Raw genomic sequence first — 64,089 nt, forward strand, 5'->3', positions numbered from 1 at the left:
AAAATGAAGTACATAAATCCATCATAATCTCCAAACCTTATTTGATGGCAGATTCTTAATATCAATGGACAAACATAATAATCCACAACAATAGCTCTGATACCAAATGTTATAATTTCAAATATGAAAATACATCAAGAAGATCTTTGGATTATCATGTTAATCACAATCAATGCGGAATATAAAACTATAAAGACATACCTGTATCCATTGCTAAAATCTGTCCTTGCTTTTAGAGAGAAGGAATCACCCTAACAATGTTCCTCAAAGAGTGGTCTCACGATGGTTAGAGGCACAAATTATATTGTAGGTATGAACCCTAGAGTCTCTCATTTCTTTTATAGGTCTCCCACCATCAAGAAGACCAAGGACTTTTTTAATAGGTTTTCTACCAGCAAGAAAACCAAAAAGGCTCTTACAAGCAAGAAAACCAAAAGACTCTTTTAATAGGTTTTCTACCCATAAATACAATTGGACTAGTATGACCCATAATTCTTTAATTGGGTATTATAGGGTGTGTGGAACACTTTAATAGAATATTAATTTATAATATTCTTACAGCTGGGACTACCATCGTGAGAAAGTTTAATGACATCAATTGGGTAATAGATGTTTTCTTTATTTTCCCTTTTTATGTTTGTTATATAACACATATATATATATATATATATATATATATATATATATATATATATATATATATATAATATATATATATATATATATATATATATATATATATATATATACATGGCAATACTTGACACTACTTTAAAAAATCAGGTATTGCCGATACTTTTTATTGCCTATATCAACGCTTATAAGCATTGTCAATTTTATTACCGACGCTTTATAAAGCGTCGCAAAAGCATCGACAATGTGAGATTGGAAAAAAAATTTGTCAACGTTTTTTTAAGCATCACTAACTGTCGACTTTTAGGGATGCTTATAAGCATCAACAGCTAGCGATGCTTAAAAGCGTCCACTTTTAACCACCAATAGTTTTATAACAAATGCTTTAAAGCATTGTTATATTATTTTTTAAAATAAATTATTTTTAAAAAAAATTAAACTCTGTAATACATTCTGCACATATTCATCAATGGAAGGTTTCTTAACGGTTTTTTGTGGATTTGAGGAGGTAGTGGTCGCCGATGGGGTGTTAGGATCAAAAACTACCTAAGGTCTCTCAAAAAATAAACCTATTCAGAGTTATCAACAAGTATATTTATTGGTTAAAAAAATCTAGATTCTAAATATACAGATCCCTATGTACATGCTCACGAACATCATCACTTGGGGAACTGAGAAACTTAATAAATATCTGGACAACCCCCATGATCTATCACAACCTTGGTGTTCTCTGAGGTCCTTCAGGAGATGTTAGTGAGCGCCCAAGCTACTTCAAACTGCCCAAATTACACCTAGTAAGTACAAGGATCAAAATAAATAAATCAAACAACAGCACAAACAAGTATGTGCAAACCAAATTCATTTCAAATAGGATAAGTTCTGACCTGAAGTTGGGGAAAACATAGAAGAGAATATATTATTGAAGAAGAGGTACCACAAAACCATTAAAAAAGAGGAAAAAGAGAATCTTTGATCAATCAAATACCTATGATGAGAGCACAAAAGTGCGAACGGTCTGATTGACATTCTGAAACTTTTAAGACCATTAGATTAATACGAAACCTTGCTGCTTTCTGTTTTTAATTTTCTGCATTTAATTTTTTTTTTAGAATCAGAATTTTATTGTTATCATATCTCATTAACCCTTGTTGCTAATTGAAAATTTAAGAAAAAAACTTTAAGAAAAGATCAAGGGTGATTATTCAAAAAAAAAAGAGAGAGGAAAAACCTAAAATTTCAAATTTCAAATTTCAGAATTCAAATTTCAAACTTCAACTCATAAAATTTTAAAAAATAAATAATTTGCTTGATCACCTATTCAATGAAATTTAATGTCATGTCATAAAACATTAAAAAAAAATCTCTTGATTGTTGCATATAGTATAAAGCATCAGCATAAATATTCTAAGGGCTGAACCCATTTAAAAAGATAAGGTCGGGATTTCATCACTCGGTCCTTAGCCCCAAAAATCACCCCATTGCATAAATATCCTAAGCTTAACTAAAATCAACTAGACGTTGGCCCCTAAGGATATTCGAGCTCAATAGGACGAAGACCACCGAAAGTTGCACCAATTTCGCTCGGTGGCTTAGGTGATGTCTAGGCAAGCTTTGTCCTATAAGGGAGACAGTTCATCTGTTCGAGGTAAGTGGGTTTTAAGTGGGACCTTTGTGAACGCATCGTGACCCTTCCACTTACCTGGGAGCTTACCTGGTCAACTCGGTTCATTAGACCGGATGGAGGCTTAGGTGCCCTCTTCAAACCAGTTAGGAGCTGTCTAAAAATTTAAGAAAAACATTAGAAATTGAGGTGTAATGTTTTGTTGCATGTTTGATTGTGAATAGATTTTTATTTTAGGGTGTCGTTTAGGGTATCTTTAGTTGGTACTTATATTTATATTTATTTAAAAAAAATATAAAAAAATAATTAAATTTTGTATGCTAGGTTGGAATAGGGACAACACTGGATGTTTGAATCGAAAAACTTTTGACAATTCCTTAAACCAAAATATTGAAACTCTTTCGTAAAATCTCAGATCTGGTGAGATGGCTGATGATGATGTAGGAAGTCACCATGGTGATGAAGGTAGACCCCCAGTTATGACACTTCGACAATACTTATATCCTACTAGGACTAGTCAACCTTCATGCATGATTATTCCTGAAAACGTAGGACACTTTGAAATCAAACACAGGAGTAATTCAATTGCTGCCCAAGTATCATGGAATGAAATCCGAGAACCCTTATCTTCACCTTAAGAAATTTGAGAAAAATTAGCATCACATTTAGAGTGCCAAATGTATCGAAAGATGTCCTTAAATTGACCTTGTTCCCTTTTTTTCTTAAAAGATAAAGCCAAAACATGGCTGAACTCCTTGAGACCTAGATCGCTAGGAAACATGGCATGATATGCAAAGAGAATTCTTGAAAAAATTCTTTCCCGCCACAAAGGACCTAACTTTTTGAAAGGCACATTAAGTAATTTCCAACAAAAAGACCATGGAAACATTTTATAAACGCTGGGAGAGATTTAAAGATTTGCTTCTCTTTTGTCCTCATCATGGGTTTGAAACATGGAGAACCATTAGTTTCTTTTACGAAGGATTGTCTCCACAGTTAAAAACATTTATAGAGACTATGTGCAATGGTCTATTTCTGGAAAAGCAATCCGATGAGGCATGGGACTATTTCGATTCTCTTGCAGAGACTGCACAATTATGGATACAGGGGATAGAATGAATAAACTTTGCCCTAAGCCCTACTAGCATTGGACACGGGGCCTTACAACCTTAGTACTCAGGATGATATTCAGGCTAAAAGGCAGCCCTTACTAGGAAGGTAGAGGAAATTGAACTTAGAAGGATTGAACCCCGTCAAGACCGTAGAACATAACAGCGAGTGTTGTAGGATTTGTGAGATGCCTGGCCATCTCACCACTGATTGCCCTACAATACCCGCATTCAAAGAAGTCTTGCACGATCAGGCCAATGTTATGAAATAACCTATCAAAAATCTTTCAATAATCCTTTTTCGGGTACTTACAACCCTGGATGGAAGAACCATCCAAATTTCAGGTGGAGGAATGACCAACCCTCAACAAGTATATAACCCACTCCTCCACCTCCGCAACCTCATTATGCACACGCACCCCCTCAAAAATTCCAGTCTCGAAGAAACTTTGCAATCTTCCATGCAAGGTCAAGCTAAAATCAATGATGAATTAAGAAATCAACTGACAACTGCTGACCACTGCTTTAAGTGCTCAGAGAAGGCTAGCCTACCAGCTCAACCACAACCTAACCCTCATGTCTACGGCGTAGCAATGCATCATCTTCAACTTCGCATAAAGAACAAGCGAAGAGTATAATAACTTTGCGAAGTGGAAAAGTTATTGACCAACCAGTTCAGAACAAACTCAAGGCATACCTGATTCTGACCCTTTAAAGAAAAAAGAAAAGGATAACGAAGAAACTGAAGCACCAACATCTACTGAAAAATCAAATGTCCTTTTCCTGCACCATTTCCACAAAGATTAAAGCCTTAGCAAAAGCTTGAAACCAAACTCCTGAAATCTTGATCTTTTTAAGCAAGTAAAAATTAATGTACCTCTTCTTGATGCAATCAAACAAGTGCCTTTCTATGTAAAATTTTTAAAAAATTTGTGCACTGTCAAGCGTCGTTTAAATGTCAAGAAGAAGGCATTTCTGGCTGAAAATGTGAGTGCAATTTTACAGCATAACATTCTTCCTAAATCTAAGGATCCAGGTTGCCCAACTATTTCGTGCATCATTGGCAATTTTAGGATTGAGCGAGCATTGCTAGATTTAGGAGCGAGTGTGAACTTGTTGCCATATACGGTATATGAGCAACTCGGTTTGGGTGAGTTGAAGCCAACAACTGTGACCCTTACAATTAGCTGACAGGTCCATGAAGGTTCCTAGAGGAATTATCGAAGATGTGTTGTCCAAGTAGACAAGTTCCTATTTTTTTGTCGACTTTATCATACTGGACACACATCCGGCTTCCAATTCACCATCTCAGATTCCGGTCATCTTAGGACGTCCATTCCTTGCAACTTCTAATGCATTGATCAATTGTAGGAATGGTGTCATAAAGCTTTCTTTTGGCAATATGACCTTGGAACTGAACGTCTTTAGTATAGGTAAACAACCCAGTGATCATGAAGAAAGTAAAGAAGTTGAATGGGTTGAAAACCATTGCGGAAGAATATCTGTTAAAAGAAACATTTACTGAATCGGCCGACAATGGTTTGATAGATTGGTGTTCTGAAGGTACTGCTGATTGATGTGGTCCCACATGTTTTAGATAATTCGGATGTTATGATGGTCAATGGGTGGAGACCACAGAATAGAGAAATTTGAACAGTTGCCACCTCGAAAAGCAAAGATAGTACCATTCCATGAACAAACACCTAAGCTCGAGTTGAAACCTTTACCGAAGGAACTCAAGTATGCCTTTCTTGGACCCGAGGACACATTTCCTATAATCATCTCATCTGATCTGGATCATGCCCAAGAAAGAAAATTACTTGGTGTTCTAAAGAATTATAAGGGAGCTTTAGGATGGTCTATTGCCGACTTGAAGGAGATTAGCCCTTTAATTTGCACGCACCGGATATATTTGGAGGACAACGCCAAAACCACAAGGCAAATGCAACGCAGGTTGAATCCTACGATGAGAGATGTGGTTAAAGCAGAGGTCCTCAAGTTGCTTGACGTGGGTATTATTTACCCAATTTCCGATAGCAAGTGGGTAAGTCCTACTCAAGTCATTCCTAAGAAAGCGGGTCTGACGGTAGTCAAAAATGAGCAGGGTGAACTAGTTCCAACTCGTGTTCCGACGAGTTGGTGCATTTGTGTTGACTACCAAAAATTAAATTTGGTCACTAGGAAGGATCACTTCCCCTACCCTTCCTAGACCAAGTTTTGGAAAGAGTTGCAGGACACAAATTCTATTATTTTTTCGATGGCTATTCCGGGTACTACCAAATCAAAATTTCACCTGAGGATCAAAAGAAGACTACCTTCACTTGTCCTTTGGCACATTCGCGTTCCGTCGAATGCCATTCGGGTTGTGTAATGCACCTGCAACATTCCAAAGGTGTATGCTCAGCATTTTGAAGAAATGAACGAGAATTTTTAGAAGTGTTTATGGATGATTTCTCTATTTTTGGCGATTCTTTTGATGATTGTTTATTACATTTACAAGTAGTCTTAGCTCGATGCATGGAAAAGAATCTGATACTAAATTGGGAGAAATTGCCACTTCATGGTGCCAAAGGGAATTATCCTAGGACATAATTGTTTCATCGAAGGCCATGAAAGTTGATAGAGCTAAGATTGATTTAATCGCCAAGCTACCTGCACCCAAGACAGTTAGAGATGTTAGATCATTTTTGGGTCACGTAGGATTTTATTAGGGGGTTCATCAAGGACTTTAGTGTCATAGCTCGACCATTATGTAACCTCCTATCCCTTGATACACCGTTCAATTCGATTGAAACATGTCAAGAGGCATTCGAAAAATTGAAAGGCTATGCTTAGCACTGCACCCATCATGCGACCACCTGATTGATCATTACCTTTTAAGATCATGTGCGATGCTACGACTATGCGATAGGAGCTGTCCTGGGACAACGCAAGGATAATAAGCCATATGTCATTTACTATGCAAGCAAAACCTTAAACGATGCTCAAATGAATTACACCACCACCGAGAAGGAATTGCTTGCAGTAGTATTTGCATTAGACAAATTTTTGCTTTACATCTTTGGTGCTTCTATTGTTATCTTTACGGACTATGCAGCGCTAAAATATTTGCTGGATAAAAAAGAGGCCAAATCACGCTTAATACGATGGATACTTCTACTCCAAGAATTTGACATCACTATCAAAAGATAAAAAGGGAGTAGAGAATGTGGTTGCTGACCATTTATCACGGCTAGTTGTTCATGATTTGTTGCCACAGTTGCCCATCAAGGACTCGTTCTCTGAAGAGCAATTGTTTGCACTTTCTACTATGCCATGGTATGCTGATATTGTAAACTTTCTTGTCATGAACCGGATGCCAGAGCATTGGGGATCGAATGATAAAATAATTTCTTGCATGAAGTAAGAAATTATTATTATGATGCTCCTTATTTGCTCAAGTATTGCAATGATCAAATCTTTAGAAGATGCATTCCGGAGCATGAGATACAAATTGTACTCTCTTTTTGTCATGCCAGTGCTTGTGGAGAACACTTTGCATCTAAGAAAACAGCAGCTAAGGTGTTACAATGTGGTTTTTATTGGCCAACACTATTTAAAGATGCCCACGAGTTCTGTCGGACATGTGACCCATGTCAACGTGTTGGGAGTCTAACTCGTAGGCAAATGATGCCTCTTCAGCCCATTACTGCTATTGAAATTTTTGACATGTGGGGCATCGATTTCATGGGCCCATTCCCGCCGTCTTTTGGATATGAGTACATTTTAGTTGGTGTTGAGTATGTGTCCAAATGGGTAGAAGCTGTGCCTTGTCGAACAAATGACCACAAACCAGTTTTAAAATTTCTTAAAGAAAAATATATTTTCTAGGTTTGGGATGCCCAAGGTCATAATTAGTGATGGGGGAAAACATTTCTGTAATAAGCCTTTTGAGATCCTATTATGAAAGTACGGTATCACTCATAGAATTGCAAACTCCTTATCACCCGCAGACTAGTGGCCAAGTAGAGTTAGCCAATCAATAGATTAAACGAATTTTAGAGAAAACGGTGAATCCATCACGCAAAGACTGGTCTTTAAAACTTTCTGACGCATTGTGGGCATACCGTACTGCTTATAAAACTATTCTTGGTATGTCCCCATATCGGCTAGTCTATGGAAAAGCATGTCATCTACCTGTTGAAATAGAGCATAAATCGTATTGGGCCATTAGAAAATTAAACTTTGAATTGTCAGATGCTGGTTTAGCTAGAAAAATACAACTAAGTGAGTTGAATGAAATTCGTCGGGATGCGTATGACAATGCTAGACTTTGTAAAGAACGAATGAAAATTAAGCATGATAAATCAATCTAAAAAAATCTTTTGAACCTGCACAAAAAAGTTCTTTGTTATGACTCTCGCTTACATTTGTTTTCTGAAAAGTTACGATCAAGATGGACAGGTCCTTTCATTGTAAAAACTTTTTTTCCACACGGGGCAGTTGAAATTGAGAATCCATAGGATGGCACAATTTTTAAGGTAATGGACACAGATTAAAAACCTTTTCTTGAGAATTTTGCAGATGAAGAGGACTCCTTTTCCTTGGGAGCCTTCTTATGACTGAGCTTGATGGCCAAGGTATGTGTATATTAGTTAGAATTCAATTTTTTTTTTATTTCTAGTTTTCTTCTTATTTTGTAGGTCTTCTTTTCTAAAATCAACAGCTCAAGGTATTCTTCTTCCTCTCTATTATTTTCTCTATTGTCTCTCATATATAGTTTTCTTGCATTTTTTTTACATTGAGGACAATACAATGTTTAAGTTAGGAGGAGAAAAATATTTTGATTTAAAAAAAAAAAACTTGTTTTTGCATTTGATTTATTCTATTACTTTTTTCTGAGCAAATGCACATGTATTTTCATATTGAGTTTGTACAACTATTAAGGCAAGGAACACATGCCTACTATGACTAATCAGAGACCTATTATTAGATTTCCGCACGTGTACTTAATGATAATAGGAAAGCCTCAGGAGTTCACATTTGTTAACTGCATTTTTGTTAGCCTTATCCATAAAAGAAGTACGAGTATCCTTGTTCGTACCATAAGATTCAGGATTTGGTTTTCACATAAAGATAGAGGTTGAATATCCCAGTTAGATTACTTAGGTGCCTTATGATCCGACCTTGGTTGACCTATAGTCCACGATGCAGTCACATATACCTAAAAAAAAATACCTATATGGTTCAGTCTATCTTCTCTTTCTTGCATAATTATAAAACAAAAAAAAAAATTCTTATGATGACAAGTCTGGCCTCGTGGCGTAGTCTGGTTCGAGTAATTAAAGCCCGAGGGATGTTTCACCTAATGTCTTGAGCCAACCTGGATCGGGGGTCATTGGCTGAAAGCTCGCTACATGGATCTTACTAGAGCCTAATGGGGTTGGACTATTGTAATCGTCATATGTATTTAAAAATAAAAATAAGCATGAATAGGGTTGGTCGGACTGAACCTAGTGACATGTGGTAATGACTGGTTTGACTCCATTATTTTGGACCTCTATGTACCCGGGTTATTTAGTTGGGATTGATAGCTCTTTCTTTATATGCGAACCATTCTGACAAATTTAGACAACATGTGATATTCTGAAAATTTGATGGATCAGGTTCTAATAAATTGTAGAAAACACTTGTGGACTTGAGAAGTGCACCTAAAACTCAGGCGGTGCCCTTTTGTGGTGGAGGTATTAGTACTCTGAGAAAGTCATGTGATTTGATGCACACTACACTTTTATATTCCCTTGCTTTGACAGTTGCCATACTTGAAAATATATATCAATTAATTACATATGTATTAGCTTAGGATTTATTTTTATTAGAATCTCATGTCATATCATTCATGATGTTTGTGGGTAATATCTCTGAAAACCCTCACGAGACAACACTCGTCCACTAGGGTAACCTAGGGTTTAACGGCTTGTTGTACGTGCTAAGTGCAATCGTGATTCCTACGAAAGTGAGTACATATCTTAGTTTTTATGTCTTTAGCTTCAATAAAAAGTCAAAGGTTAAACCACACCTTTTGTACTCTTATTTTATTATTTGCTCGTTAATTGCTAGAGACTAGCAATAAGCTAGTTGGGGGATGTGATGAGAGCACAAAAGTGCGATCTATACATCACTTAAATTAGTATTATTGCTAACAAATAATGATAAAATTGTCGCATTAATATTATACTTTTGTGGGGTGCAGGTGATCGTAAATCATAGCTAAAATGCGCATAAGGTCAGCCACATTTGCACACTAAAAGGAGTATTAGCAGACCAAGTTCAGCCTGATGGAGCAGTAGCCAAAGGGGCCTAGATTCATTATCCGGAAGGATCCAACGGTCCGTGGGGTTTATAACAGCATGCCCATTATCTTCCAGCATCTTGTGCATCCCAGCTTCTTCTGCATCTTAAGCCCAGGCGCCAACATTCTAATACTTCCGAATGCAATCTCCCGCACCCACAGCTCTCCCAGCCGTGTCCACCTCTTCCTCTGTTTCTTCCCAAAACAAAGTATCCGAGTTGTTCTTCCGCTGTTAGCTCCTTCCCGTGATGCATTCCCAAGCTTCCATGCTCCAGTGCACAAGCTCCAGCCGTCCACGTTCTAGCCACATCAGCGCTCACGGCATCCCGCGATTTCAGCATCGATGATCAACTCCCATCTACGTTCACAGCACCTCCCAGCCTTCTCCCGTGATTCTCCTGCATCCCCTACTTCTGGATCCGTATCTCATCTAGATCCCAGTCTTCCGCGATCGGATCTCCTGGCTTCATTCACCGTCTATCTCTTATGGATTCGCATGCAACCAATTCCCAGCATCCCGACCACGAGATCCAGTCGTTCGTGTGCAATTCATCTGCATCCTTCCGCGATGGAACAACAGGAAATCCCAGATCCCACGATCATGCCAAGCGTCCGTGAGCCAGCATTGGACTCCCCAGCGATTTCAGCGCCCTGTATCTTAGCTGCCTCCCGTGATCAGCTCGCTTCCGCTCATCCACGCGTTCATCCGAGTCCCAACAAGCCTTCCGCGATGCAAGCGATCGCGATCAGCTCCCGAGCGCCTCTGTGCATCCATTTGAAGAAGATCAGGATCCCACGCATCTCACGCGCTTCATCTTCAACCGTCCGCGTGTAATCTTCCCAATCCCATCCGTTTGAAAAAAAGGATCCATCGCTGGCCCTAGAGTTTTGTGAACTATATGAGGCTCTTTCGGTTAGGGCTGGGGGGATCATTCTTTCCCATTGAAAAACAGAGGAGGGCCTCTGCCATCCGAAAAAAAAAAAAAGAAGAAGGAAGAAACAGGGATGCCCTGTTCTTCCGAAAAGAAAAGAAAAAGAGAGGGAAAGGCTTATATTTTAATGGAGGGCTGATATCTTAAGAAGGGTGATGGAGGAACCTTTGATGTCCTATTTTCTTTCAAGTAAATTCTGAACGATTGATCTCTTTGATTCACATCTATTAATATGTTTTTTTTGATTCTTGCATGCTTATCTATGCGATAGATCTTTTATGGTTTATATTTCTTGATTCATGGATTGTTTCGATGTTTGATTTGTCGTAGACGTAATCGGCACAATGAATACTTAGATCTTGAATTCATGTTTTTAAACTATATACTTCATGATTAGAACTAATTTATCTGATTGATCCTTAATCAAGAATTGCAGAATTTAATTGTTGAAAATAAGATCATCGAAGGGGATTCCAGATCCCTACACCATCTTAATCTATCCAAATTTTAATTCTCTGTTTACTGATTTATTTTCTATTTGCAAAACATCATCTTTATTCACTAATTTATTGAATTAATTAATCTAAAATTATATTAAATAATCTAATATATATTTCGTTCCCTGAGGATTCGACCTTGGACTTCCGAGATTTTACTACTTGTACGATTCTCCTATACTTGGGAGATTAGTTTCGCGAAAACATTTTTGCGAGCGCGTCAACCTATAGAAAGAAGTTTTTGGAGCAATGTGGTTGCCTCCCGCTGAAGCGTGTTGTCGTCCGAATAAACCCCCGCCACCATAGCTGGAAGGCTCTCCAGTTGCAAATTCACAGAAAAACAAAAAAGGATCGTGAACTCCAAATCCCAAACTCTAAACCTACAACTAGGAAAATTCTAGCAAACCCATCGATCGGGCCGATCTAGCGATTCAGGATCCTAGAACTATAGATCAAAAGGGCAAAGTAGATCACCTTCTTCTCAACAGCCGAGGTGTGGATCGAGGAGGGAGCGAACTGGGCCTGCATGCCCTTGCGGCGCTTCATCTAGAGGCTCTCCTCTCGATGGCTCTTCTAAATCTCGACCATGTTGTCCTCCCTCCGACGACGGCCCTCACTACAAGAAAAACAAGATTTGGCGACGCTTTTTAAGGCCTTTACCGACGCTTATAAGCGTCGGTCTGTTTCCTTTTGACGCTTTTAAAAGCGTCGCCAAAGGGTCGGCTATGTCGGAGTGGAAAAAAGAATTGCCGACGCTTCTAGAAAGCGTCGCTAAGGTGGTTTTTAGCGACGTATTTTAGCGACGCTTTTAAACGTCGCTAAAAACCCAGTTAGTGACGCTTTAAAGCGTCGTTATAATTATTTTTTTCTAAAAAAATAATTTTAAAAATAATTTTCTCGATTCCTCCCCAATATCCTCCCCAACACCTTCCTCTCTGCCTCCTCCATCGCATCCTGCAGATACCCCATGCTCGCAAAGCTCGGCGACGCCAGGGGACTCGATCTGGGGAATAAGAGGCCCTAGGGGCCAAGATCGAGGGCCTTCTTGGCGCAGGCGGCGGAGAGCTCCAGAAGGCGGAGGATGGCCGGGGTGCGGGCGGTGTGTGAATTGATGGTGTCCACACTCTCTCTTATCTCCTCCCCTAAGCTAAAGCTAGGCTAAGCCCGAGAGTTAGAGAAAAGAAAGAGGGAGTTAGAGAAAGGGAGGGGGGAGGAGGTCCGGGTACTGATCTCGAGATCTGACCGGGGATCTCCGGTCGATGGATCCGGAGATGGACTTCGACGACCACGACGAGCCGGAGGAGGAGATCGGGTTGTCGGTGGGCTCCGGCTACGAGGCTCCTCTGGGGAATTCCGACAGAGGCGCTGCCGGAGGCGGCAAGGTGAGCGAAGGCGGTGGCAGCGGATGAGGGGAAGTGGGGATGGTGGCGGTCGTGGGGGCGGGGGCGCCGGGTAACCGGAAGGTGAGCGGGGTAGGGGGAGGGAGGTACAGAGAGTGCCTCAAGAACCACGCAGTGAATATCGGGGGGCATGCGGTGGATGGGTGCGGGGAGTTCATGGCGGCCGAGAGGAGGGTACTCTGGACGGGCTGCGCTGCGCCGCCTGCAGCTGCCACCGGAACTTCCACCGGAAGGAGACGGAGGGCGGCGTCGCCCCCGGAGCCGGCGTGATCGGGGCGGAGTACCACCAGCAGTTCTTCCCCTACTACCGGACGCCGGCGGGGTACCTGCACCACCACCACCACATGGCGGCCATGGCGGCGGCCGCGCATCAGCAGCAGCACCGGCCGGCGCCGCTGGCACTTCCGTCGACTTCTGGCGGCGTAGGGTACAGCAGGGAGGAGCAGGAGGACATCTCGAACTCGATGATGGGCGGCAGAGGCGTGGGAGGAGGCATCGGCGGCAGCGGCGGAGGGGGAGCATTGGGGTCGGGGAAGAAGACCTTGTTGGTGCCTTTAATGGTGTAGGAATCGAGGTCCTTCTTGCGGGGTTTGGTCTTGGCCATCGCCTACCTTCCTCTCTGCCTTTAATGGTGACCGATGTTTCTGGAGAGAGAGAGAGAGAAGACGAGGAATGGGCGAGAGAGATGTGGGTAATACTACTGGTTAAATAGATGTTTCTGGAGAAGACGAGGAATGGGCGAGAGAGATGAGGGAGGAGGGATGAGAGAGAGGGGGGCGGTGGCCAGGTAGAGAGAGAGAGAGACTAGGTGTGTGAGGTGTGGTTAGGAGAGAGCTCGTTGGTATTTAGCCTGAGTCTTTTCTGTTGGCTTCCGATAACACTTTTTAGCGTCGTCTTAGCCCGGAGAACTACACCGACGCTTATTAGCGTCGTCTGTTGCCGACGCTTTTTACAAGCGTCGGCAACTTTTGACGCTAGACGGAAATTTACCAATGCTTGTAAAAAGCGTCGGCAAAAAAGCGTCGGTAAAACCAACTTTTTCTGTAGTACCTCCTCCGCATCCACCGCTACCTTATACTTGTTTCGGCTGATGGAGGTAAGTGATTGAATCTTCGCCTTTGAATAAAAAGGATTGACATTGGTGCGATCTAATCCATTATTGGAAATCAATACAAAACTTGCCTTATCATACCTTTTTTCGGTATACGAAATAGTGGACTTGACTAGAAAAGGAGGATTGGGATGATGGCGGCAGGGTTGGAAGGGGTTGGAAATTTTGTTGGGGAGGCGGGGGCCGGGGGGAGGTGGGTCGATTGGCCTCCAACAACGCTTTCTAAAGCATCGTCTTGGGGAGGAGGGCGATTAGGCCTCCAACAATGCTTTCTAAAGTACTGTTTTAGGAGAGATTAGGCCTCCGAAGATGCTTTTTAGAGTATCGTCTTAGCGCACTAAGGTTTTCGATGACACTTTTAAAAAGCACGAGCATCAATGCATGGAGATGGGCTCCTTTCGAAAGTTTCAATGCATTTTGTTTTGAGCAGTTTGTGTAGTCAAGCACTACTCCTCTGTAAGGTCTACTATTTGTTTTGAGATGGTCTCTCTTGCCATATCTACACATTTCATTTCATAGTTATTATGAGAGATGTTGACTCTTTTTTATCTGATCAAGAGCTTAGTTTCAGCAGATCAATTGGGAGATCCATTTCAAGAGCGGCTAGTCTGGAATGGCATTTCAAATGATACGGGCAATTTCGAAAGCATCATTAACATTCGCTACCCATGCATTGGCATCCTTCATATATGCCTTCGTCTCTTAAAATTTCTAGAAGTGATGGATATCATGAATAGCTGTTGTGTTTGAATTACTGTCATTTATAATATGCCCAAAACTTCATTAACATTTGGTTGGGACACAAGGGATTAATGCAAATATTGAAAATTATTTTAAAAGTGCTGTTAAGCAATGCTTGAACTTGGTGTTTGTAAACAGTTTGCTGGGTCAAAGATGTATCTTTGCATTGCAATGCAAAATAATTTGCAACCCATTTGAAAGTTAGATAATCCCATAGTTGACTCTAATTCACCGTCCTATTCATTCAGGTATCGGTAGGGTTCGGATTTGTTAATTATAAATGAATTTTTATAATGCATTGTGCATGAATACTGAAACTTGCTTCATATTTATTTTGTAAAGTTGAATGGGGTCTGGACCCGACTTGAATTGTGCCTAAATATTTTCGGTTGGAACTAAATTATACATGGACTTGACCTAACCTGAATGACCTGTTGGGTCAAAAATTATAGCCGTGGACCCAACCCGATATTCTCTTGGGGCTCGTTTGGTTCGCGGGAAAAGAAGGGGGGAAAGTGTGGTCAACGGAAAAGTAATGAGATGCCTCTTGTTTGGTTGGAGTTTTCAAAGGAGAGAGAAGGGAAAGTTGTATTCCCATGGAAATGTGATTCCCACATTTCATGGGAAAGTCTTTCCCATGAGAAACATGGGAAAGTTACTTTTCCATGAGGCGGAAATCACTCCATTTTTACTTTTTCCCAAAAAGTCCCTTCAGCATTAAAGAAGCATTAAAGAGGCATTAAAAACCTAATTTTTATTAAGGGCATAATAGGAATTATATATAACTTTCCTAGGAAAGTGGATGGCCAACCAAACATAAGCATCTTGGAAATTTGTCACTTTCCCATGGTCAACCAAACATGCCAAAAGTACTTTCCTAGAAATCCTCTTCCTAGGAATTTGTTTCCCAGGAATCGTATTCCTAGGAAGGAAAATGCTTCCCGCGAACCAAACGAGCCCTTGGGTTGGTCTAGGTCCAAAATTAGGACTCGATCAAGAAACTGGGTTGGGTTGGCATCACTTATGCCCTAGTCCGACCCGACCCATTTGCACCCCTATGGTCTAGTCTGACTTTGTTCGTTCAATTAAAGTTGTTGTTGCTTGCCGCTAGAGAGAGGAAAAGTCCAGCTTCACTACAAACCTGGACCAGTCCTCCCTCAGATATGGATCTCATCTTGAAGACATTAACCACGCATTATAAATGTGAAATAATCGCCTCATTCCCTCAGAAGAAGAAAGTAGTTTGAGTATGAGAATGAGAATTCCACCCAACCAATCTTGTTTAACGAATATTACACTTGCAAAGACGAAAACAGGATATATATAGAGCCGTTATATCTGACGACTTCCGCTATCCAAAAAATCTTGATAAGAAAACAGAAATAAGAACTAATGGTTATGTCGTAGGATATGGAAATGATTTAAAAACAATTACACTGGTATACATGCTAAATAACGTGCAAGAATTCTCGTTTACAAGTTCTTGCATGGCCTCCTAAAGAGTTCCATTTTTTCATGCTTTTGTGGGCGGTCGTAATTCCAACAGGACTTCCTAAGGTAAGAAGGTTTCAGGATGCTCTTCGGCAACATGGACAACTGGATCACGCCCACACAAATCTCGAAGTGGTCATTGTGTGATCCGACAGTTGAAGTCGCAAAAGAAGGTGAATCATTCTTAAAGATGCAACCTGAACCAGATGAGAAACTGTTAGTGAACCGGGCAAGGGCCGCCATGGTTGTTGGGGTTGTGGGTGCAACCAGAAGCTCCAGAATGGGTGACCGGCCCTCGGAAAGACTCCAACAAGAGCCCACCGTTCTCCATCCACGTCTCTTCTTCCATAGGCCTTGCCCCCATAAAAGGATGCACGCTTGAAATCACCAACACAAGAAGCAACAGTTCTCTTGGGCGCACAGCCATTTTAATTGTGTAATAAAAGAGAGCGAGAGATTCCTTTGGTAGGCTTCCCTTTGCTTTGGAATATAAGATAGAAGGAAACTAGAGACCTTAGTTTGTTGATGGAATTAGGTGGGGGAGACACGATTGCTCGATATATATATAGCAGCTTTCACGTTTGCATGCATGGTCGAAGTCTAGATCGATTTTCGCCACTCATAAGACTGGACTAAGTCCACACGCGGTTTTGTGTTTCTAAACGTTTGAAAACTCGAGGCATGGTAGAACGGATGCCTGGTACACGTACCCACGAAAACGTTGAAGAGCAAAGTATGAACGTTACCCACAGAAACACTATGATTCGTGTCATATGCGGCTAAAAGGTTACCATGTTTCACATTTTTATGTGGTAACGAGGATCAGCCAAGCAAATCTGGTGGGAAACACGGGAGACTCGTTTTGATCATGGACTGATTCAATCAGAAGAAGTCTTGAGTTTTGATCAGTTTATTTTAGGGTTGAATGGACTCGTTCCCATGCTTTGGATTGACTGACTGAATCACTGAGGTTGACTTCTTGGGTCAGCAAAAAAGGCCGAGGAAAAACGTACGGACCGCTCACTAACTGCTTTAGTGCACCGACGGTCTCTAAAAGCTAGCTCGGAGTTCCTGCTGGTTTTGCAGGGCTCCGATATATGATGTAGAGACACCTGAGTCCAATATCCTATGCCTAGTAACCCAAAGAACAGCGACAGCAATTCATAGTTTTAACAAATCTCTATTGCAAAACATTATTTCTAGGTTTGGGGCCCTCCAGTGCAAAGACTTTTTGCTAGATGAGTTCATACGCAAGATGTACTCAAATGGGTTCGTACCTCTATTAAACTGCTTCTACTAAGGCTATTTTCACAGCAAGCTCAGACACTGTATCTTCTGAAATTAAGAAAGAGATTAACAATTATTAGCCTACGTATAATTCAGCAACACAATTTACCTCATTGGAACCTCTTAACCCTGCGTTAATATTGCATCTAAAGTGCCTCGGTCCTATCGCATCTAAAGTGCACCTGCCATGTATTTTATACATAGAAGTTATAACACAAATTTTCTCAAGAAAAAGCCATAACAAAAGTGTTGAAATGCAAAAATAATACTTTAAAGCACAGGAAAAAAAGGGTTTGATAAAGCTCCCAACGGTCCAGGTTATATACATAGTCTGAGGCAATCAAAAATGCCAATTGAAAGGTACCAATACAAGTAGAAAAATCCTCTATAAGTTTGGGAAAGTATACCCTTTCTAACACAACATTAGCAGTCCAGATTCTTACATGAAAAAAGAAAAACGCCAAGACACTGCTTCTTTCTGCTTAAGCCTTTGTAGTGCTCAACTTATTTTAGCCTCTTTATTTGCTCCACAGCATTTTCCTTCTCACTTGGAAGGCTAAAATCAATGGCTTCCTCCTATAGTTCCTAAAAATGCCTAGTTAGGCAGCCAGACCATTAGATATCCTTTCACCCAAGCTCACAGACATGATATCAAAACAAATGATAGCATTGATCTTTTGCTGCATTATTATTAGTGCTTGTACAATATACAAACCATGCAATACTGGAAAACTATCATGCATGGGGGCTAGTTTCCCAACGCTGTCTTTTCCACTATATAATTCATGACCACAGCCATCAGTATAAATTCTAGTCATATAATAATAGCCGGGACCGTCGTATATAATAGTAGTAACAACAACAGCAATGACAACAACCACAATAACAAATTTATTTTCTGTGCATCTTCGTCATTGGCACCATCAATTAATTACCTCATGAATTTTCCAGTCATAGGGTTAATTCGCCCGCGGTTTCTCTTCCAGGCAAAGCATGAAAAGATTGGGGCATTTCATACCGGTCCAGTGGTGGGTCCCAATCATAAAGTTGGTAGCTTTCGTCCCAGGCAAAATCTATCTGGTGGATCGGAGGGTGCTCCACAGTTCTTTCCCCAAAGCAAATTTAAATATTGAACCTCAATCCCTAACCCAGTGGCATTTAGGTAAATAGGATGTAATAAGTAAACCTTAATCAGCTTATATTTTAGTTATCCAAATGTATATAAAGAAATTTGGTACAAATAAGTTAAATGATAAATGCCCTATGCTGACATATCTTTTTTTCTTTTTGAGAGTAGAAGAAGGAGACCCACCGAATATATATAATTGTCCAAGTTCAAATATCTAGGAATTTACCAAACAATACTCAAACTTCGAGCCATGGTTCTTGGGGCAACAAATAAATTTTCTTCTTGGAGTTGTCATGACATCATGACATATCAATACTGCTATTTTAAGAATTGCAGTGACTTCGTTGATCCCTTCTCGAAGTTTGGGAAAAAATGTTGCAAAATCTTATAGGTAAGTGCAGACAACAAGATAGAAATGCATCGGAATTTTTATTTTGCATTATATGGATTTTATACACAATTACATGGACTTCAAGAAAGGAAAATTTACACCCTTTTTATGAGAAAATGAGAAGAATTACACCAATGATAAAACGGTACATTTCCTTTAAGTGGTTCGATTGCATGGGCCATATCTCATGCGAAAGAATAGAGGATACAATTAGAATAAAATTGCCTAAGCCGTGAAAAAAAGAAAAGAAAAAAGAAAAAAAGAAAAGATGTCCCAAGCTTCATAAATTTATCATCTTCTTCCATCATTTTTCAGGGGCTCTTCATGGATGAAAGGAAAATACGCAAAACCCCTGGCATGCATGATGAAGGCAATGAAGATTAAGAAGGTGGACAAATTCCGCGATGGTTGTTGGGGTCGCTGGTGCAGCCTGATGGCCCAGAAGGATTTGTCGGCCCCTTCGGAAGGGATTCCAGCAAGAGCCCAACGTTCTCTGGCCACCACTCTCCGTTCAAAGGCCTCGCCGCCATGAGTGGATGCAAGCTTGAGATCACCAAGACGAGCAGCAGCAGCTCTCTTGGACGCAGACCCATTTTAGTGAAGAAGAGAGAGCTGATGCGCCTGTGGGATTCTTATTGTCGGATTATAGGACGGTAGGGAGGAAGATCTCTGATAGAGAATGAGGTAAAGGAATGACAGGAAGCTCAGTATATATAGGAAAGTTTATGAAGCTGGTTTTTTCCACGTATGCATGGGTTTTGAAGTCTAAACAGCGTTTTCCAGCGGTAGACTTGGACGAACCCAACTACCACGCGGCATCTCCGTTTTGTTATATTTTTATCGTCAACGTTTGGAAAGAAACCCAGACCTATGGATTCATAAGATGTTAATGGTGAATTAGTCAGCGCATGATCGTCTAACGTGTCGTAGCACCAACTTGAATCAGACGTGAACCAGTTTCTACGAGGAAATATCCTCTTTCCTACAATTCTAAGAACAATTTTTCTGCCCACCTACTTGTGTTATATCTGTACGTATCAATTGTAAAATTTTGAAAATTGACTAGAATATGTGCCTTCATAGAGATATAACAGTCCATAAAGTCCCTTGTATTGCAAATACGAAAATTTCAACATCTTTCTGAAAATTCTTAAAAGCAATTCTTCTCCTTGTCTTTAGAATGAACCTTGATGAACAGGATGCCGTGATGATGATTAAGAAAATAGTTATATCAGAAAAAATGTATCTAAATTAAAAAATAAGCATCATATACATAAGCAAATTGAGTTAGAAGTTGGTGGTCAAACACTTGGTAGACAAAGAAGACCAAGATATGAACCTATTTCCAAATAAATGAGGAGTGCAGCAGTACTGCAAGAGATTAATTTTCGGCATCCCAATTATCTATGCACTTTGTAAGCTTTGTAATTTTTAGAGAAAATTTTGCCAAGCTGCATCAAATCCTCTAAACGTATTTAGAACATTGTACAATTTAGATCCTCCACAGCTCAAGCTGTTAGGAATGGATATGAGGCAGATATTCATAGAACATTAAAAATATAGATGAGATTTTTTTTTTCTCATTTAAAACTACTTCTATAAATCGAATACAAGGTAAAGTTACAAAAGCAATAAGAATTTGCCACTTACTTCCTACACTAAAAGTTTCTTAAGACTAGAATTGTAGACAATTCACACTTTTCTATAGGGGGGATGGGTGAAGATTAGCTAGAGTTTGAATATATACTTAGCATAACACCAGCCGTTTTATCACTTACTAATGAGGCATGTACAGGTTATTATTCCTTTTAGCTGAGCATGGCCAACATTCACTAATGTGGTAGTAGTTCAAGGCTTTTTTAGCAGCCTTCTTGCTACATCCACACACGCATATATAAGTAGTTGTGTGGGAGAGATATTAAACTTTAGATCACATTTACAAACAATTAATTTTTCAAAAAAAATATTTAACACGGCTTTTGTACCTAATGAAGAGCAAAGTGCATGTTGGGAATGTTAACTTTCTAATTATATTATAAATAAAATGAAATAAATCGAAGATGAAAAATGCATGTGTTACATAGCACTAGCACTAGTTGTTGAAGTTCCATCATTTGCCAGTAAGCCATGAAATTTTTTAAAAGAATATCTTCCTATTTTATGCCCTATTTTTTATTGAAGAGTAAGAAACTATTGGAACAGGTTTAAATGAAACTGAAGAAGAATAAAGAGATTCAAGAAAATATAGAGAAGAAAAATACACTATGCATAGATTTATATGATTTAACCTCAAGCTTACTGTAACAACCTAGGACCTCACCCAAAATGGCTAGCCAGAAGGTACTATTTGGGTTCCTTGATCCTGTATAAATACCCAAGATCTATCCAGCAAATAACTGATGTGGGACTAAACACACACCCGCACGGATCCTCACATACTCCCTCCATTCAACCCCTGACGTCCTCATCAGGCTAAGGGTTCAAATCTATTCAAATCTAATCACAAACACCATGATCGGCTCATGGTTAGCCCCAATGGATCCGTGCTGCAATGTCTCCTAGTCCACATAGATTATAGGCTGGGTCCACTCTGATACCATTTGTAACAACTCAGGATCTCACCCAAAATAGCTAGCCAGAAGGTATTATTTGGATTTCTTGATCCTGTATAGGTACCTAAGATCTACCCAACGAATAACCGATGTGAGACTAAACACACGTCCGCACGAATCCTCACAGCCCAATGGATCCGTGCTGCAGTGTCCCCTAGTCCATATAGGTTATGGGTCGGATCTACTCTGATACCATTTGTAACAACCCAGGACCTCACCTAAAATGGCTAACCGGAAGGTATTGTTTGGGTTTCTTGATCCTGTATAAGTACCCAAGATCTACCTAGTTAATAATCGATGTGGGACTAAGCACACGCCCGCATGGGTCCTCACATACTTTCTCCGTTCAAGCCCTGACGTCCTCGTTAGGCTAAGGGTTCAAATCCATTCAAATCTAATCACAAACACCACGATTGGTCCGTGGTCAACCCCAATGGATCCGTGCTGCAGTGTTCCCTAGTCCAAATAAGTTATGGGCCGGATCCGCTCTGATACCATTTGTAACAATCCAAGATCTCGCCCAAAATGACTAGTGGGAAGGTATTATTTGGGTTTCTTGATCCTGTATAAGTACTCAAGATGTATCTAGCGAATAACCGATGTGGAACTAAATACACACCCACACGAGTCCTCACATACTCCCCCGTTCAAATCCTGACGTCCTCGTCAGGCTAAGGATTTAAATCTAATCACAAACACCACGATTGGCCTATAGTTAGCCCCAATGGATCCGTGCGGCAGTGTTCCCTAATCCACATAGGTTATAGGTCGGGTCTGCTCTGATACCATTTGTAACAACCCAGGACCTCACCTAAAATGGCTAACCGGAAGGTACTATTTGGGTTCCTTGATCCTGTATAAAAACCAAGATCTATCCAGAAAATAATTGATGTGGGACTAAACACACGCGTGATACAATTTCTAACAACCCAGGACCTCACCTAAAATCGCTAGCCGGAAGGTATTGTTTGGATTCCTTGATCCTATATAAGTACCCAAGACCTACCCAGCGAATAACCGATGTGGGACTAAACACACGCCCGTACGGGTCCTCACATACTTCCCCCGTTCAAACCCTGACGTCCTCGTCAGGCTAAGAGTTTAAATCCATTCAAATCTAATCACAAACAGTACGATCAGTCCGTGGTCAATCCCAATGGATCCGTGCTGTAGTGTTCCATAGTCTACATAAGTTATGGGTCGGATCCGCTTTGATACTATTTGTAACAACCCAGGACCTCGCCCAAAATGGCTAGCTGGAAGGTATTATTTGGGTTCCTTGATCCTGTATAAGTACTCAAGATCTACCCCGCGAATAACCGACGTGGGACTAAACACACGCCCGCACAAGTCCTCACATACTTCCTCGTTCAAGCCTTGACGTTCTCGTCAGGCTAAGGATTTAAATCTAATCACAAACACCACGATTGGCCTGTAGTCAGCCCCAATGGATCCGTACTGTAGTGTTCCCTAGTCCACATAGGTTATGGCCGGGTCTGCTCTGATACCATTTGTAACAATCCAGAACCTCACCCAAAATGGCTAGCCAGAAGGTATTATTTGAGTTTCTTGATCCTGTATAAGTATCCAAGATCTACCCAGCGAATAACCGATGTGGGACTAAACACACGCCCGCACGAGTCTTCTCATACTCCCTCCGTTCGAGCCCTGACGTTCTCGTTAGGCTAAGGGTTCAAATCTATTCAAATCTAATCACAAATACCAGGATTGGCCCGTGGTCAGCCCCAATGGATCCGTATTGCAGTATCCCCTAGTCCACATAGGTTATGGGCCGGGTCCGCTTTGATACCATTTCTAACAATGCAAGACCTCACCCAAAATGGTTAGCCGGAAGGTACTATTTGAGTTCCTTGATTCTGTATAAACACCCAAGATCTATCCAGCAAATAACCGATGTGGGACTAAACACACGCCCGCATGGATCCTCGCACTTACATCCATGGGAGAGAATATAGTAGAGATTCCAACTATAATCAAAAGGATGAAATACAAAAATAGAACTGCCTCTCGACAAAACCCTAAGCCTAATCCATTCCATCTCTTATACTTTCCTAAATGGAGACAAATAAGATGTATTTCAAAATTGGCTTGAGTCCATACCATGAGAGTTCTGCTCCCATATCCTTGGAAAAGGTTAGTGGTGGGCTTTAGGCCTGGGCCACCAAGCCCTCCATAATTACCACTACAAACCTCACAAAAGTTCCCCATTGTTTTTTTTCTTCTTTTTTATCCAAATTTTTTGAACTCTGTCATGAAGCGAGCCTGATCGTGCAATTTAAGGCATGCTTAACTATGTGCGCTTTCATGTAAGCAGAAAGAGCCCCTCGGTGGACATGTCAATATGGGGGCCAAAAAGCACCATGATTACTTAGTCTTAGGATGTACATCTCCCTGCTGTTACAGCAAATGATCATCACTGCTTCACAGCCATCCGAATTCACTTCAAGCTCCATGTGCTCCTCTGATTTCCAGAGTGTTCTTACACAGACTTCTTCTCCCAGATTCCAGAGTCTTCATTGTAACAAAATTCTGTTATTTCCCTCAACTGATCATTGGATCAGAGTGTGTATAAAAGGGCTGTAAGAGACTCTGTTCAATATATGAAAATAGAAGAGGAGAATGAACAGCATGCTGGATATTATAACAATGTATCAGGCACTGTTCATTCTTCCATACAACCTCTAACTCATTTCTTCCTCCATCTCATTCTCTAGCACTTCTTCATGGTATCAGAGCGGGAGGTCCTGACGATTGTCTCCTCCGACTGCTGTTGCCTCTCAACCCCAGCTCACTTCAAATCTCAGTCAAAGACAGAAGAAATCTCAGACGAATTCATGAGATCGATGAGCATGTTCACTAGCTCATGCAGCCTTTCTCTCTAGAAGTGGTTCTTCCTCCACTAGAAGAAGATCAAATGGCATCTCCTGGATCTGAGCAAGTCACCAGGTCAGCCGAATCATCAGGATCTTTAGATGATCCCTTAACCTCTCCCAGGTTGAAATTTTTGATTTCAAAAATACAGACCCTGGTCTCCACCCAGCTTCAATCTGATAACTATCTAACTTGGAGGTCTCAAGTTACTCGTCTTTTCAAAGCGAGTGGCTTCTTCGGATTCTTAGATGGTACTTCCACCAGCATTCCGTCTTCCATTGAAGATGAGAACAGATGTTATGAACTCTGGTTGCTGACAGACCAGTTCCTAGCCTCTGCCATTAATTCTACAATCTCTCCCTCTATCTTACCATACGTGATCAATCTAGATCACTGTTTTCAGATCTGGACTACCTTAGAATGTCGATTAAATTCGGCTACAAGGAGTCATGTAATGCAACTCAAAAATGAGTTGCACAACATAAAGAAAATGGATCTTCCGATGCAGCAGTTCCTCAATGAAGTTCGGCAAAAAGTTGACGCTATATCAGCTGTTGGATCCACAATTGACACTGAAGATGTCATTCTGTACATCCTTAATGGGCTACCGCCTTCATACGATGCCTTTGCAACATCAATTCGAACTCGGTCAGCCTCCCTCACACTGGATGAGCTCTACGCTCTGCTCTGCAGTGAGGAACTCATCATCCTTTCTAGAGAAAGGCAACACTCCTCCGTAGATTCCTTTGCACTTCCAGCCATTCGAGGAAGAGGTCGAGGTAGATCTTTCTTTAACTCCAGAGGACGTGGCCGAGCAAGGAGTACTTACTCTAGCAACAACTGGAACAGCAAATGGAGTTATCCTGGACCTCGAAAAGACTCCCGAGCTTCAATTGACTGCCAGATCTGTGGCAAAAGAGGGCACACAGCAATTCATTGCTGGTTCAGAATGAATCCGAGCTACAATTTGTCTCCTCCGAGATAGCCAAACCAACAGGCGCTCCTCTCTACACCATCTTCCTCCTCTGTTTTAAGAGACTGGATTGTAGACAGCGGTGCTACCTCACATATCACTTCTGACCCACTGCCATTTTCAGATGCCTCTTCGTATCAGGGATCCGATAGGATCACAGTGGGCAATGGCACCTCCATCCCTGTCATGCAATCAGGGACTGGTATCCTCTGCACCCCAACTCACAATTTTAAACTCTCTGAACTGCTGCATGCTCCAAAAATTTCTCACAATCTGCTATCAGTATACAAGTTAGCTGTTGATAATCACTGCACCCTTCACTTTAACTCTGATGGTTGTGTTATCAAGGACAAAGCAATAGGCCAGATCTTGTTCCAGGGACGCTGCACTGAGGGGCTCTACAGGATACCTTTCTCCTTCGTTCAGCATACCACTCCTACTTCCAGCTCGACCGCATTCGTGTCCACAAAGCTCTCGACCTCACTTTGGCATCTCCGTCTCGGTCATCCAGCTGCCTCCACATTACTGCAAATCATCAAGGACACCTCCATTGCTTCCTCATCAGTTGACACTGCACCTTGTCAATTCTGCAACATGGCCAAGGGACACAAACTTCCCTTCTCCACCAGCAACTCCATCTCCCACCGTCCACTTGACCTCATACACTCTGATGTCTGGGGACCTTCTCCCTTAAATTACTCCACTGGTCTACGTTACTATGTCTTGTTCATGGATGATTTTTCAAAATTCATCTGGGTGTATCCTTTAGCACTAAAATCAGATGTATTTTCTAAGTTTGTTGAGTTCAAAAATTTAGTTGAAAATCAATTTTCCTCCACTATCAAAGTCTTTCATTCTGATGGTGGTGGGGAATTTGTTAACTCTAAATTCCACCACCTGTTTGTTGCATCTGGCATCGTTCATCAACGATCTTCTCCCTACACCCCTGAACAAAACGGGAGTGCAGAACATAAACATCGCCAGATCCTTGAAATGGTCAGGAGTCTTCTTTTTCCTTCTTCTCTTCCCCATAAATTCTTGGTTGAGGCGCTCTTGACTGTCGTTTACTTAATCAATCGTCTCCCAACTCCAAATCTGCAACACAAATCTCCTTTTCAGGTTCTGTATCAGCGTTCTCCTGATTACAGCTTCCTTCGAGTCTTTGGTTGCCAATGTTTTCCATGGGTGCGTCCTCAGAACCCATCCAAGTTCTCACCCCGGTTTTTACCTTGTGTCTGCATTGGCTACTCCTCTAACCATAAAGGCTATCGCTGCTATGATCCGTCCAATGGCCGGGTCTACATCTCCAGACATGTTCGATTCAACGAGTCGTTCTTCCCTTTTGCTCATTCTGTTCAATCCACCATCTCGTCAGCACCTCTACTTCCCACGCCTCTATTGGTTCCCCCTTCTCAGCTCCCTACTTTGTCTACTTTCTCCAAACCAAGGACCACCAATACCCATTCACCCTCCTTCTCTTCATCTACTTCGTCTTCAACCTCCACCGCACCTCTACCTTCCATCTCACCTACACAACCAGCAAGTACTCCATGTTCCACTGTATCCCCTTCTCCAGTTCGGCATCCCATGGTTACAAGATCAAAGACAGGGTCACTTCGACCAAAGCAAATTTTCTCTCTCATCAGTGTGGATGCAGATGATCAGGAACCAACTTGTTTCTCAGTGGCGAATGCTGATCCTAACTGGCGAGTAGCGATATCCTCTGAATTCAATGCATTGATTGATCAGCAGACATGGACACTAGTTCCTCACTCTTCTGATCAAAATATCCTTGGCTGCCGATGGACTTATAAGATCAAGAGAAATTCTGATGGTTCACTAGCAAGGTACAAGGCTCGTTTAGTTGCTCAGGGATTCAAACAGGAGTATGGCCTGGATTATCATGAAACTTTCAGTCCTGTGGCGAAGTTTCCGACCATCAGGGTACTTGTTCTTCTTGCCTTACACTCGGGCTGGTCTATCAAATAGCTCGACGTGTCAAATGCCTTCCTCCATGGACATCTTGATGAACTTGTTTTAATGGAACAACCAAGAGGCTTCAAGGATCCAGAGAATCCTACTCATGTTTGTCAGCTCAGGAAGTCCATTTATGGTTTGAAACAGGCACCACGTCAGTGGTTTGCTACCTTTTCTGAGTTTCTTCTCCAGCATCGCTTCCGTTCCAGCTCGGCAGATCCCTCTCTTTTTCTCTTTCAGCAGGACACCACAGTCATCTACATACTTATATATGTCGATGACATCCTCCTGACTGAAAACGACTCTGATGCAATTACTACTCTCCTACATAAGCTTCATTCCAAATTCAAAATGAAGGATTTGGGTCAGCTCTCCTATTTCCTGGGCATTCGCTTCTTCTTCGATGCAGACGGCATTCGACTTAGTCAATCTCAGTATGCTCAGAAGCTGTTACAGTGGGCTGGCATGGAGAATTGTAAATCCATTGCTTCTCCTCTTTCGACCAAGAAGTCTTCTATCACTGATCTCTCTGCCCCATTTTCAGATGCAGAGTTTTACAGGAGCCTCGCTGGTTCTTTACAATATCTTACAATCACTCGGCCAGATCTTTCCTTTGCTGTGAATTTTGTGTGTCAATTCATGCATCACCCTCTCCAATTGCACTTTCAATACCTTAAACACATCCTCAGATATGTCAAAGGCACAATTGATTACTGTTTACACTATAAAAGTAGTTCCCTTCAACTCACAGCTTACTGTGACTCTGACTGGGCCGGCGATGCACAGGATAGACGCTCCACCTCAGGGTTTTGTGTCTTCCTCGGCTGCAACCTTATATCTTGGTGCGCCAAGAAGCAGCCAACAGTTGCCCGATCTTCGACCGAGGCTGAGTATCGGGCTATGGCAGTTACGACCCAGGAGCTGGTCTGGCTTCGGCGTCTTCTTCAGAAACTCGGTGTTTCCATTGCTGATCCCACTGCCCTCTACTCAGACAGCATTTCAGCTATGGCTCTTGCAGCCAATCCTGTGTTCCACGCTCGAACTAAACACATTGAGGTGGACTATCATTTCATTAGGGAGAAACTGCAGTCCAAAGAGATTAATCTCTCTCACGTCTCTACTCAAGACCAGCCGGCAGATATTTTTACCAAATCTCTTCCCACGGCTCGTCATCGAATGATCTGTTCCAAGCTGAGAGTTGCTTCCCACTCTCAGCTTGAGGGGGGTCTTAGGATGTACATCTCCCTGCTGTTATAGCAAATGATCATCACTGCTTCACAGCCATCTGAATTCACTTCAAGCTCTATGTGCTCCTCTGATTTCCAGAGTGTTCTTACAACAGACTTCTTCTCCCAGATTCCAGAGTCTTCATTGTAACAAAATTCTGTTATTTCCCTCAACTGATCATTGGACCAGAGTGTGTATAAAAGGGCTGTAAGAGACTCTGTTCAATATTTGAAAATAGAAGAGGAGAATGAACAGCATGCTGGATATTATAACAATGTATCAGGCACTGTTCATTCTTCTATACAACCTCTAACTCATTTCTTCCTCCATCTCATTCTCTAGCACTTCTTCACTTAGGGTGTGAGTGCATCCTGAACGCCCCAAAGGTATCACCGAACTGCATCATTTTATTGACCCTTAAAATTTCAGAATTTTAATTTTAGAAGATCATGACATGTACATAAAAAAAGCTCTAGTGGGATATTAAAAGTCCAGGAGATTTAAATGAGAAGTATTACTGAAATATACATTACCATGCATCTCATTCACCACTAGATATCAATATGACAATTTAGGTGTGCCTAGGTTCATAATAAATTGAAAAAATACTGTAGCAATTAGAGAGAACTTCTGCCAACTAATTGGTGCCACTTTCAGTCCATTTATACATTATTTGGTCCATATGAGGCAAAACAACGTTCTTCTAGCACAACGAATGCTAATCTATAGATCAAATCCTCTACACTTCCAACACATACACTTCAACACACATTGCACACTTAGAAGTAAGAGATCAAGAAACAACATCGAAACTTTTTTTTATGTTACATCAAATCCTCTACAACCTAAGTTGGAAATTTGGATAAGGTAGCACGTTCTCTCCATCAAGTATAGCCCATATATACTAATATAATTTAGGACTCTTCTAGCAGATTTCTTGCAAGACCTGCATGTGTGTGTGTGTGTGTGTGTGTGTGTGTGTGTGTGAGAGAGAGAGAGAGAGAGAGAGAGAGAGACTGGCCGGTTGGTTGGTCCAAAAGTATTACCACATGTTCATGTAAATACAAAGGAACAGGAAAATAAAAACAATAAATAAAAAACAATAATTCATTCCAATAGATCTAATCAGTATTTTGGACCAACCAACCGGCCAGTCTTTTTTTGGTAAAAGTTATGTCTTGGTCCGAGTGGGGATAGCATTTCTCTTAGAGAGAGAGAGAGAGAGAGAGAGAGAGAGAGAGAGAGAGATTTTAGATCACATTTACACACCTTTTATTTCTCAAGAAACATATTTTACACACCTTTAATTAATTTTGTGTTGCATAACAGTGTATCTTGGTAATGTTAACTTCCCAACTATTTAAAAAGGAAATGAAAAAAAAATGCGTTAGAGTAGCACTAGCTCTTATTGTCGGTCTTCCATCATTTGCAAGGAAACCATCTAAAGGGTGCAGAGATATCATGCGAGTTCTCATGCAAGCAGAAAAAGCCCATTGGCAGACATCTCAACGAGTGGGACAAGGACCACCATGGTTCCCTGGGTTGTGGGTGCAGCCCGAGGGCCCCGAAGGTGTCACCGGACCTCTCAGCACCTCCAGAATGAGCCCACAACCGTTCTCCGCACCCCACTCTCCTTCCAAAGGCCTCGCGGATGCTAAAAGTGGATTCAAGCTTGAGATCACCAGAACGAGAAACAACACTTCTCTAGAGCAAAGACCCATCTCTACAAGAACTAGACTCTGAGTTGCTTGTTTGTGGAATTGATATTGCGTATGTTTGATGGTGGAATAGATAGGGACAAAGGAGGCGAAAGGCATGCAGCTCTTTATATAGCTAGAAACTTTTCCATCTTTTACCAGATGACAAGGTAGCTACAAACTTTTCCATCCCTTACCAGTTGACAAGGTTAGGCTTGCGTAGGTTTGCACATATTCAAAAGTTGGAAGTCCAATCAGCGTTTTTCATCTAATCTACGATGAGGGGCCGTGATTCACAAGGACAATGGAACATCTACGTACGGGGTTATAACTGAAAGCGTGTATTTTGGCTTTCATCGCCGGGACTCTGAAAGATTGCAGCAGCGTGAGTTTGAAAAATAGATGGATGCCCGACCGGGCTCGTCTAAAGCGGACTGGTAAAACGTGGACCGATCCGCAGGATTGAACAATTCCAGATTAATTAACCAAGGAGGTCGTGGTCCCGTCAAATGTCTGTTGGAAGATTGCTAATTGCAATTGCATTTGTTTTTGTAGGACTTTTTTTTTTGACTTCTCTCTCTCTCTCTCTCTCTCTCTCTCTCTCTCTCTCTCTCTCTCTCTCTCTATATATATATATATATATATATATATATATATATAATTCTCACTTTTCTTAGATAGAAGGTGAGCATTTATGAAGCAAGACGAAAAAGAAAAAGAAAGTCTTCTCTGCAAAACTGGAAGAAAATGAAGAAAGCCACAAGAGCGCGCATTATAATGTAGAAAGATCATGTAGTATAAGAGTTGTTAGTTTTTAAGCAAGAGTTACCGTGGCTTGGCTCATCTTAAATGCAAGTCAATTGCATGACATGCCCCATGGGCACTGAAACAAATCTAGCAAGCTTAGGGGTGCAAATGAGTCAAATCGATCCGGATTATCAGTGACCCCGACTCAGCCTAACTTCTTGTTCGAATCCTAATGTTGGACCCAGACCCAACCTAATAGAACGATCAGGTTGGGTTGGGTTAAATTGGGTCCATGGTTAAAATTTCTAACCCAACGGATCATTCAGGTCACAATGGGTCTAGGTATGAGTCTAGGTCGGGTCCCAACCCAAAAAATTTGGGTCTAGATCGGGACCGGATCTGATCCAAATCAGGATTGGGTCGGATCCCTTTACTTGTTATTCCTTGTACTTAGTTACTTTTGCAATGAATAAGAACTACAAAAAGTAGGTTATGTAGGACCATACGAATGAAAATGCCTAAGCATCAATGATTGATGTCATTACAAACTAACTTAATAATAATAGGCTTAATCTTGTTAGCTACAAGCAAAAAATTTTATTCATGTATCCAATACTTTTTTTTTTACAAGAAAAGAATTGCATATATGTTAATCATTTTTACTCAGCAATGATATCCCCTTAATTTGTTAGAATGCATCTGGTACTATGTTTTCTAAACATACTACTAGAAAAGCATACATGGGTTAAAAAAAATATATAGTTTTGATAATGACACATGACAAAGTTCAAGAGCTGCAAATGACTCATCATGAACCCATCTTCTACTATATAGCAAAATTATACTCTATTTGGCCTTCATTAGTCTAAACTTCCTTCTTAGTAGCTTTATAATTAACCATGCTCTTTGACAAAGTATACTTATATTAAGATAAGATAATTTTAGGATAATTGCTAGACTTTAATCCATTTTAGTCAGTCAACTTGTTTCTTGGAAAGTCTAAGTTTGGTCCGGTTAATCACTACAAGAAAACTCATCTTTCCCGGCGCTTTTTATAATCTTTTCCGACGCTTATAAGCGTCGGCTAAAGTTCCCGCAACGCAAATAGAAGCGTCGCAAAAGCGTTGGCGATACCGGAGTGGCAAAAGTTTTTGCCGACGCTAGGAGAAAGCGTCGGCAAAAAAGGGGCTTTCCCGACGCTAATGAAAGCGTCGGCAAAAACGACATTCGCCGACGCTTTAAAGCGTCAGGAAAGCCCAAAGAATGCCCAGTTTAAAGAAATAAAAAGGTTTTCACCGACGCTTTAAAGCGTCGGTAAATCTATTTTTACCGACGCTTTTTAGCGTCGGCGTAGGCATATAGTTTACCGACGCTTTAAAGCGTTGGCGAAGGCGTGCCACCACTTTTTTTACCAACGCTTTAAAGCGTCGGGATTTCTATTTTTTTTAAAAAAAATAAAAATACGAAAAAATGGCACCAGCAAAAAAAAATTAACACCAAAATCAGATTAAAAAAGGCTTCAAGGTAGATAATTCATTGCTCTATAGAAGCTTATAATACAATTTGTTTTGGTCATAGTAGTTCACTGTCTTAACAGCTGATACATGAGTTCACTGCCCAAGATGCAGCTATAATTTGATCCCTACATTACAATGCAATGAAAAAATATAACAACTAAACCTGATGCTGGAGTAAAAAAGTATTCTGCCAAGACCTAATTATGGCTTCTGGTTAACTAAGAGGTTCTGCCTATTTCAGAAGACACTAAATTCTTTAGCTCCAACAAGTGTTCATCATTTGATATGTTTAGCATAAGACGCAGGTCTGTCATCAATGCCTCCTGATCCCAGCTAATGGGCCCAGAAGCATAGAATGCCCTCATAGTGGAACAGTAAGCATGCAACTCCAACTGATGAATTTCTGCTGCTAATACCTCTTTAGTGGGAAGAGATGATTCTCTTCCCGACCCACAACAACTTTCAGCATCATCTGAACGACTAGACAAATCTTGACTAAGACCCATTCCAGGACAGTGTGGTGATCTATATGGACTATTGCTGGTACTACAACTACCAACAGAGGATGAGGTACTCTCAGCATCACTGGGTTCTGAACTTGTTACAGGACAATACTTAACATCAATATTTAAGGAAGCATACAAGCATTTCTCACCCAGAACTGTTCGTGGGGAAGCAACAGCATCTACCTTTTCCAATGACTGGGAGGAATGAACTCCAAATATTCGCTCACTCCGTCCATCTTTCTCAATTGCTCTCATCTTTCTGCTAGCTTCATTGCATCTCTCAACAGGTTGTGATGAGACTCGTGGCCTTTTCTTTGTGCCTCTTGTGAAGACAAAAGCATTATAACTTTCTAGGCATGGCTGAGGCATCTGACATTTGAATTTCTTTCCTTTTGACAGACTGCTCATCATTCTATCATCATGTTTTCCAGAATCCTGAAAACAAATGCAAAACTGGTGAGACACCACAAAAAGAACGAGAAGAACAACCAATGCAATTTATTTTGATGCAAAAACTGGTGAGGCTATCTTTTTGCTTGCCTGCATTTAGAAATTCATGTCTAAGAATCACGGAATTAAGGGGGAAAATCAGCATTATGTGTAGACCAATAGTCTTAGAGGCCTTATTAGAATGAAGCATATATACAATATGTCACCTCTATATAGCTGGAAGTCTCAAAATAGCTGCCACCATGCCATAGTAATTTAAACACTATGCACCAGAAACAACAATCATGACCACTACATCATTTGACAAGGACAAGTTCATGAATTACCAATCAAGAGCACAGCCATGATATAGCTGTCAAAAAGGTTTAACAACCCAAGAGATCAATTACAGCAATTAAATACTAAGGCTGTCTTTGGTTCATGGATAAACCCCAAAAGTAATTGCAATCATGACCAACTACATTATTTGACAAGCACAAGCTCACGAATTACCAATAAAAAGTACAACTATGGTATACCTCTCAGATAGTTTGAACAACTCAAGAGATCAATTCCAGCAATTAATTACTAAGGCTGTCTCTGGCTCATGGATAAACCCCAAAAGTCAAATACCAAAATCACATTTCGTTTAACCAAAGTAAGCTCATTTTGAACAGCAGAAACATTGTTTAATTAGAATGATGAATCAGAAACATCATCCTAATACCCCAAAAGTTGAAAGTATTTAACTTCTATACCTTTCCCTACAATAAGGACAATTCCCATTTTCAGTCAAAGAACTCTTAGGGTTGCAGTGAATTAGATGACTGTTGCTTAGCCAAAAAAAGAAAACAAAAGGAAAGAATCATCACTGTTGCTGCTTGATAATATTTTATTGGCTCTTTAGGTCTTTGGCAGAGGTGGAGAGGAGATGGATTTTCTCCAGAAACAGGGAATTCAAGTCAAGATCATTCCAGGTATACAACTTGTTAACCTGAAAGTGTTTTCCATGATTAGTTATCCTTATATCTATTGACCACCATCATATAAAACAGGGATCTCTTCTGCTTCTGGGATAGCAGCAGAGCTTGGAATCCCACTGACCCACCGAGGTGTTGCAAATAATATTTAAATTCAGATGTAGCCAAGAGCTGAAACTGGAAGGAATCAATATGTAAATGAGAACCTAGTGAGTACCTTCAGCTTACGCAGAGACCCAGAGATTTCCTCTGTCAAAAGAACCTGAAGATGATCAAAGCACATATTAGAGGTTCTAAGCAAAACAGAGGGAAGGACCACAATACATAAGAGTTCCAGATGTTTGGAGCACTTAAGAAGCTTCATTACCTTAGGCATTTCAAAGCCAAGTAGCTCAATTTCCCACTGAACATAAGCTCCTCTATGTCTTCCCCATGTTTCCTAGCCCAAAATTTTCAACAAAGTTTCAGTACAACAAAATGTTATTTGGACGCTAATTTAATATTAACCCTACAATCCATTCTCCTAATCTCAAAACCCTAGCCTTAGGTTTACCTCGTTGAACCCATGATTCAGTAGAAACATAATCGGAACACATTGCCCATCATAACCAACAAATCCAGAATACGAATCAGTACCAAAAGCATTTCCACCAAAACATGGCATGAATTCAGAAAATCAAATAACCCACAGTCCAACGGACAGAGACCAGGCTACCTGTATTCGCCGGTGCAAAACTGCCTGCCAAAAAAGAAAGATAAATCATCCATCAGTCTATGATCAAACAAGAATCTTGGCTAGGGTCTCTATCTCTTCGCTCTAAGTTCAGTTCATCAGGGTCAGGATTCCTCTTTTCTCTGAGGGAGAGAGAGGGAGAGAGAGGAAAAAGAGAGTAGGGACCGGACCTGAAGTTCTCGGCGGTCTTGGGGGCGATGTCGGCGAAGAGCTCCATCTTGATGCGGCCGGCCGGGATGGTGCCGATGGTGACGTCGAAGAAGACGATGGGGTTCTTGGGGTTGGGTGGCCGCTGGTGCCACTCCACCGCCACTAGAAGGCCTGTTCATGAAAGCGGCGGCGAGGGCGAGGAGGCAGGGGAGGGCCTCCGCGATGCCGCCAGAGTCGTGCTCCATGTCGACGACCCCGTAGTCGTAGCCGGCGAGGCCGGCGATCTCGGCGAGGGTCGGGGAGGAGCGCAGGAGGAAGAGGCCGTAGAGGGTCTTGCCGGCGATGAGGCGGGACTTGAGGATCCGCGGTTCGAGGGAGAGGGGGGCGAAGTCGGGATCCAAGGAGGCGGCGAAGAGGCGGGCGAAGACATCATCGCCGGAGCCGTTCTGCTTCTTGAATCTGGAGGGGGTTAGGGAGGGGGGGCGATGATGATGAGAGAGAGAGAGAGAGAAGACGAGGAATGGGGAGGGGGTTCCGTTTTTTCTTCGATCTCTGGAATGGGTTGAGGGTGGAGGGCGGTGGCCGGGAAAAGGGAAAGAGAGAGAGGGCTCGTTGGGATTGAGGGTGGAATGTTGGCTTCCGACGACGCTTTTTAGCGTCGTCTTAGGCCCAAGACTTCGTCGTCTTTTGCCGACGCTTCGGCAAATTTTGACGCTAGAACAAAAATTGCCGACGCTTGCAAAAAGCGTCGGCAAAAACGCATCGGTAAAACCGACTTTTCCTGTAGTGGTTGCTGCTTTGATTTATGAGAATCATCAATTTGAGGTTCAATATATTGCTTTAACATGCTTACACTACACAGATGCACATACACAATAGTAAAACAACACTATAAATAACAAAGTTGTTTCATCAAAATTATGTTCATTCTGTTGCACAAGGAATAAAATGTTGAACATGGAATATAACACACTCACTTCACTCATAATATACTCGCTTCTCTCATCATTTTGTTGCACAAGGAATAAAATATTGATAGAAAGAGAAGAAAGTTTCCAGAATTTGGGAGTCTCTGTTTTAGGTTTTGGTTTCTCTTTATCTTGTGGGGTTCTAGGGTCTTAGAGTGATAGAGAAATCTCTTTCACATTGAGTCAAGGGATGGGAGGCAAAAGCGCACTAGAGTTCAGGAGAGAGGCTGATGGGAGGTAGAAGCGCACTGGAGTCTAGGGAGGCAAGCCGAATGGAGATGTGATAAGTTGAGGATGATTGAGATTGATTATCAATTTGATAGATGATACGAGATCTAGCCGTTATGACAAATTACGTAGTTAGTATTAGTTACCAAAACTATCTAAGCAAAGTAGGGGCTAGATGTGGCTATTACCACCAAGTGGGTAGTTACATTACTATTTGTCTTCGAGTATAAATAACTGAATTATAATTTAAAGGAGGACCCTTCGAGATATTGATAAATATAGTTTATTTTTAATTATCTTTTATTTTATCTTTACTTTTTGTTGCTCATAGTTTACCAATAGAACTCTACTTTTAGGAATAGCAGTAATAGTAGATTACTTTAATTGTAGCCCTCGCTATATCCTGTCCTACCCTCTCCATCTTCTTTCGAATCGGCGATATGATGGTAGCGAAAGTCCTTAAAGATCAAGGCATTTGGATCAACGCTACTTTCATTATCATCCTTTGATCATTCTTAAAATATTTCCAACTAATCCAATGCTGGTGGCACACCCATGCATCTATTTCAAGCCACGAGATTTCTTATAAGCTTTCTGGCATGCCCACCTCTAGGCGAAAAGAAAAACCCTACCAACACTAACTCGCAGCTACGTTATATTCTCATTACTTTTGAATATTCTCTCTCTCTCTCTATGTGTGTGTGTGTACGTACATGTATGAAGTCAATTATACAACCACTAGATACAGTTTTTCTATGCACATTAAACCAAGATATTTAAATATAAAATATCTAAAACATAAAAAGATGAGTATCCTGAAGAAACCATTTCATACATCAAAGGTTGTTTGGTAAAGGCTAGATAAATCCTGCTAGATTTAAGGGCTGGAGACAATCCAACTAGGCCCTGTCTGTATCAACCTAAGACCCCCAATCCATGTTCATGGGGGACCTATTGTCCCTTTTCTTTTTACTCTAGTGATGTACATGCCTTTTCCTCTCTCACATCCTAATATAAGAGGGTCACTAGATGCATTGTGGATCATTCTAGTAACACTGAGTAGGTTTGAACAAGGTTCAAAAGTAAGATCTACCATACCTAGATCCAAATTCTGTATCTAAACTATCATATACCATAACTTGGTTATATGACATCTAAGTGAGATGATTTTTTTTTTTTCAAATTAGATAATTTTTCAAGATCTATAACATTGCATCCTTCCTTAAAGTGGGCAACCACACAACAATTCAATGCAAATGCCTTCCATTTGGGCCTCCAATAGGCTGATAAAAATGGAAGTTTTCTTTCCAAGAAAAACTTTGGGTAGCAATATCTCATAATCTAGGAAGAATTAGGCAAAGTAGTTGGTAGAAAAATTAATATAGAAGTTGAGATCTATCTTCAAAAGAATTTTAGCTTTTCATAATTACTTTTAATTACTAATGATAGCTATTTTGATAAAATTATAACCTCCTCTAACTAAAAAAGAAATATTATATTGAATAAAAAGCATGGTTATTATATAGAATGATACAACAAAAATTAACTTTTCGTGCGTGAGTCAGATTCAACAGCTCCATCCCATAAGGTCATAGCACATGCTACATTCACAGCAAGGCTTACATGAGTGTCGAACGCCCAATGCAAATCTAGTTAAACATACATCAAAGAAAACGGTTGTGCTATGAAATCAATTGACACATTCACAACCATTTGTTTTAAAATAGGGGAGTGATCGGATGTAACTATACACAACATGCGCTGCAATAAGTAAGGCACACAAAAGTTTGAAATACTTACATCCATTGGAATTCCCACACTTCCAAAGGTATTCTTCCAAGGATCATACATGTGTCATGATGAGGCAATTCACTTTCCAAAGTGCCACAATCGATTAGAAACCTTTCTAAATTCAATTTTCTATGGCATTAGAATCTTATTAAGGACCTAGAGAGGGTGTCTCCTACAATCACTTCAAATAGCTCCTGCTCCTTCAGACCTTGGTCATCTTGAATGATCACCGGTTCCAGAAGCCTCTCTTACCAGAATCAGTTGGTTAAACCGAATCAGTTGTAACAGTTCCAGTTCAACTGATTCGATCTTGATCCCTATATAAGGGAATGTAATAATCTCAGAAGTATGATGATGTATTGAATAAAACTCTTCTCTTTCTCTCTCTGAAACTTCTCTCTGAAACCTTCCCAGGCGTCATTTACTGTAGCTTAGAAGCTCTTCATGGTATCAGAGCGGGTTACTTTCCTCCTCAAATTCCCACCCTCTTCCTTCCCAATACTCGTCTGAAGCTCTCAAGAACTGATCCTCCAATTTTCAAATCAATGAAGTAGTTCTTATCAGCTTCCTGCTGCAGTTCAACCAATGAAGAGCTGCAGCTTCACCACAACCTATGTCTTCCGGTTCATTCATCCTGGAGGTAGTTCTACCAGAACTTGATGAACAAACCGACCCAGATTCAATGGATACTATGAGAACAAGAGATGACACAAGGGATTCTGAGGATTTTGCTATACCATCCAAACTGAAATTCCTGATCTCTCGAATAAATTCCCTGGTTCCCACCCAGCTCACTGCAGACAATTTTCTCACCTGGAAATCCCAGATCATCCGATTGTTCAAAGCAAGCGGGTATCATGATTTTCTCGAAGGTCCCTCGTCATCAACCTCAGGTATTTCCGCTGACTCTGACCACTGGTTGTTCCTTGATCAGTTCTTGGCATCAGCTCTACAGTCAACTATCTCTCCATCAATTCTACCATTCGTCATAAATCTGGTACACACGCATCAGATCTGGTCTGTTTTAGAATGTCGGTTGAACTCCGTATCAAGATCTCATGTCATTCATCTAAAGAACGAGCTCCACAGCATTAAGAAAAATGACAAATCCATGCAACAATACTTGACTCATGTTAGGAATATCGTCACTGCTCTTGCATCTGCCGGGTCTAAGCCTGATACCGAGGATATTATACTACATATTCTGAATGGTTTACCTTCCTCCTATGATTCATTTGCAACGGCTGTTAGAGTTAGAAGCTCTTCACTTGATCTGGATGAGTTATATGCCCTTCTTAGTAGTGAGGAAATCATTCAAACAGCCAAGGACAAGCAGTTGACTAATTTTGACACAAATCTCGCACTACTTTCTCTCCGTGGGAGAGGAAGAGGCCGATTCTCTTCTGTTAGCGGGGAGCTTCCCTTCAGAGGCCGTGGTCGCGGTCGATCCGGACACTGGTTCCCGTCAGGCCGAGGCAAAGATCCTAGAAGCTTACCAGAATGCCAAATTTGCTTTAAGCGAGGTCACACGGCAATCAATTGCTGGCATAGACTGGATCCTACTTTTTCGTCTGATTCGTCTCGTTCCTCCTTCAGTCAGAAGGCTTTGCTGGCTAATCCTTCTGAGCACTCAAGAACTTCTGATTGGGTTGTTGATAGTGGGGCTACATCCCACATGACCCCTGATCCGTCCGTCCTTCAGAACTCTGCACCGTATCAAGGCCATGATCATGTGTCCTTAGGCAACAACTCCACCATTCCGATTCATCATACTGGTACAGGAATTCTTCAAACACCGTCCCATAATCTTCAACTGTCCCAAGTTCTTCATACTCCTGGTATTTCACATAATTTATTGTCAGTTCACAAACTTGCCTGTGATAATAACTGCACCCTGATCTTCAATTCTTCTGGATGCTCTATTAAGGACAACATCACCAACAGGACGATTCTTCACGGTCGATGTACTGATGGGTTATACAGGTTCCCTCTTCAGTTTTCTCAACTCACTACTTCCAACCCTCATACCTCACCATCTGGTTCTACTGCTCTTCTAACTTCCACTACTTCACATGATACATGGCACCAAAGACTTGGTCATCCGGGCTCTGCTGTTCTTCGCACTCTTATGTCAAGAAGGCTCATTCCTAGCACCAAGCAGTCTACTTTCTCCTGTCCGGCCTGCCGTATGGCCAAAAGCAGCAGACTACCATTTCATAAGGCAGTTCATACCACTACAGCTCCTCTTCAACTCATTCATTCGGACGTTTGGGGACCTTCCTCTGTCTCCTCACAGCAAGGGTTCAAATATTATGTTTCCTTTGTTGATGATTTTACCAGGTTTACCTGGGTCTTTCCAATTCAATACAAATCAGATGTCTTACCTATATTCATACATTTTAAGAGAATGGTTGAAACTCAATTCACAACCTCCATTAAAGTGTTTCGTTCAGACAGTGGTGGTGAGTTCATCTCCAAGAAATTTTCTTCTCTATTTTCTAAGTATGGTATTCTTCATCAACGGTCGTCTCCTCATACTCCAGAGCAAAACGGGGTTGCAGAGCGAAAGAACAGACATATCCTGGAATCTATTCGAAGTCTTCTAATTGCTTCTTCTCTCCCAGTTTCATTTTGGGTAGAAGCTCTTTTAACTTCTGTATTCCTCATCAACTGTGCACCGTCTCCTATTTTACACCACAAATCACCTTATGAGCTTCTCCATGGACATCCTCCGGACTATTCTCTACTTCGGATGTCAATGCTTCCCATGGCTTAAGCCTTACCAGCATAACAAATTGGCTCCACGCTCTCTTCCTTGTATTTTTCTTGGATACTCTACTCAACACAAGGGCTATCGCTGTTACAATCCTACAACAGGTCGTGTTTTCATATCCAGGCACGTTCAGTTTGATGAGCATATTTTTCCTTTCTCTCAGGTTACCTATTCCTCTTCAAGTTCACCAGTGCTACCTACACCGTTGCTAGTTCCGGACTTTTCAACCTGTCCTCGTCCATCTCATACCCCAGCAGTACAATCTTCTTCTTCTTCGTCTGCAACGGCCACTGATCGGTTACCTCTCTCTTCCCACACTTCTTCTTCTCATACTACCACTAATACTGGCACACCCTCACTCTCTTCGGTACCTTCAACTGCCGTTCCTACATCCTCGTCTGTGCCACTACCAGTCAGACATCCTATGATAACCAGATCACAAACTGGGTCTCTAAAATCCAAGGAATTATTCTCTCTTCACACAAATATTTCTTCCCTCATTGAACCCACCTGTTACTCTACCGCTATTCTTGATTCTAATTGGCGTCAGGCAATGTCTACGGAGTTCAATGCCTTAATGGATCAACAAACTTCGAGACTTGTTCCCAGACCAACAGATCAAAACGTTCTTGGGTGTCGATGGACCTACAAAATCAAGAAACACTCAGATGGATCCATCGCACGCTACAAAGCACGTTTGGTTGCTAAAGGGTTCAATCAGGAGTTTGGTGTTGATTACACTAAAACATTCAGTCCGGTTGCCAAGTTTCAAACAATCAGAGTGCTTCTTGTTGTTGCCCTGACCTCTAACTGGCCTATTAGACAACTGGACATCTCAAATGCCTTCCTCCATGGTACACTCAATGAAACGGTGCTTATGGAACAGCCGCCGGGTTTCGTCGACTCATCCTACCCTCAGCACGTTTGTCTTCTTCAGAAAGCTCTGTATGGGCTGAAACAGGCACCACGTCAATGGTTCTCCACCTTCTCCTCTTTCCTTCTTGACCAAGGCTTCACTGTTAGCAAGGCTGACCCCTCTCTGTTTCTCTTTGCTTGCAAAAGCGTCCATATTTACATCCTCATATACGTCGATGATATCCTATTAACTGGCAATAATAAGGATGCAATTGCTGATCTTCTGCTCCGACTTCAGCTAAGGTTCAAAGTTAAGGACTTGGGAAATCTGTCTCAGTTCTTCAGGGTACAGTTTGTCTTCTCTTCTCAAGGTATCTCCCTTCATCAGCAGCACTATGCAAACATCATTCTGCAACGAGCTGGGTTAGAGCACTGTAAACCAGTGTCCTCTCCCTTACCTACAAAGCATTCGACCTCCTCTACAGATTCTATCTTATTTCCAGATGCCGCACTCTATCGCCGCCTTGCTGGATCCCTTCAATACCTGACTATTACTAGACCAGATCTTACTTTTGCAGTGAACTATCTATGTCAATTCATGCATAAACCATTGACCTCTCACTATCAGCTGCTTAAAAGAGTGCTTCGTTACGTGAAAGGAACATTGGATTTTTCACTGAACTACCGTCCCAGTTCCTTCGTCCTCACCGCCTATTGTGATTCGGACTGGGCTGGTGGCCCCTTTGATCGCAAGTCCACGACTGGTTTCTGTGTCTTTCTCGGAGATAATCCCATCTCCTGGTACTCCAAGAAGCAACCTACGGTTGCCCGATCATCTACGGAGGCCGAATACAGGGCGTTAGCTATTACATCTACTGAGATCATCTGGCTTCGCCGGTTACTGCGTGAATTTCATATTTCTACTATCACCCCCATCGAACTTTTGTGTGATAACGTCTCTGCCTTGGCACTGGCCACTAATCCGGTTTTTCACGCACGAACCAAGCATATAGAAATTGACTATCACTTCGTCAGGGAGAAGGTGAACTCTGGTGAAATCAAACTCAGCCACATATCCTCTATTGACCAACCTGCAGACTTGTTTACAAAAGCTCATTCTTCTCAACGGCATCATCTTCTCTGCTCCAAGCTTCATGTTCTTCCGACCTCTCAGCTTGACGGGGGGTCTTGAATGATCACTGGTTCCAGAAGCCTCTCTTACCAGAATCAGTTGGTTAAACCGAATCAGTTGTAACAGTTCCAGTTCAACTGATTCGATTTTGATCCCTATATAAGGGAATGTAATAATCTCAGAAGTATGATGATGTATTAAATAAAACTCTTCTCTTTCTCTCTCTGAAACTTCTCTCTGAAACCTTCCCAAGCGTCATTTACTGTAGCTTAGAAGCTCTTCAGGTCATACCACTCAGAGTGGTTTGCCGTACACCAACCTCAAAATAGGCCGATAAGCACATTCCAGTTGGTCTTGAACCATCTCGGCCATTTAGCCACATTTTGGAAGCTCCTTCTCTTAGTCCATACATGGCAAGTTGAATAGGAAAATCCAGTCGTGGCACTAACTAATAGAGTGGTTTGTTGTACGTCTGAAAGGTATCTTGGTTGTACTATTCTTGCCCCCTTGCAAAGAAATTTGGCACTGTAGGTTACTGAGGTACAGGTGGTGGCATGTACTAGAGAGGTTGCCCCAGCATAGAAGTTGGGTGCTACAAACTACTATGGGGTTGGTGGCAACGCCCACCGCGGAGGTTGCCCCCCAGCTCTTAGGAAGGCAGCGGCTATGTTGGATGCTGGATATTTGGGGTCATTCATTCATCCCAATCGGACAACCACACCCTATAGCTATGACCGGCATCGGTGAGACACCACAAAAGTTTCTTTGAATAGCATTGCTAGGATCAGGGTGGTTACACCCATCCCAGACTCAAGTGGCAGCTGTGCAAGGATTGCAGTATCACCAGCTTCATGCTTGGCTTGGTCATCAGCAGCAATCACCCTCGAATTAGTTTCTTAATCATCCTAGTCTTGAGGACTCAAGGTCAAAGCTCGGCAGAAAGTTTCTATAAACGAGGTCTTTCTGAAAGCCTGACACTTCTACTTGTTAACTCCCCTCGAATTCCCTCCAGAACACCCACGAAAGCATCAGCACATGCAGTCGGTTTCTCCCTAACAAACCTCAACAAACTCTCACGTCTAGAAGGTTCCCAGGAGGATTATAAAACCTCCGCCTCATCCTCCCTTGTGGTTATGGAAATATGAAATGAATCGTTGTTATCTTCTTCATCACCTTTCCTCTTCTTCCTTCTTCTCAAATATGATTCAGGCACCGAAGCCTCCGTGCCAGTTACTGTTCACAGTTAGTGCCGGGGTATAACTATCCTGGTCACTGATTATTTCATGGTATCAGAGCAGGGGAATCCTCCCTGTGTGTCCGTGAGCTCCAACCAGTCTCTATCACCCACAGTTCATGTCATCCGACTCGATCAATCTTGAAGTGATCTTACCTCCTCTCCAAGACGAAGCCATGGCATCACCTGGGTCAGCAAACAAACCCAACGAAGCCTACAGAAGTTTTTCCAACTTCGCTATCTCCCCAAATCTGAAATTCCTCATCACCCGGATTCAATCTCTGGTTCCGACTCAGCTTACTGTTGAGAATTACCTTACCTGGCACTCACAAATCACTCGTATCTTCAAGGCGAGTGGTGTCCTTAGCTTTCTTGATGATAAAGCACCCTCAGTGACCACCATTGATTTAGAAGAATTTGAAAACTGGTCACTCACAGACCAATTTTTATCCACTGCACTGTACTCCACCATCTCTCCATCTCTTCTCCCTTTTGTGGTCAATTTAGAACATTGTCACCAGATCTGGAAGACTCTAGATAATCGGCTGAATTCAGCTACTCGGACTCATATCATCCAACTGAAGAATGAGCTCCATAATATTCGGAAGAACAATCTGTCAATGCAACAGTACCTCAACGAGGTCCGGTCAAAGATCGATGCACTGGCAGCCGCTGGTTCCAGCCCAGACGCTGAGGATATCATTCTCTATATCCTCAATGGCTTACCAACCTGCTATGATTCTTTCGCCACTGCTATTCGCATTCGTTCTTCCTCCATAACTTTTGACAAATTGTATGCTCTCCTCTGTAGTGAAGAAATCATTATGAACTCCAAAGACAAGCAACACTCTGCTTTTGATAGCTCCTTCGCTCTCATGGCAGCCAGAGGATGCGGCCGTGGTCGCTTCTTCTCCTCATCTCGGGGACGGGGTCGCACAAGACCAGGAGGTTGGTTTCCATCCTCTCAAAGCAGGGATTCCAAATCTCCCATTGAATGTCAGATCTGTCACAAACAGGGTCACTCCGTAGCCTGCTGCTGGTTTCGAATGGATCCTAGCTATCAAGGAAATTCTCACTCCTTTACCCGTCCCCAAGCTCACATAGCTCACTCATCTACTGGATCTTCCTCTGGCGACTGGGTTATCGACAGCGGTGCATCATTACATATGACACCAGATTCATCTTTGGTTCATCAACCAAGTTCCTACTCCGGCTCCGACAAGGTCCTACTCGGCGATGGCTCTTCCACTGATATCAGTCATACTGGTTCAGGTATCCTTCACACTCCCTTACATACATTTCACCTCTCTACCTTATTACATACCCCACACATCTCCCATAACCTTCTTTCAGTCCATAAACTGGCTTCAGACAATAATTGTATCCTCATTTTTGACTCCTCTGGTTGTGTTATCAAGGACAAGATATCGAACAAAATTCTTTTTCAGGGAAGATGTTCTGAAGGTCTCTACAAAATCCCTTTCATTTTCAATCAGTCATCCTCCTCCGCTGCATTCCCTAAAGCCTACAGAGCGTCTACAACTTCCTCAATTTGGCATCTTCGTTTAGGTCATCCAGCCAACAAGGTGCTACACCACCTCTCCAACAAACTCCGACTTCGCCAGACAAATTCCTTCTCAACTCTCTGCAAGTCATGCTGCCTTGCCAAAAGCAGTCGCCTTCCTTTCCGTTTACACTCAAGAACTACACGGTCTCCTCTCGAACTCATCCACTCCGATGTCTGGGGTCCCTCTCCTTCAAGCTCCGAAAATGTCGCTCGGTTCTATGTGTTGTTTGTTGACGATTATACTCGTCACTCCTGGGTCTATCCCCTAGCTCGTAAATCCGATGTATTCGATATATTTCTACAATTCAAATCCCTTGTTGAACGGCAATTCAATCATTCTATTAAACGTTTTCGCTCTGACGGCGGGGGAGAATTCGCTAACTATCGATTTCACTCCCTCTTCTCATCCCTTGGCATTGTCCATCAATTCTCAGCACCATATACCCCAGAGCAAAACGGGGTAGCAGAATGAAAACACCGCCACTTACTTGAAATCACTCGTAGCATTCTCATTCACTCCTCTCTTCCCACAAAATTCTGGATCGATGCCCTGCTCACAGCCACCTATCTAATAAACAGGCTGCCAACATCCATTCTCAATTTTAAATCTCCATTCGAGGTGCTATATCACCAAACTCTAGACTATACTTTTCTCAGAACATTTGGCTGTCAATGCTACCCCTGGCTACGTCCTCAATCCAATAGCAAGCTTTCTCCTCGTTCCACACCTTGCATCTTCATTGGTTACTCCCCAAATCACAAAGCTTACAGGTGCTACAACCCAGCTACTGGAACAGTGGTAATCTCCAGGCATGTCTGCTTCAATGAAACTCACTTTCCTCACTCTTCCTCTTGCTCCACAAACTCAACCCAGCCACCTCTACTACCATTTCCCTGTCTTGTCCCACCCTCCTTACTACCCAGCACTTCATCCAGTACTCCCATCCCCTCTCCCTATCAATCACCACAACCTTCCACAGACCCATCTTCCCATGTCTCACCACAGCCAGAAGCACTCGACTCATCTTCCTCCACAACCACCACACCTCCACCTCCCACTCATCATCACATGATCACCAGACAACAAACTGGTTCCCTTAAACCTAGACATATATTCCCCCTTCTCAGTACCTCACCCGAACCCTCTGAACCAACATGCTACACAAAGGCTGTCACTGATACGCAGTGGAGAAAAGCCATGTCCACTGAGTTTGATGCTCTGCTCAATCAGCACACCTGGGATTTGGTACCTCGGCCCCCTTCTCAACAAGTTCCCGGATGCCGGTGGACATACAGAATTAAGAGGAACTCAGATGGCTCCATAGCTCGGTATAAAGCCAGATTAGTAGCCCAGGGATTCAAACAACAATTTGGCATTGACTACTCTGAAACATTCAGCCCAGTCGCCAAATTTCAAACAATCAGGCTACTCCTCGCTCTATCAATTACAAAACAGTGGCAAGTTCGACAACTGGATGTCTCTAACGCATTCCTTCACGGGAAACTAGAGGAGCTGGTCTACATGGAGCAGCCACAAGGCTTCAGCAATCCTCAGCATCCAGACTACGTTTGTCTACTTCGAAAAGCCATTTATGGCCTCAAACAGAGTCCCAGGCAGTGGTTTGCCACCTTCTCAACTTTCCTCCTACGAAATGGCTTCAAATCCAGTGCTGCTGATCCGTCTCTCTTCTTTTCACATCAAGGAATTGTCTCCATATATATACTCATCTACGTGGATGACATCTTGCTCACTGGAAACTGTCCTAAATCCTTAACAAAATTATTTCTTCTACTCCAAAGTCAGTTCCAGATGAAGGACCTGGGCCAACTATCTCATTTCCTCGGCATCCAAGCTTCATTCTCTAATCATGGAGTTACACTCAATCAAACGTCCTACGCCCTAAAGCTTCTTCAAAAAGCAGGCATGCAGGATTGCAAACCGGTGGCATCACCCCTTCCTTTGAAACAACCCGTCTTCCCCAACGGGTCTGCTCTATATTCCGATCCTACACATTACAGATGCCTCACCGGATCTCTCCAATATCTGACAATAACCAGACCGGACCTCTCCTTTGCAGTCAACTATCTTTGCCAATTTATGCATAACCCCCTACAAATACATTTTCAGCTTCTCAAGCGAGTTTTTCGCTACATCAAAGGCACCGCCAATCTCAGTCTCTCCTTCAAACCTGGATCTCTCCAGCTCTCTGCTTTCTCTGACTCATACTGGGCAGGGGATTCCGATGATCGGCGATCCACTACAGGATACTGCATCTACCTTGGTCCCAACTTAATTTCTTGGTACGCAAAGAAGCAGCCGACGGTCGCCCGCTCCTCCACCGAAGCTGAATATCGAGCTCTAGCGGTCACTGCATCAGAGATCATCTGGCTTCGTCGCTTGTTATCCGAACTCCAAATACCACCTTGTACATCCACTCCATTACACTGCGATAACATCTCAGCCTTGGCTTCGGCATCTAATCCCGTATTCCATGCTCGGACCAAACACATCGAAGTAGATTATCACTTCGTCCGGGAGAAAATACACTCAGGTGAACTCCACACAGCTCATATAGCCTCCGATGACCAGCCAGCCGACATATTTACAAAGGCTCTCTCAACTCGACGACATCGCACTCTCTGCAACAAGCTGATGCTGCTAACCTCATCATCACCTTGCAGGGGGATGTTAACTCCCCTCGAATTCCCTCCAGAACACCCACGAAAGCATCAGCACATGCAGTCGGTTTCTCCCTAACAAACCTCAACAAACTCTCACGTCTAGAAGGTTCCCAGGAGGATTATAAAACCTCCGCCTCATCCTCCCTTGTGGTTATGGAAATATGAAATGAATCGTTGTTATCTTCTTCATCACCTTTCCTCTTCTTCCTTCTTCTCAAATATGATTCAGGCACCGAAGCCTCCGTGCCAGTTACTGTTCACAGTTAGTACCGGGGTATAACTGTCCTGGTCACTGATTATTTCACTACTCTATAAGGTTTGAGAGGCCGAAACATGATCGACTATTTTTTGTTTTACCATATAGGAGTGAACTGCACTAGTGTTGAATATTGACCAGTGATAACTAAAACAAATTATTCTATTTCACTTTCGACCTATTTTACTACTGAAGCGGAAGAGGCTTCGTGCTACTCCATGACTAGCCTTAATAACAAGGGCATCTAGTTAGTAAGAGCCTTCAGAAAGTCACACTGACTCTCATCCATATGAAGCTTGATTTGAGCGACCATATTGTAGAAAGCTAGAGAATGAGTGACCTCCACCTCATGGGGATAGCTCTTATGGCCCAGCTCCCTAGTAGGAGTTGAGCCAATTTGACCACCAAAGATATTGACACTTTACGGGGCTAAAGGAGGTAATCCGAATGGCCCTGCTTGAGACTACATTGGCTCCTTGGCATGGTATGATGTACTGCTTGGGATTCTATTAGCTAAAACATCAATTTTTCATTGTAGTGGCATGATGATAGCTACACAACTGCCCTATTGAGAATGCTAAAAAGAACTTGCTTGGACTAGTTCTAGGGGCTAGTGTGAGATGCGCAAGCATCCCACCGGCACTGAATTGGCTGAAAATGTGATGGAAGGATCAAAAAGAAGCTGATGTCAGTAGCATGGGTTTAGGTGCTTTGATCTTCAAGGACTTTTCTTACCGTCACACCATCGGTTCGAAAGAAGATAGATGGATTAGAATAGCACCACCACAACAAAATTTGTCATTCCCAACGCTTTTTAAATCCTTTACCAATGCTTATAAGCGTCGGTAATTTTGGCGCCAATGTTTTTTAAAGCGTCACAAAAGCATCGGCTATGTGGGAGTGAAACGTTTTGCTGCCGACGCTTTGGACAATAATGAGAACTTTACCGACGCTTTAAAGTGTCGGCAATGCTTATTAAGCATCGTTAGAGTTAATTTTTTTTTAAAAAATAAAAAGTATAATAAATTTTTCTAGAGGCCAAAAAAAACCTGTATCCAACGTAGAGAGAGATTAACGGACATTGTAACCTCTGCCAAAAATCTTCATTACTGGTTCCTTTTGAGTTTTCTTCTTCCAATAGAACAAGGTAGGTAAAAAAAGAATAAAATTACAAAATAACTAACACAAGAAGAACAAATACCCAATTTATTCATGTTTCTTTTATAAATTACAATAGAATGTGTTAGAGCGGGAAAGTGACTGCGTCCCAGCTCAAGGTATTGTCCACTTTGGGCCCGTCGCACATTGCCCTCGGGGGGTCCGCATAGGTACTGCTCCCCGAGCACGTCACACGCGCTTTCCTCACGGTTTTGTCCCGCAAAAGGCGCCTTGCCAGAAAAAGGGTGGCCCCTCCTTATAAGGCATAATCCTTTCCGTTACTCTTCCAATGTGGGACTAAAGTCCCGGGTCCCCCATCCACCCTCCAACACTACCCCCCAGCAGGAAGGATTCGTACGGAAAAGTTTCGGCGGGGCCCTCTTTCTAGTGCTATCTGTTAGAGCAGAAAAATGACTGCGTCCCAACGCAAGCTATTGTCCGCTTTGGGCGTGTCTCGCGCTGCCCTTGAGGGGTCCGCATAGGTACTGCTCCCCGGGCACATCACGCGCGCTACCCTCATGATTTTGTCCCACAAAAGGCACCTTGTGAGGGAAGTGGTGGCCCCTCCTTATAAGGCACAATCCTTTTCCCTACTCTTCCGATGTGGGACTAAAGTCCCGGGTCCCCCATCCGCCCCCCAACAGAATGCATTACAACATATGCCCAATTTATATGATCTTTCTTTTACAATAGGAATAATACATGAACAATATTTATAAATAAGAAATTAAAAATTACAGTAGAAATAATACAGGAAGCATCCTTCCGCTACAGTCCTCTTCTTAGTCTTCATCTTCTTTGCACAAACATGGTACAGTTCTTTCTAGAGAGGAATGCTTAATTACCTGAATATGTTAATGTTTTGAAGGTAAAAAAAATTTCCAATCAAATACCAATAATATCAATAAATCGTAAACTCTATTGAGATAAAACTAATGCATGTACTAATAGAAAAAAATTACTAAAAAAATAGAGAAAAGATCTCTACCAGCACCCAGATGTGGCTCCCGGCCAGCCCTCGGAGCATGATCGGGTCGGCATCGAAGAGCTTCACCTTAGAGATCCAGCACAATGGAGGGCTGGAGCTGGTGGGACGGAGAGGAACAATGATCTGGTCGAAGAGCTTCACCTTAGAGATCCTGCAGGAAAAATAAAGAGAGTGGAAGAAAGATCCAGCGGGAGAAACATAGAGAGCAGTGACCGACCGGATCCTGAGATCTACTCCAGATCCATGGTCTCCACTCTGGTCCTGGTCACCATCTTTGTCTTCGATCTCATCGCCTTTGGCCTCGCCGTTTGGTATTTTCTGAACAGAGCCTGGAGACTTTATTTTATTAGTCCAAGTCAACCATATATTCTTCTAATTGATAATATTGATCCCCAATATAAATTGATCTAATTGTACTTCACGCTCCAAATGATTGATGGTTCACTCAATCTCAATACAATATTTCTTGGGCGAAACAGAGAATATCTCAATCGGGGGAGAGAACGGGTAAATCCCATATGACCCAATATGTCTAACAAGTCGCACTATACGTCAACGCCGCCAAACAACGGTCGCTCCCTCCGCCCTACGTATGCCTTCCTCTCCCTCTCTCTCTCTCCTCTTCATGAACTGAGCCAACATAGGTCAAAGGCATGGGAGAGGTTAGGGATTTATTGGGTTGGGGTGGGGAGGCTTTGGGAGAAGGTTCTGGAAGGGGCCTTCGACGACCTTTCTAAAGCGTCATCCTAGCTTAGCCTAGATAGGAGGTGTCCGACGACGCTTTCTAAAGCGTTGTGCGGCCTTCGACGACGCTTTTACCAAGCATCATCTCGCGCCGCTTAGTTTTTGACGATGCTTTTAAAAAGCGTCGTATTAGCTAGACCAGTTTTAGCCTTCGACAATGCTTATAAGCGTCGTCTAATACGGATTTCTCACCATGCCACTGAAAAGCGTCGATGGAACCCATTATTTTCCAACACTTTCAAAAAGCGTCGGCATTCTTTATCGCTTTGCCGACGCTTCTATCTAGCATCGGCAATATAAAGTCGACAATAATAGTTTTTCCTGTAGTGTATGCAACTGAAACTACAATTAAAGCAATTTACTACTACTATTCCTATGATAGATTAAAGTCCTACTGGTAAACTAAGAGCAAGAAAATTAAAGATAAAGTAAAAGGTAAATTAAAGATAAGTTGATTTTATTGATGGATCCAAAGATTTTTATATTCAGAGTACATCCACTTATTTATACTAGAAGACAGTCCAAACATAACAACCTATTCTTAGCAACAATTCATATCTGGCCTCCACTTCTAGCAATTTTAATACTAAGGCTAGTTATCCTACCACTACCCACGTTCATTAGAGCAGCTAAATCCCGTGCCATCTGTTAAACCAACAGTCATGGTCAATTAGTCTCAACACGTCATAAGTCTTCATTCAACCTGCCCTATAATCAGTCATCTTGGCTATCTCTTTTTATTTGGCCTATAAAACAATCATCCAAACTTTGAGGCATCTTCAAACTAGTTTGGTCAGCTCTCCAATACTACACTTATTCACTTTGGTCTATATCACGCATTCTCTTTTCCAATCCTTTTGGCAATTGCTCAAGCTCTAGTCTTAGCTTAAGGCTTGGAGTCTCTTTTATGATGGTCCCTAGATGTCAAGATGTGGTGTAGCAACAGCTTAGACAACTTTTCCATCAATTAACTGATAGTGCAGATTCAAAGCATAGGGTTTACTATAATGTTCTTGAAGACCCTATGGTCTATGTACTATTCCAAACTCTACTCAACCTTTTTCCTTCTTTCTGTATCACCATTGTCCTTATAGTCACTAGGCAATGAGAAGAGCCAAAGATCGAAAAAAACAAAAATATTGATCACATTGTCGGATTGGATCAATATTCTTTCCTCCCTAATATTCGAACTAATGTCATTAAAAGAAAGAGCTGACCTGCCGAACTCTATGGATGCATCAGCCTAAGTGGTGGCAACAGGCATGTTGCTGAGATCCGCAATCCAAGCTAGATGGTATTCCCTGGCCTTCAAGTTATAAAAGCACTTTTTCTTAGACAAATTTGAGCCCACAACATTATTATTCCTTAAATATCTCTCTTTCTTAACTACCATACAGGCATCATATATATACACACACACACACACACATACACATATATACATATGTATTATATATATGTAGAGAGAGAACTAGATTTGGCTGCACTGAAGTGGATCTCCACTTAGATGTGGTCAGGTCTAGTTCGAATGATGGAAGTCTCATATCAATAATCTAAGTAGTTAGATGTGATCTATTACATTTAAACTACTTACACACAAAAATTCTGTATTTGAAACCCTCACTACAAAATTATTGGGAATTAGCGACGCAATTTTTGGCCTTTAGCGACGCTTTTAAGCGTCGCTAAAAACCGTCCCGACGCTTTCCTAAGCGTCGGTAAAGCGTCGCCTATGCTACAGTGGAGAAAATTTTTTCCGACGCTTGAAAGAGCGTCGAAAATTAGCGACGCTTTACCGACGCTTTTTTGCGTCGGTAAATTAAAACATAGCGACGCTTTAAAGCGTCGCAAATGGCAATTTAACGACGCTTTACAGCATCGGTAAATGTTGGATTTACCGACGCTTTAAAGCGTCGTTAAATTGCAATTTGCGACGCTTTAAAGCGTCGCTAATTACTTTCTGTTGGATTTTACCGACGCTTTAAAGCGTCGCTAATTGGTTTCTCGTCGGAATTTTAACGATGCTTTAAAGCGTCGTTAGCATATTATTTTTTTTAAAAAAAATTTTAAAAAATTTTAAACCCTGTTTACAAAATCAAAGCCACACACACTAAGCAAGATATACACAAAATCAAACATATATATCTAAACATTCATATTGTCAAATTACATTCATACTATCAATTTACGTTTACAATGTAATTCAAAAAGCATAACAAAATACATATAAAACTCCAAAATAAATGCTTCAGGGGTCGCTGGCATCACCATCTCTACATGCAGATAAAGTATCAGGAACCTGTAATAAAAAAAGTTAAGAAGTTAAGAATACGAAAATTATTAAGCTTTTTAAGAAAAATATGATACTTATGCAAAATGTTCAAATGTGTTGTAGTAATTTACCTGAGGAGGGACAAACTGATGCAACAAAGATGTAATCTGATTAATCTGAGCCCTCAAAGACTGCATCTCTGTCTGGTGGCTCTGCTTCAACTCTTTTATCTCTGCCTTCAGATCATTAACCTCTGCAGTGCTACTACTCTGTCTAGCATCTTGAGTATATCTACCCACTGCAGACAACTGAGTGGGGGTAACTCCAATGCCATAACCCCTCACTCGACCATAACGCTCCGAGCCCATCAATTCGGTAAACACTTGAGCTTCGACACCTCTATTGTTGCCGATTGAAGATTACTCTCCGATACGCTCTGAAATAAGGGATGTAGCTCTGTCCTACATCTCTCAAAAACAATCAAATAAATTTTTGAAAAATTGAAATATATAAAAAATCATTGCACAAATTATTAATAAATACATACAACTATATCTCTCGACTTCTCTCGGACAAAGCTGCCATCTCGGTGGGTGTGAGTCATCTTATAGAACTCCACCTCACTAGGTTTCCTCCCATGGTCTTCCATCTACAACAAAAAGTATATTAGAAGTGCTACATATCATGATACATGCTATATGATACAAGAGTTTCAAAAAGTTTCAAAAAAACTTACGAATTCAGCTCTGAGCCTCGCATAACTCTTCGAGCCTAAAGTGTGAGGAATTGTCTGAGATGCTCGTGCGGCTCGACCAATGTCAGAATATGTCTACCACGAAAAAAGTAAACATTGTAATATATTAAATGTATTAAACATTATATAAGGTATTGAGAGAGAATACACAACCTGTCCTCTCTCGAAAAACCAATAGTGAACAAGCTCCCTCCACTGATGATGGTATACATCAGGAGGACAAACACGAGCAAGCTCCTCCTCTGTCATACCCTCGCGCTTCCAGTCGGCCTTCAACTTCGACTTATATTCTTTCCATTTGCGGTTGAGGGACTTTAGCACCCAATCATGGCTCTCTGGAGGGAGCACAAACTTTTTCTACACCAAAATAAAGAATGTTATAATAATATTAAATCAAAAAATTAAAATTATAATAGTAAGCAAATTAACATATAGTAGCTATCAAATTAACAATATTAAATTCATTTCTTTATCTGTACAAATTTAAGAAGCTCAACTTTATAAGAAGGAAGCATATCATTCCACTTATGATAGTTAAGCGGACACAACTGACCCCTACGCGCAACTGATCCTAAGAAACTTGATAAAAGGCTTCCAGCCCTCTTGATGGGCTGCCCTAGTTCGTTGCATTCGACGACTATCTTCTCATCCTCACGAAGCTGCCACACATCCCGTGCTCGAGAGGAACCCCGTGTCAACCTCACTCTCCCTTGTTCATCTATAAAAAATAATAAATTAAAACATTGGAGGCAAATTAATTAAAATAATTAGATTGTAAATGAACTTAATATATGCACTTTAAATCAACTTACCCTGGATATGCAAGTCATCCATAACCTCCTGGCGTGGATGTTGCTGAGACTGGAACTCATGCTGAGACTCGGACTCGTGCTGCTGGGGCTGCTGGGATCGCATGGACTGAGCAGAAGAAGATCCCACCTGAGACTGCTGGAACTCCACATCTCTGAATCGTTTTCCTCGGTGCATTTTGTTACCTAAGCAAGTACTTAAGCAATTGAAATCTGTTTAAAAATGCATTAATATGTGCATATAAATGTGCATACTACAAAGAAATTAGTTCAAAGAAGCCATCATGCTCTTTATGTACAGCATCACTGCAAGAAACAAAAACCTTCTTTTTGTTGTCTCTGAGTTGTTAGAAACAAGATAAACACTAAACCTGATATTCTATAAAACAAGTCTATGAAGAAGAAGGGGAACCCATCTTACCTGCCTCAAGAAGGAAAAATTTATACGGCAGGCTTCCAAGGAGAATTTTCTCAAGCAACTGATGCCTATATTTCTTGATTTTCCTGGTGATTGATTCCCTGAAGCAAATCCATTCAATCCACAGACTGAAAGAGATAAAGAGGCACAAACAAAAATATATAAGAGCTTAGGCTCTTAAGTTCATGTTAGTTCCAAATCAGTTTGTTCATCATAAAAACCAGCAACTATATCGAAAGAGGAAGAGATTCTACATCATAACCACAAGGAAATACCGCAAATCTTAATTTTAAAGCATGACCACTTTCCATTTACAATGTAAACAATGACCTGCATCAAATAATATATTCATCCTTCGGCGAGTTAATGCCTGCTGCTTCCTTTCTTTGCCCTGTTTGCTTAACTTTATTTCTCTTCTTCACATTGCTATTGGAGTTACACTACAATTTCAAATGTGTTGCATGCTTGGCACTGGATGTACAAAGCATTCAGATTAAACATAGTGTGCATACAGAATTTTGGTATTGCTCTGCATCCTCTGTCAAGATGTTCTATGTGTACTTCACCCAATCGATCTCGCAGGAAGTCCAGGGTTACCTTATCATTTTCAAGGTCAAGCCGCAGCTTGCAACAAGTACAATAGATGAGATGCACAAAAATCTTCAGAGAGCATGTCAAATTTAATCTTCAACAACAAGTAGACCGTTTTCATTCTTCTGTTCTTGCCACTAACTATGGCCAGATGATGCATAAAAATTCCTTCAAAATGACTTGCACAAAGCAGGAATCAATATCATTTAAATAATAATTAAATACTAAATGAATTAGTAATAAAAAATACATTATTCAATGTATACATCGTAAATTTTTCTTACCATTACGAAACTATACTCTTTCATTGTCCATCAGTCGGCATAATATTAAAAGGCATACACTGAAGTCTCATTATCCTCCTCTTCCAACCCTTTTCCTATATCATACAAGTCCTTAGGTTTAGTCTTAATGACAATAGACCAATCTTTATCTTTTGAGTCTTGTACAAAAAACACTTATCGAGCTTGAGATGAAAAAATGAATGGGTCATCTTTCAATAGCACACCGGTATGTATCAACTTTGAAAAATTTACAAGTGTGAAACCATTTATGTCTTGTCTCAAACCTCTAGATGAGTTTATATCCACCCAATCACATCAAAATAGTACTACCTTAAAGTTTCTATAATAATCCAGCTCATAAATATCCTTCAGTGCACCGTAATAAGTTTTTCCCTCCACATCAACCATAACCCCACTATTTTGGATTTTTCTAAATTTCTCATATTCTTTGGTATGAAATTTGAAACCATTTATAATTAACTCATCATATCTATTGATAATATTATTCGGACCTCAAGCAATGACTATTAATTCATCGGAACAATTTTCTTCCATCATCGTGGGCACCTAAAAAATTATAGAAGCAATGATCAATTATTCAATGACAATGTCTTAAAAAATTGTGAAAATACCTAATGTATTAAATGTCTAACCTGTTTGAATAGCCATTCAGGAAATAACTCAACCAACCATCTTTGCTCAATCCTTGGGGTAGGACGAATGTTATTGTTGATGCTTCGCTGAGTTACTAAAAATTCTCTGCACGATCAGAAACTCTTTAGCTAAGCATTTATATCTGATATGACAGATAAGAAGATTACAATCATACTAACCTGCGATACTCGGATATTATATCGCTGTGAAGTAACACATAGCGATGTGCTTGTGCTAATGATTTTTGGTCAAGAACAACACTTTTAACTGTCCCCAAAACTCTTTCCGCAGATGAGAACTTGTAAATTTCTGCATTCTCTACAATATCAAAATTCCTTGGTGGTCGATTGAGAGCAGTTTCAACACCTTCGAGATATCTCGAGCAAAATATCAAACACTCCTCAGCAATATATCCTTCAGCAATCGAGCCCTCGGGATAGGCTCGATTGCGTACATAATCCTTTAAGCGCATAAGAAACCTTCAACAAGAAATTTTTAAGATCAATATCAACACCGATATGATTTATAAATATAGACATTAGAGTTTAGCAAAATCACCTCTCAATAGGATACATCCATCGGTATTGAACCGGTCCACCAAGTTTAGCTTCCGCCGCTAAGTGAATGAGTAGATGAACCATAATAATAAAAAATCCAAGAGGAAAGATCTTTTCCATATGGCATAATGTAAGGGCAACATTAGACTCCAATTGATCAAGCACCCTAGGATCAAGAACTTTTGAACACAATGCTTTAAAAAATGATGACAACTGAGAAACAATTACAAGAACTTGTTTCGGCGTTGACGATCTTAAAGCCAATGGAAGTATATCTTGCATCAAAATGTGACAATCGTGACTTTTAAGATTTGAAAGTCTTCGCTCTTTAAGATTTACGCACCGTGAAATATTCGATGCATACCCGTCAGGAACCTTCATATTTTTCAGAACCATTAGAAAAAGATCCTTATTTTGAGTAGACATTGTGTAACATGCAGGAGGTATAAAAAATTTATCATTAGCAAGCTCTTTCGGATGAAGCTCTTGTCGTATACCCATAGCTTTCAAATCAAGACGCGCTTTCAAGTTATCTTTGGTCTTTCCATCAAGATTTAACAATGTTCCAATCAAGTTATCACAAACATTCTTTTCTATGTGCATGACATCAAGATTATGTCGAAGAAGATTATACTCCCAATAAAGTAAATCAAAAAAAATACTCCTTTTTTCCATAACTATTTCTGTGTAGAAGCAACTAATGTGTCATCGTCATTTTTCTGTCCATATACATTGTACCCTCATTCTCAAAAAAGTTAGCATCCTCTAAAATCTCTGATATTAACCCTTCATTTAATGAGCTACCAACATCCTCCCTTCCCCTCTTCTTTAAACATTTGGAGACCTTACCAGGTATGTAATTTGTGCCATGCATTTGTCTAAGAACTTCGATACCAATTGGTGGAATAGGGGCAGAACGCAACTCTGTGGTACTATCAAACAGATCATTCTGAAATCGAAATGGATGGTTTGGTTCTAACCATCGACGATGGCCCATATAACAAAACTTTCCTCCATATTTTAACCAATATGAATGGGTTGAATCTCCACAAGAAGGACATGCAATACGCCCCTTAGTGCTCCAACCGGATAAATTAGCATATGCAGAAAAATCATTAATAGTCCATATAAGAGCTGCACGCAATTTGAATGTTTGACCAGTAAAAGCATCAAATGCATCAATACCCTCCCATAACTGTTTCAATTCCTCTATTAAAGGCTGCAAAAAAACATCAATATCATTACCTGGGCCCTTATCACCTGGAATAACCATTGACAAAATGAGTGAAGACTGTTTCATACACATCCATGGTGGTAAATTATATGGAACTAAAACAACCGGCCAAGTGCTGTATGTAAAACTCATAGTTCGAAAGGGATTAAACCCATCAGTAGCCAAACCCAGTCTAACACTGCGAGCATCAGAAGCAAATTCGTGATGCCTATCATCAAATGCTTTCCATGCTAAACTATCTGCTGGGTGTCGTAACATTCCATCTTTTGTACGGCCTTGATCATGCCATCTCATAGAGGAAGCCGTCTTCGTGATGCATACATTCTTTTCAATCTAGGTATGAGAGAAAAATATCTCAACACTTTAGCCGGTCTTTTCTTAGTCTGTGCAGCATCCACTTCATTCAAAAAATCATGCTCATCTTTAGATTTCTCCCATCGTGAAGATCCACATATTTGGCACGACTCTTCGTTAATATTTCCACCACGGAATAAAATACAGTCATTCAGACAACTGTGTATCTTCTCGTATCCAAGATCCAATTCTTTTACTAATTTTTTGGCTTCATAAGAAGATGATGGCAAAGTAACGCTTTCCGGAAATGCATCATTTAATAATTGGAGAAGCATAGTAAAAGACTTGCTAGACCACCCATTCAAATACTTCAAATGGAATAAATGCACAAGAAAAGAAATCTTTATAAAATTTTTACAACCCGGATATAGTTCTTCATCACAAGATTTCAGCAAGTTATGATACCGAGCTGTGTCATCATCAGAGTGTATATGTTCTTCAACATGCATAAAATCTATTGCTGTACGCTCATCACCTATTTCAGTTGCTTCTTGTCCTCCACTAATATCTGTTAAATTTCTAATACTATGTCCAAGAGCATCTCTGAGTAAGCCCCTTATATCATCTTCTCCTACAGGATTTTTTTCTGTATTACTGGATGCAAAACTAGAGGTGTCTTCTATATACGAGGGTTGGTTACATGGAGATGACAATATCAACTCTCCATGAAATACCCATTCAGTATAACCTCTTGTAAAACTATTCCACACTAAATGTTTTCAACAGTTTTTGGAGCAAGAGAAGAAACATTTACACATTTTCGACATGGACATAAAATCTTTCCATTCATATTAGATTTCTGGAAAGCAAATTTAATGAAATTCTGAACTCAATTCAAATATTCGTCACTGTATCTCGGCTTATTCATCCAACTTTTGTCCATTCTAAGAAAAAACAAGGTAAATGATACAGTCAAAAATATACATGCGTACACTGACTCAAGCAAAATTAAGTTAAACAAATAGCACTTAATCAATTAATTCAATGATTGCATAGCCTACATTAACTGACATGGTCTGGAGATTAAAAAAGGGACAGAGGAAAACGAGTTCTCAAGTACCTGAATAAGAGAGCAAGTCTTCCTTTGATAACTTCCCCAAATTTAAACAGTCAGAAGAAATACATGTCCTGCCAAGTTTAAAATAGATTATCGAAAAAATTATGATTCCTCTAAACAGTCAGAAGAAAGAAAGAACTTGAATGTGGAAGAGGAGAGAGACAGTTGCTATCACATATAGTAAGATGGATAGACACATACAATGACAGAGGACAATGACGCATTTATATCAATAGCCAACAAACTTTTTGCATATCGCCAAGAATCAGATTGGGGAAACATTCTGCAAAAGGAATTTTTCAACACTAGTATTGTCGAATATTTATCATGGCATCCATCAAGGTCTTCATTTGTTTCTATCTTTTTTCCTAAGACCTTCCGACATTATTCAAGTCTATACTTGCCACCATGATATATAGGCATGCCATCATAATTGTCAAACAGGTAAAACCACACCTCATGTTCTTCTCAAGCATCTCCTTGACTAACCCAGTGTACTCTAACACCAATTTTCCAACATAAACACATCATAAATTCCTCATTTGCAAAAAAAATGAAAGGGAAAGAAAATGAAAGAGGTGCAAACTATTCATCTCTGTTTTGCTAATTTCATATGCAGGAATTTTAAAAATACCCAACATTTTTAGCCTGAGACATTGACTAGTGAAAATTTTGTCAAGGCTCACAAGAGTGTTGTGTCATAAGAAAACATATTGTCCACCTAATGTGACCCCTTCTGTGTTATCAGACATCTCATTAGTAATTCTTTCTCATCTAGTCTACTAAATCCAATGGTACAAGTAATTGATTCAAGAATCTTGGTCAATATAGTCTTAGTTGTATCACACTCATTATACTTGGTGCAAATCCAACCAACTTAAGACATCCTCAAAGCCTTCCCAATGCAGATCCAGTTAAAAAAATGACTCTGCTCCAATTTCACAGTTATAAATACATTCGCAAGACACAACGGAACTAGATCCTAAATATAAGCAGTCAGTTTATATTGAAAATCTGGATTTTGGTAGTTTGGATCGGCTAGAATCTTGCCCTGCCTAGTTGAATGCACATCTTCAGGAATACAGATATATTACACTGATATGACTGTTCTCCATAATGTTCACAAAGGAAATAAAAAGGATGCCTTGGAAGTAAAAGTTACAATCCATCTAGTCTTGCCCATTACCCAATTTCTTCACCAAATTCTCTTCATATAGATATCCTGAGGCAATATCTCTCACATTCTGACGTCAGCTAGCCTTAAAATTACATGCTAGTTTCAAAGTTAAACCAAGCATCAGATAATAGAGTGGAACACCAAATTAAAAGATATCAATGAAGTGCCAAAATTATATAATTATAATTCCAAAGTACAGCAAGTTTAAAATAGATTATATAAATATAATTCCAAAGTACCGGCAGTTTAAAATTTATATAATTATAAATTTCATGATATAGTTTCTCTGGTCTGTTTGTTATGGCAGCTAACTATGCCAAGGGCCAAGATATAGTTTTATGTTTCAATTGTGTTTTTTGCTTGATAGGAGATCAGCTTTTCATATATTCCACTGGGAGATATCAATAGAAACATGGGGGGACGGGTAGGATTGATGATAACCTGCTTTTATACATGATGGATAATGTATAGCATTATAGTTTACTTGAATAGCTTTTGCTAAACTGAGTAGAATAGTGATTCTTTTTTTTTCTTTTTTGTAATCTCCACGAGTGGCAGAGTAATCATTTCCGCCAGTCACGGAATGAATGCAAGACATGCTTGTCAAACACTACTGCAATCACAGGACAAAGGCGACCTCGGCCAGTTCTTCCCTTGGATATCGATTTGACTATCAACCAACCATGCCTTATTCCAGATTAAAAAAGAAATGGTAGTTTGGCTGCAGGAGAAGGAGGATAATACCAGCTTATTCCGCACTATCCCCAAACGAAATATGGGGATTATTACAGGAGGAAGCTTGGGTTAGCAGTTGAACTCACCCGAGCAAAGACTCGCATGGTAACGAGGATCGCCCCTTTCCAGGAGAGTAGAATCTTACAAACTCCTCCTATAACGGATAAATGAATTTAATGACCAGATTATAAATTCATGAAACAGAGAAACTAGAACAAAATCCCTAAACAATCCGATTATAAAAACAAAAGAAAATCCAAAACATCCAAAATTTAAAGATCGAAGCAAGAGAAGAAAATCTCAAACCTGGCCTTGTCCCTGTCCTTGCCGGCTCCAAACTTCAAACGCCGCGTGAGTGCTCTGCGGCGGAGGAGGAGGAAGATGTCCACGGAGAGAAGGCCAACGGAGAGGGGGAGGAGATGCGGCGGAGGAACGCGATTTGGGGTCGCTCGGCGGAGGGAATGGCTGAGATCGGTGAAAAGGGTTGAGAGGGAGCTGGGAGTCGGTCGGCGTGAGCTAGCTAGGGATTTAGGGCTGCGGAGGGAGAAGGTCGATTGGGTTTTGTTGTGGGAGGGATAAAGTCCGACGACGCTTATAAACGTCGTCGTATTTTCCCGTTATGCCGGCGCTTATAAGCGGCGGCAGATGTTTTTTTACCGACGCTTCCTAGAAGCGTCGGCGGTTACTGTGGGGAGAAAAAAATTAGCCGACGCTTTTATCTAGCGTTGGCAATATAGAGTCGGCAAAAACTATTTTTGTTGTAGTGCCTTGGCCTATACTTCTAGTGGTCAAAAATAGAATAGTTTAAATAACACAAAATAATACATATATTTTTTGGCTACTTGATGCATAGATTAGGAGTCTCTAAATTATATAATTTATTATGTATAAGCAAATTAGAAATAGTAGATCATATCTAGATCTGAACGGATCTGAGTAGAGATCCACTCAAGTAAAATGAAATCTAACTCTCTCTCTCTCTCTCTCTCATTAATATATATATATATATATATATATATATATATATATATATATATATATATATATGCACAATGTGTGTATATCCCCTCTTTATTTTCATTAATACACATCTATACCGCGGCTTTCCTTTAACTCATTTTTTTCAATTGTTTAAGGGGCCCCACACAAACCGGCCAAAGAGTAAGGTGTCATAATAGGGGCCCAACCCACCCCCCTCCTCGATCCCCTCCACCAAAAAAAAAAAAAACCCATATACATGGCGCCAACCTTGTACATGGAAATTTACTTAATTTCTATAAAAAAAACCCTCAGTGATTTTTTAAATTTAATATTGGCTATGAAAAAATACTTATTTAGACTTGGATTTGAATCTAACATATATTTTGGACTCATTTAGTTCATAGAAAGAAGAGAAAAAAAAAGTATGGCCGACAAAAAAATGGAGAAATGCCTCATTTGATTAGAGATTTTGAAGGTGAGAAAGAAAAATCCATGTGGGATAAACGAAAGTCCAATTTCTAATGGATGAAATTTGAGATTTTTTTCCTCAAAAGTGCCTTTTAAGCTTTTAAATAAAATAGGATAACTTCTTTTTTTCTTTGTTAAGGGCATAACAAATATTTTACATAATTTTTTTAAAAAAATAGATGTTTAACTAAGCATAAGGCACTCGGAAATATGTCATTTTTCTATGGTATACGCAAAAGCTATTTTTTCGAGTAT

The 64,089-nt window shown here is 40.9% G+C and overlaps 3 protein-coding genes and 1 pseudogene across 3 annotated transcripts; 1 reads left to right on the plus strand and 3 right to left on the minus strand.

The window, feature by feature from the left end:
• Positions 1–3,101: 3,101 nt before the first annotated feature.
• On the minus strand, positions 3,102–3,201 carry LOC120111813 (annotated as a pseudogene).
• A 9,181-nt stretch (positions 3,202–12,382) lies between these two features.
• LOC120111715 (zinc-finger homeodomain protein 1-like) lies at positions 12,383–13,089 on the plus strand. Its single transcript, XM_039129578.1, has 2 exons — positions 12,383–12,505; positions 12,616–13,089. The coding sequence occupies exons 1-2, from the start codon at positions 12,383–12,385 to the stop codon at positions 13,087–13,089; spliced, it is 597 nt and encodes a 198-aa protein (XP_038985506.1).
• A 19,213-nt stretch (positions 13,090–32,302) lies between these two features.
• On the minus strand, positions 32,303–38,160 carry LOC120111716. The gene is made up of 6 exons (XM_039129579.1): positions 38,106–38,160; positions 35,134–35,906; positions 34,946–34,969; positions 34,598–34,669; positions 34,448–34,492; positions 32,303–33,256 (listed from the first exon to the last, which is right to left on the minus strand). Exons 1-6 carry the CDS (start codon positions 38,158–38,160, stop codon positions 32,534–32,536), a joined length of 1,692 nt encoding a protein of 563 aa, XP_038985507.1. The 3' UTR covers positions 32,303–32,533.
• A 15,738-nt stretch (positions 38,161–53,898) lies between these two features.
• On the minus strand, positions 53,899–55,354 carry LOC120111782. The gene is made up of 6 exons (XM_039129678.1): positions 55,328–55,354; positions 54,989–55,233; positions 54,669–54,872; positions 54,498–54,590; positions 54,309–54,410; positions 53,899–54,222 (listed from the first exon to the last, which is right to left on the minus strand). The coding sequence occupies exons 1-6, from the start codon at positions 55,347–55,349 to the stop codon at positions 54,181–54,183; spliced, it is 708 nt and encodes a 235-aa protein (XP_038985606.1). The 5' UTR covers positions 55,350–55,354; the 3' UTR covers positions 53,899–54,180.
• Between the last annotated feature and the right edge of the window lie 8,735 nt (positions 55,355–64,089).

The sequence above is a fragment of the Phoenix dactylifera genome, chromosome 8 (assembly GCF_009389715.1).
Source record: "Phoenix dactylifera cultivar Barhee BC4 chromosome 8, palm_55x_up_171113_PBpolish2nd_filt_p, whole genome shotgun sequence".
Classification (NCBI taxonomy): Eukaryota; Viridiplantae; Streptophyta; class Magnoliopsida; order Arecales; family Arecaceae; genus Phoenix; species Phoenix dactylifera.

Coding starts and splice junctions, on each gene's coding strand:
- LOC120111715 (XM_039129578.1), top strand. CDS start 12,383: ATGGATCCGGAGATGGACTTCGACGACCACGACGAGCCGGAGGAGGAG. Junction 12,506..12,615: donor GCGCTGCCGGAGGCGGCAAG/GTGAGCGAAGGC, acceptor AGGGAGGTACAG/AGAGTGCCTCAAGAACCACG.
- LOC120111782 (XM_039129678.1), bottom strand. CDS start 55,349: ATGGATGACTTGCATATCCAGG. Junction 54,591..54,668: donor GGTTTTTCGAGAGAGGACAG/GTTGTGTATTCT, acceptor TTTTCGTGGTAG/ACATATTCTGACATTGGTCG. Junction 54,223..54,308: donor AGAAGTCGAGAGATATAGTT/GTATGTATTTAT, acceptor TGAGAGATGTAG/GACAGAGCTACATCCCTTAT.
- LOC120111716 (XM_039129579.1), bottom strand. CDS start 38,160: ATGTATGATCCTTGGAAGAATACCTTTGGAAGTGTGGGAATTCCAATG. Junction 34,493..34,597: donor TTGGCTTTGAAATGCCTAAG/GTAATGAAGCTT, acceptor GATCATCTTCAG/GTTCTTTTGACAGAGGAAAT. Junction 33,257..34,447: donor GGTCTCTGCGTAAGCTGAAG/GTACTCACTAGG, acceptor ATTTGTTTTCAG/GATTCTGGAAAACATGATGA.